General features: G+C 41.0%; 1 protein-coding gene and 6 non-coding genes across 7 annotated transcripts; all 7 read left to right on the top strand.

The window, feature by feature from the left end:
* The first annotated feature begins 51,510 nt into the window (after positions 1–51,510).
* On the top strand, positions 51,511–54,388 carry LOC123444719 (acidic leucine-rich nuclear phosphoprotein 32-related protein-like). Its single transcript, XM_045121537.1, has 2 exons — positions 51,511–51,980; positions 53,847–54,388. The coding sequence occupies exons 1-2, from the start codon at positions 51,612–51,614 to the stop codon at positions 54,111–54,113; spliced, it is 636 nt and encodes a 211-aa protein (XP_044977472.1). The 5' UTR covers positions 51,511–51,611; the 3' UTR covers positions 54,114–54,388.
* On the top strand, positions 52,755–52,849 carry LOC123445851. Its single transcript, XR_006631212.1, has one exon. It is a non-coding gene; the product is annotated as a small nucleolar RNA Z119 (small nucleolar RNA).
* LOC123445852 lies at positions 52,889–52,983 on the top strand. Its single transcript, XR_006631213.1, has one exon. It is a non-coding gene; the product is annotated as a small nucleolar RNA Z119 (small nucleolar RNA).
* Positions 53,024–53,118, top strand: LOC123445853. Its single transcript, XR_006631214.1, has one exon. It is a non-coding gene; the product is annotated as a small nucleolar RNA Z119 (small nucleolar RNA).
* On the top strand, positions 53,270–53,369 carry LOC123445854. Its single transcript, XR_006631215.1, has one exon. It is a non-coding gene; the product is annotated as a small nucleolar RNA Z119 (small nucleolar RNA).
* On the top strand, positions 53,427–53,515 carry LOC123445846. The gene has a single exon (XR_006631207.1). It is a non-coding gene; the product is annotated as a small nucleolar RNA Z122 (small nucleolar RNA).
* LOC123445847 lies at positions 53,556–53,641 on the top strand. Its single transcript, XR_006631208.1, has one exon. It is a non-coding gene; the product is annotated as a small nucleolar RNA Z122 (small nucleolar RNA).
* Positions 54,389–72,089: the final 17,701 nt, after the last annotated feature.

The following is a 72,089-nucleotide window of genomic DNA, read 5'->3' as shown; positions in this document are numbered from 1 at the left end:
TGGTACCTCAATTTTTTTTAACAATTATGACTGCATGGGCAAAATACATATATTCCAGCAGCAAAAATAATCAACTCAAAGAATCTTTCTGAATAAAAATGAAAAATAATCTCGTGAGCGAAAAGTTTCTGTCTTTTTCCAGCAGGATCAAACAACCATCACCAAGACTAGTCATAAATGTTTTGCTTGGCTCAAACACAAAAAGAAACACAAAAGACACTATCATAACATAATTATGATGGTGTGGACGCAACAAAATAGAAATAAAAAGATAAATTCGTTGGGTTGCCTCCCAACAAGCGCTATTGTTTAACGCCCTTAGCTAGGCATAAAGCGATAGAATCACGTATCGTCGTCTTTGGTGCTCAAACCATAACTAGCCCTCATCATGGATTCATAAGGCAGTCTTATTTTCTTTCTAGGAAAGTGTTCCATGCGCTTCTTTAAAGGAAATTGAAATCTAATATTCCCCTCCTTCATATCAATGATAGCACCGATAGTCCTTAGGAAAGGTCTACCAAGAATGATAGGGCATGTAGGATTGCAATCAATGTCAAGCACAATGAAATCCACGGGTACATAGTTCCTAATTGCAATAATAAGAACATCATTGATCCTTCCCATGGGTTTCTTGACAGTAGAATCCGCAAGATGCAAATTAAGAGAACACTCCTCAATCTCATTAAAACCCAGAACATCACATAAAGACTTTGGAATCACGGAAACACTAGCACCCAAATCACACAAAGCATTGCATTCATAGTTTTTGATTTTGATTTTGATAGTAGGTTCCCACTCATCATGAAGCTTTCTAGGGATAGAAACTTCCAATTCAAGTTTCTCTTCAAGAGATTTTATCATAGATTCGACGATATGATCGGTAAAGGCCTTTTTTTGGCTATAAGTGTGTGGAGAGTTTAGCATGGATTGCATCAAGGAAATGCATTCAATCAAGGAGCAACTATCATAATTGAATTCCTTGAAATCCAAAGTAGTAATTTCATTACTACTCAAGGTTTTAATATCTTCTACTCCACTTTCAATGCTTTTAGCATCAAGATAGATGGACTCCGAATCATTGGGGCGTTTTTCAACCAAAGTGGATTCATATCTAGCCCCATCATCATTAGGTTTGACACCAGAAAACAAATATTCAATGGGAGTCACACCAAGCACTTTAAGATCTTCGTGATTCTAATCATGAGAACACGCCTTTTAAGCCATTCATGTCTAGCATGAATTTGGGCGGTTCTTTCTTTGCTCTCACTCATGGAAACACGCATAGCTTTCAAAGTTTCATCCATATTGATCTTGGGAGGAGCACATCTTACTTTCAAAACATCAATATCACTAGACATTCTATCAACGCTCCTAGCCAAATCGTCAATTTTGAGTAGTTTTTCCTCTACGGACGCATTGAAAATCTTTTGTGAGTTGATAAACTCTTTGATATTACTCTCTAGATCAGAGGGTAATCTATTGTAATTTCCATGAGTATTGGTGTAGGAGTTTGCAAAGTTATTAGAGGGGTTACTAGGAAAAGGCCTAGGAACATAGTTTCCTCTAAAAGCATTGTTGTTGCCAAAATTATTCCTACCAATAAAATTAACGTCCAAGCTAGCGTTGCTACTCTCAATCAAGGAAGACAAGGGCATGTCATTAGGATCTAAAGGAGCACTTCTACTAGAAACCAAATTAATTAACTCATCCATCTTAGCACTTAACAAGTTAATTTCTTCTATAGTGTGTACCTTCTTACTAGTAGGTGACCTTTCAGTGTGCCACTCAGAGTAGTTCATCATGATATTGTCTAGGAGTTTTGTAGCTTCTCCTAACATGATTTCCATGAACGTTCCACCTGAGGCGGAGTCCAAAATATTTCTAGAAGCGAATTCAAGCCAGCGTAAAAGATTTGTATAATCATCCAAAGACTCAAGCCATGAGCGGGACAATTTCTAATCATCAATTTCATCCTCTCCCAAGATTGTGCAACATGTTCATGATCAAGTTGCTTAAAATTCCTGATATCATTACAGAGAGAGATAATCTTAGCCGGCGGAAAATACTTGGATATGTAAGCATCTTTGCACTTAGACCAAGAATCAATACTATTTTTGGGCAAAGACAAAAACCAAGTTTTTGCTCGATCTCGCAACGAGAAAGGAAAAAGATTCAATTTAATCACATCATTATCCACATCTTTCTTCTTTTGCATATGCAAAGCTCAATGAAGGTATTAAGATGGGATGTGGCATCTACACTGGGAAGGCCGGAGAATTGCTCTTTCATAACAAGATTCAACAAAGCAGCATTGATTTTGTAAGACTCCGCACTAGTGGCGGGAGCAATCGGAGTACTAATAAAATCATTATTATTAGAATTCAAGAAGTCACAAAGTTTGGTGTTTTCAGTCATGGTGACTTCAGCAAGCTAGCAAGCACACAAGCAAATAGAAAGCAAGCGAGAGAAAAAGGCAAAGAAAAAAGGCAAACGAAAAAGGCAAATATTTTTGTAATTTTTTGTTTTTCAGAAGTGGGGGAGAGGAAAACGAGAGGCAAGAAATTAATGCAAGAGATGAGTTTGCGACACTTACTTGGATGAGTTCTTGACTTGATCCTCCACGGCAACGGTGCCAGAAATTCTTCTGCTAGGGCGACAGAAATCTTCTGTCGTCTCTTGAGCATGCGTTGGTTTTTCCCTTGAAGAGGAAATGGCGATGCAGCACAGGAGCAGTAAGTATTTCCCTATGTTTGAGAACCAAGGTATCAATCTAGTAGGAGAATCGCGTCAAGTCGAGAGTACCTGCACAAACACAAAAGAGCTTGCACCCAACGCTATAAAGGGGTTGTTAATCCCTTCAAGATTGATTGCAAAGTGAGAACTGAAGGCACAAAGTGCAACAAAGTAAAAGTGTAAGACTGAAAATATGATGTGAAGTAGACCCGGGGGCCATAGTGTTCACTAGAGGCTTCTCTTAAAATAGCAATTAATACGGTGGGTGAACAAATTATTGTCGAGCAATTTATAGAACCGCGCAAAGTCATGACGATATCTAAGGCAATGGTCATACATATAGGCATCACATCCGAGACAAGTAGACCGATACTTTATGCATCTACTACTATTACTCCACACATCGACTACTATACAGCATGCATCTAGTGTATTGAGTTCATGACGAACAGAGTAACGCCTTAAGCAAGATGACATGATGTAGAGGGATAAACTCAAACCAATGATGAAAACCCCATCTTTTTACCCTTGAGGGCAACAACATGATGCGTGCCTCGCTACCCCTTCTGTCACTAGGTGAGGTCACCGCACGGTATGAACCCAAAACCAAGCACTTCTCCCATTGCAAGAATCATAGATCAAGCTGGCCAAACAAAACCCACAACTCGAAGAGAATTACAAGGATATGAAATCATGCATATAAGAGATCAGAAGATACTCAAATAAGATTCATTTGATCATAAATCCACAATTCATCGGATCTCGACAAACACACCGCAAAAGAAGATTACATCGGATAGATCTCCATGAAGATCATGGAGAACTTTGTATTGAAGATCCAAGAGAGAGAAGAAGCCATCTAGCTACTAGCTATGGACCCGAAAGTCTATGGTGAACTACTCACGCATCATCGGAGAGGTCATGGTGTTGATGAAGAAGCCCTCCGTATCTGAATCCCCCCTTCGGCAGGGCACTAGAACGTGCCCGAGATGGGATCTTGCGGAGACAGAAGCTTGCGACGGGGGAAAAGTATTTTCGTGGATCTCCTGATTTTTTCTGGGATTTTAGGGAATATATAGGCGAAAGACCTAGGGAAGAGGAAGCCCAGGGAGCCCACAAACCTGGGAGGCGCGCCCCCCTGGCCGCGGCTAGGGGGCTTGTGGGGTCCCTGGTGGCCCTCTGCCTTGGTTCTCAAGTCTCCCGATCGTCTTCTGTTTTAGAAAAAATCTTTTTGGAGGTTTCTTTCCGTTTGGACTCCGTTTAAAATCCTGCTCTGAAAAGGTTCAAAAACACGGAAAAATAGGAACTCGCACTTGGCATTGAGTTAATAAGTTAGTCCCCAAAAAGATATAAAAGGCATACGAAACATCCAAAGTTTCACAAGATTATAGCATGAAACCATCAAAAATTATAGATACGTTGGAGACGTATTAGTGCACCACCCTTGGCTTGTTCCAAGCTTGAGGGAGTACCCCGGTATTGTATCACGATCACTTTTACCATTGTTACTTATTTTCATTCAATCTTTAGTTATCCTATGATTTGGAAGAATAAAGTTCTAGTGTGATTTAGTTTTGAGTGTTTGCTTCGTGATCTATCTATCGATGTAATCGAGCTTGAGAGTTATATAATAAAGAGTAGTTTCAGTTTGTTTGCTTTACTTTTGTGCATCAACCCCATCAATAAAAAGAATAAATAAAAGATCATATGCTAATCCCATGGAGAGTGGTCACTTTACATAAAAAGAGTATGATTTATGAAACTTGTTGGAAGTTGACGAACATAGTATTAGTCATTGAAGCTATTTCATGAAAAAGTAATAATGAAAGAGATGTTCCACATATAAATATACTATCTTCGACATCCTTTATGATTGTGATCCCCCATTAAATATTATATGCATGATCAACTAGTTGACATTGGACAAGGAAGACAATGTATTGAGTTATGTTTGCTTATATTCACATAGAAGTTATATTGTTACGAATCCTCCAACATGTGTTACTTGGTCATAACCTTTGCTAGACAGAACTTCACACCAAGTAGAGATACTACTTGTGCATCCAAAATTTGTTAAACATGGTTTCTTGCCATAAGAGGCCACCATACCTACCTATGGATTAAACAAGATTCTTCAAGTAAGTTTTCATCATTACAAAAGCAATAAAAATTGCTCCTACATATGTATGATCTTTTATTGCAAGGGAAAATAAGCTTTATACGAACTTGTGATGGCAAAGAAATAAAAGGGATGGGCTACATAATAAATGTTGCTATCACAAGGGGCAATATAAAGTGATGTTCTTTTCCTTTAAGAGCTTGCACATCTAATAAAAAGTGCATGACAACCTCTGCTTCCCTTTGCGAAGGGCCTATCTTTTACTTTCATGTATTTATTTTTATGCAAGAGTCATCAATGTTCATCCCTATTCCATCCTTATTTAATTTGTACTTGGCAACCATCATGTGGTCGGGAAAGATCTAGGCATATATATATATATATCCAGTTCAATGTATAGGTGATCATGAGTTATTATTGTTGAAATTATCCCCGAGATAGGTAGTTGGGTGGTGAAAACTATAAACCCATATATTCATATGTGCCTGATTGATGCTTTTTGTTTCACAAATATGACGTGAATGTGAGCAATCATAGAAGACTAAATGACAGTTGAGTATGTGAACTTGCTAAACAAAGCTCTAACATAGACTCTTTCTGAAATATGATGAATTGTAATTGCTTCAATGACTAAGAACATACCTTGTTAGTTTTCAATAAGGTTTGTGGTTTAAACTTTAGTGTGTGAGTATATTACCACTTGTTCATGTGAAGTTTTATGATGATATATTGCTGCTATGATGACGATCATGATGCTATCATGTCCATATTTTTGTTTTTTATTGATACGTGTCTCTCTAAGCACGTGGTCATTATTATTGTTGGAATTATGCCCTAGAGGCAATAATAATATAGTTATTATTATAATTCCTGTATCAAGATAATCGTTTATTATCCATGCTATAATTGTCTTGAATGAAGACTTATATACATGTGTGGATACATAGACAAAACACTGTCCCTAGCAAGCCTCTAGTTGGCTAGCCAGTTGATCAAAGATAGTTAGTGTCTTCTGATTATAAACAAGGTGTTGTTGCTTGGTAACTGGATCACGTCATTAGGAGAATCACGTGATGGACTAGACCCAAACTAATAGACGTAGCATGTTGATCGTGTCATTTTGTTGCTATTGTTTTCTGCGTGTCAAGTATTTGTTCCTATGACCATGAGATCATATAACTCACTGACACCGGAGGAATACTTTGTGTGTATCAAACGTCGCAACGTAACTGGGTGACTATAAAGATGCTCTACAGGTATCTCCGAAGGTGTTCGTTGAGTTAGTACGGATCGAGACTGGGATTAGTCACTCCGTGTGACGGAGAGGTATCTCGGGGCCCACTCGGTAATACAACATCACACACAAGCCTTGCAAGCAATGTGACTTAGTGTAAGTTGCAGGATCTTGTATTACGGAACGAGTAAAGAGACTTGCCGGTAAACGAGATTGAAATAGGTATACGGATACTGACGATCGAATCTCGGGCAAGTAACATACCGAAGGACAAAGGGAATGACATACGGGATTATATGAATCCTTGGCACTGAGGTTCAAACAATAAGATCTTCGTAGAATATGTAGGATCCAATATGGGCATCCAGGTCCCGCTATTGGATATTGATCGAGGAGTCTCTCGGGTCATGTCTACATAGTTCTCGAACCCGCAGGGTCTGCACACTTAAGGTTCGACGTTGTTTTATGCGTATTTGAGTTATATGGTTGGTTACCGAATGTTGTTCGGAGTCCCGGATGAGATCACGGACGTCACGAGGGTTTCCGGAATGGTCCGGAAACGAAGATTGATATATAGGATGACCTCATTTGATTACCGGAAGGTTTTCGGAGTTACCGGGAATGTACCGGGAATGACGAATGGGTTCCGGGAGTTCACCGGGGGGGCAACCCACCCCGGGGAAGCCCATAGGCCTTGGGGGTTACACACCAGCCCTTAGTGGGCTGGTGGGACAGCCCAAGAAGGCCCTATGCGCCGTAGGAAGAAAATCAAAGAGAAAAGGAAAAAAAGGAGGAGGTGGGAAAAGGGGGAAGGACTCCTCCTTCCAAACCTAGTTGGACTCGGTTTGGAAGGGGAGGGCTGCCCCCCTTGGCTCGGCCGAAACCCTTAGGGGTCCTTGGACCCCAAGGCAAGGCTCCCCCTCTTCCCCCTATATATACGGAGGTTTTAGGGGTGATTTGAGACGACTTTTCCACGGCAGCCCGACCACATACCTCCACGGTTTTTCCTCTAGATCGCGTTTCTGCAGAGCTCGGGCGGAGCCCTACTGAGATAAGATCACCACCAACCTCCGGAGCGCCGTCACACTACCGTAGAACTCTTCTACCTCTCCGTCTCTCTTGCTGGATGAAGAAGGCCGAGATCATCGTCGAGTTGTACGTGTGCTGAACGCGGAGGTGCCGTCCGTCCGGCACTAGATCATGGGACTGATCGCGGGACGGTTCGCGGGGCGGATCGAGGGACGTGAGGACGTTCCACTACATCAACCGTGTTCACTAACGCTTCTGCTATACGGTCTACAAGGGTATGTAGATCACACATCCCCTCTTGTAGATGGACATCACCATGATAGGTCTTCGTGCCCGTAGGAAAATTTTTGTTTCCCATGCGACGTTCCCCAACAGTGGCATCATGAGCTAGGTTCATGCGTAGATGTCTTCTCGAGTAGAACACAAAAGTTCTTGTGGGCAGTGATGTGCGTTTTGCTGCCCTCCTTAGTCTTTTCTTGATTCCGCAGTATTGTTGGATCGAAGCGGCTCGGACCGACATTACTCGTACGCTTACGAGAGACTGGTTTCATCGCTACGAGTAACTCCGTTGCTCAAAGATGACTGGCGGGTGTCAGTTTCTCCAACTTTAGTTGAATCAGATTTGACCGAGGAGGTCCTTGGATGAGGTTAAATAGCAACTCATATATCTCCGTTGTGGTGTTTGCGTATGTAAGATGCGATCCTACTAGATACCCATGGTCACCACGTCAAACATGCAACAACAAAATTAGAGGACGTCTAACTTGTTTTTCCAGGGTATGCTTGTGATGTGATATGGCCAACGATGTGATGTGATATATTGGATGTATGAGATGATCATGTTGTAATAGATAATATCGACTTGCACGTCGATGGTACGGCAACCGGCAGGAGCCATAGGGTTGTCTTTATACTAACGTTTGTGCTTGCAGATGCGTTTACTATTTTGCTAGGATGTAGCTTTAGTAGTAATAGCATGAGTAGCACGAGAACCCCGATGGCGACACGTTGATGGAGATCATGGTGTGGCGCCGGTGACAAGAAGACCGTGCCGGTGCTTGGTGATGGAGATCAAGGAGCACGTGATGATGGCCATATCATGTCACTTATGAATTGCATGTGATGTTAATCCTTTTATGCACCTTATTTTGCCTAGAACGACGGTAGCATTATGAGGTGATCTCTCACTAAAATTTCAAGACGAAATTGTGTTCTCCTCGACTGTGCACCGTTGCTACAGTTCGTTGTTTCGAGACACCACGTGATGATCGGGTGTGATAGACTCAACGTTCACATACAACGGGTGCAAAACAGTTGCGCACGCGGAACACTCGGGTTAATCTTGACGAGCCTAGCATGTGCAGACATGGCCTCGGAACACATGAGACCGAAAGGTCGATCATGAATCATATAGATGATATCATTAGCATGGGGATGCTTACCACTGAAACTATGCTCAACTCACGTGATAATCGGACTTGAGCTAGTGTAAGTGGATCATGAACCACTCAAATGACTAGAGAGATGTACTTTTTGAGTGGGAGTTTAGCGAGTAATTTGATTAAGTTAAACTCTAATTATCTTGAACATAGTCTAAGTCCACTTTGAAAATATTTGTGTTGTAGATCATGGCTCACGCGACAGTCACCCTGAATTTTAATACGTTCCTAGAGAAAGCTAAGTTGAAAGATGATGGAAGCAACTTTGTAGACTGGGCTCGTAATCTTAAGCTAATCTTACAAGCTGGGAAGAAGGATTATGTCCTTAATGCTGCGCTAGGAGATGAACCACCTGCTACAGCTGATCAGGATGTTAAGAACGCTTGGTTAGCACGTAAGGAGGACTACTCGGTAGTTCAATGTGCAGTCTTGTATGGCTTAGAACCGGGACTTCAACGACGCTTTGAGCATCATGGAGCATTGGAGATGTTCCAAGAGTTGAAGTTTATCTTTCAGAAGAACGCCCGGATCGAGAGGTATGAGACCTCCGATAAATTCTATGCTTGCAAGATGGAGGAGAACTCGTCTGTCAGTGAACATGTGCTCAAAATGTCTGGGTACTCAAACCGTCTAGCTGAGCTGGGGATTGAACTCCCGCAAGAGGCTATCACTAACAGAATCCTTCAATCACTGCCGCCAAGCTATAAAGGCTTTGTGTTGAACTACAACATGCAAGGGATGAACAAGTCACCCAGCGAGTTGTTTGCGATGCTGAAAGTCGCAGAGTTTGAACTCCGTAAAGAACATCAAGTGTCGATGGTGAATAAGACCACTAGTTTCAAGAGAAACGGCAAAGGCAAGAAGGGTAAATCAAAGAAGATCGGCAAGCCTGTTGCCAATCCGACGAAGAAACCCAAAGCTGGACCTAAGACTCAAACAGAGTGTTACTGTTGCAAGGGTATGGGTCACTGGAAGCGCAATTGCCCCAAGTATCTGGCTGATAAGAAGGCGGCCAAAGAAAAAACAGGTATATTTGATATACATGTTATTGATGTGTACTTAACCGGCTCTCGTAGTAGTGCCTGGGTATTCGATACCGGTTCTGTTGCTCATATTTGCAACTCGAAACAGGAACTGCGGAATAGACGAAGGCTGGCGAAAGATGAAGTGACGATGCGCGTAGGAAATGGTTCCAAGGTTGATGCAATCGCCGTCGGCACAGTTTCACTTCAGTTACCATCAGGATTAGTTATGAACTTGAATCATTGTTATTTAGTGCCTGCGTTGAGCATGAACATTATATCTGGATCTTGTTTATTGCGAGACGGTTACTCTTTTAAGTCAGAGATTAATGGTTGTTCTATTTCTATGAGTAACATCTTTTATGGTCATGCACCCAATGTGAGAGGATTGTTCATATTGAATCTTGATAGCGATACACACATACATAACATTGAGACCAAAAGAGTTAGAGTTAACAATGATAGCGCCATATTTTTGTGGCACTGCCGCTTAGGTCATATTGGTGTAAAGCGCATGAAGAAACTCCATGTCGATGGACTTTTGGAGTCACTTGACTTTGATTCACTTGACACGTGTGAACCATGCCTCATGGGCAAGATGACTAAAACTCCGTTCTCCGGAACAATGGAGCGTGCAAGTGACTTGTTGGAAATCATACATACCGATGTGTGTGGTCCGATGAGCGTAGAGGCACGCGGCGGATATCGTTATTTTCTCACCTTCACTGACGATTTGAGTAGATATGGTTATGTCTACTTAATGAAGCACAAGTCTGAAACATTTGAAAAGTTCAAGCAATTTCAGAGTGAAGTTGAAAATCATCGTAACAAGAAGATCAAGTTCCTACGGTCTGATCGTGGGGGTGAATATCTGAGTTTCGAGTTTGGTTCTCACTTAAGACAATGTGGAATTGTTTCACAGTTGACACCGCCTGGAACACCACAGCGTAATGGTGTGTCCGAACGTCGTAATCATACTTTATTAGAGATGGTGTGATCTATGATGTCTCTTACCGATTTGCCGTTATCGTTTTGGGGTTATGCATTAGAAACAGCTGCATTCACTTTAAATAGGACACCATCAAAATCCGTTGAGACGACACCATACGAACTGTGGTATGGCAAAAGGCCAAAGTGGTCGTTTCTTAAAGTTTGGGGATGTGATGCTTATGTCAAAAAGCTTCAGCCTGAAAAGCTGGAACCCAAAGCGGAAAAGTGCATCTTCATAGGTTACCCAAAAGAGACAGTTGGGTACACCTTCTATCTCAAATCCGAGGGCAAAGTGTTTGTTGCTAAAAACGGAGCTTTTCTCGAGAAGGAGTTTCTCTCGAGAGAATTGAGTGGGAGGAAGATTGAACTTGACGAGGTTGTCGAACCTGTCATCCCTCTGGATGGTGGCGCAGGGCAAGGGGAAACCTCTGTAGTTGCTATGCCGGTTGAGGAGGAAGTTAATGATGATGATCATGAAACTCCGGTTCAAGTTTCTGTCGAACCACGCAGGTCGACGAGACCACGTGCTGCTCCATAGTGGTACGGTAATCCCGTCTTGTCAATCATGTTGTTAGACAACAATGAACCTTCAAATTATGAAGAAGCAATGGTGGGCCCAGATTCCAACAAATGTCTAGAAGCCATGAAGTCCGAGATAGGATCCATGTATGAGAACAAAGTGTGGACTTTGGAAGTACTACCTGAGGGCCGTAAGGCTATTCAGAACAAATGGATCTTTAAGAGGAAGACGGACGCTGACGGCAATGTGACCGTTTATAAAGCTCGACTTGTGGCAAAGGGTTTTTCACAAGTTCAAGGAGTTGACTACGATGAGACATTCTCACCCGTAGCGATGCTTAAGTCCGTCAGAATCATGTTAGCAATAGTTGCATTTTTCGATTATGAAATCTGGCAGATGGATGTCAAAACGGCGTTCCTTAACGGTTTCCCTAAGGAAGAGTTGTATATGATGCAACCCGAAGGTTTTGTCGATCCTAAGAATGCTAACAAGGTGTGCAAGCTCCAGCGATCCATTTATGGACTGGTGCAAGCATCTCGGAGTTGGAACAAACGCTTTGATGAGGTGATCAAAGCATTTGGGTTTATACAAGTGGTTGGAGAATCTTGTATTTACAAGAAAGTGAGTGGGAGCTCTGTGGCGTTTCTAATATTATATGTGGATGACATATTGCTGATTGGAAACAACATAGAGTTTTTGGAGAGCATAAAGGATTATTTGAATAAAAGTTTCTCTATGAAGGACCTAGGAGAAGCTGCTTACATTCTAGGCATTAAGATCTACAGGGATAGATCAAAACGCCTGATAGGACTTTCACAAAGCACATACCTTGATAAAGTTTTGAAGAGGTTCAAAATGGAACAGTCTAAGAAAGGGTTCTTGCCAGTTTTACAAGGTACGAGATTGAGTAAGACTCAGTGCCCAGCAACTGATGAGGATAGAGAGCATATGAGCACCGTCCCCTATGCTTCAGCCATATGTTCTATCATGTATGCAATGTTGTGCACTAGACCGGACGTTAGCCTGGCCATAAGTATGGCAGGTAGGTTCCAGAGTAATCCAGGAGTGGATCACTGGACGGCGGTCAAGAATATCCTGAAGTACCTGAAAAGGACTAAGGAGATGTTTCTCGTGTATGGAGGTGACGAAGAGCTCGTCGTAAAAGGTTACGTCGATGCAAGCTTCGACACAGATCCGGACGACTCTAAGTCGCAGACCGGATACGTATTTATTCTTAATGGGGGTGCGGTAAGCTGGTGCAGTTCCAAGCAAAGCCACGTAGCAGATTCTACATGTGAAGCGGAGTACATGGCTGCCTCGGAGGCAGCTAAGGAGGGTGTCTGGATGAAGCAGTTCATGACGGATCTTGGAGTGGTGCCAAGTGCACTGAATCCAATAACCTTGTTCTGTGACAACACGGGTGCCATTGCCTTAGCAAAGGAACCACGGTTTCACAAGAAGTCCAGACACATCAAACGACGCTTCAACCTCATCCGCGACTACGTCGAAGGGGAGGACGTGAATATATGCAAAGTGCACACGGATCTGAATGAAGCAGACCCGCTGACTAAACCTCTTCCACGGGCAAAGCATGATCAACACCAGAACTGTATGGGTGTTAGATTTATTACAATGTAATTCGCATGATGATGTGAGGGCTAGATTATTGACTCTAGTGCAAGTGGGAGACTGTTGGAATTATGCCCTAGAGGCAATAATAATATAGTTATTATTATAATTCCTGTATCAAGATAATCGTTTATTATCCATGCTATAATTGTATTGAATGAAGACTTATATACATGTGTGGATACATAGACAAAACACTGTCCCTAGCAAGCCTCTAGTTGGCTAGCCAGTTGATCAAAGATAGTCAGTGTCTTCTAATTATAAACAAGGTGTTGTTGCTTGATAACTGGATCACGTCATTAGGAGAATCACGTGATGGACTAGACCCAAACTAATAGACGTAGCATGTTGATCGTGTCATTTTGTTGCTACTGTTTTCTGTGTGTCAAGTATTTGTTCCTATGACCATGAGATCATATAACTCACTGACACCGGAGGAATACTTTGTGTGTATCAAACGTCGCAACGTAACTAGGTGACTATAAATATGCTCTACAGGTATCTCCGAAGGTGTTCGTTGAGTTAGTATGGATCGAGACTGGGATTTGCCACTCAGTGTGACGGAGAGGTATCTCGGGGCCCACTCAGTAATACAACATCACACACAAGCCTTGCAAGCAATGTGACTTAGTGTAAGTTGCGGGATCTTGTATTACGGAACGAGTAAAGAGACTTGCCGGTAAACGAGATTGAAATAGGTATACGGATACTGACGATCGAATCTCGGGCAAGTAACATACCGAAGGACAAAGGGAATGACATACGGGATTATATGAATCCTTGGCACTGAGGTTCAAACGATAAGATCTTCGTAGAATATGTAGGATCCAATATGGGCATCCAGGTCCCGCTATTGGATATTGACCGAGGAGTCTCTCGGGTCATGTCTACATAGTTCTCGAACCCGCAGGGTCTGCACACTTAAGGTTCGACGTTGTTTTATGCGTATTTGAGTTATATGGTTGGTTAGCGAATGTTGTTCGGAGTCCCGGATGAGATCACAGACGTCACGAGGGTTTCCGGAATGGTCCGGAAACGAAGATTGATATATAGGATGACCTCATTTGATTACCGGAAGGTTTTCGGAGTTACCGGGAATGTACCGGGAATGACGAATGGGTTCCGGGAGTTCACCGGGGGGGCAACCCACCCCGGGGAAGCCCATAGGCCTTGGGGGTGACACACCAGCCCTTAGTGGGCTGGTGGCACAGCCCAACAAGGCCCTATGCGCCATAGGAAGAAAATCAAAGAGAAAAGAAAAAAAGGAGGAGGTGGGAAAAGGGGGAAGGACTCCTCCTTCCAAACCTAGTTGGACTCGGTTTGGAAGGGGAGGGCTGCCCCCCTTGGCTCGGCCGAAACCCTTAGGAGTCCTTGGACCCCAAGGCAAGGCTCCCCCTCTTCCCCCTATATATACGGAGGTTTTAGGGCTGATTTGAGACGACTTTTCCACGGCAGCCCGACCACATACCTCCACGGTTTTTCCTCTAGATCGCGTTTCTGCGGAGCTCGGGCGGAGCCCTGCTGAGATAAGATCACCACCAACCTCCGGAGCGCCGTCACGCTACCGGCGAACTCTTCTACCTCTCCGTCTCTCTTGCTGGATCAAGAAGGCCGAGATCATCGTTGAGCTATACGTGTGCTGAACGCGGAGGTCCCGTCCGTTCGGCACTAGATCGTGAGACTGATCGCGGGACGGTTCGCGGGGCGGATCGAGGGACGTGAGGATGTTCCACTACATCAATCGCGTTCACTAACGCTTCTGCTGTACGGTCTACAAGGGTACGTAGATCACACATCCCCTCTCGTATTTGGACATCACCATGATAGGTCTTCGTGCGCGTAGGAAATTTTTTGTTTCCCATGCGACGTTCCCCAACAATTATCGAGTTCAACTTTCGCTTGAGAACAAGCGAGGTATAAGCTTGGGGGAGTTGATATGTCCATGTTGCACCATGATTTTCTACTTTTTTATATTGTTTTTGGTCATTATTCTACTTTATTATGCAATTCTAATGCCTTTTACGTTGGAAATATGCCCTAGAGGCAATGATAAAATAGTTATTATTATATTTCCTGTTTCAAGATAATCGTTTATTATCCATGCTATAATTGTATTGAATGAAAGCATAGATACATGTGTGGACATATAGACAAAACAATGTCCCTAATAAGCCTCTAGTTGACTAGCCAGTTGATCAAGGATGGTTAAGGTTTTCTGACCATGTGCAAGTGTTGTCACTTGATGACTGGATCACATCATTAGGAGAATGATGTGATGGACAAGACCCAAACTATGAACATAGCATGTGATCGTGTCATTTTGTTGCTATTGTTTTCTGCGTGTCAAGTATTCATTCCTATGACCATGAGATCATGTAACTCACTGACACCGGAGGAATACCTTGTGTGTATCAAATGTCGCAACATTACTGGGTGACTATAAAGGTGCTCTACAAGTATCTCCGAAGGTGTCCGTTGAGTTAGCATGGATCAAGACTGGGATTTGTCACTCCGTGTGACGGAGAGGTATCATCGGGCCCACTCGGTAATACAACATCACATATAAGCCTTGCAAGCTATGTGGCTAAACTGTTAGTCACGGGATCTTGTATTAGGGAATGAGTAAAGAGACTTGCTCGTAACGAGATTGAAATAGGTATAGGGATATCGACGATCAAATCTCGGGCAAGTAACATACCAAAGGACAAAGGGAATGTTATACGGGATTATATGAATCCTTGGCATAGAGGTTCAAGCGATAAGATCTTCGTAGAATATGTAGGATCCAATATGGACATCCAGGTCCCGCTATTGGATATTGGCCGGGGAGTGTCTCGGGTCATGTCTACATAGTTCTCGAACACGCGGGGTCTGCACACTTAAAGTTCGATGACGTTTCAGTATAGTTGAGTTATAGGTATTGGTTATCGAATGTTGTTAGGAGTCCCGGATGAGATCATCGATATCACGAGGGTTTCCGGAATGGTCCGGAAACAAAGAATGATATATAGGATGGTTTCATTTGGGCTCCGAAAAGATTTCGGGCATTACCGGCAGTGTACCGGGAGTGACGAATGGGTTCCAGATCTTCACTGGGAGGGGCCCATCCACCCGGGAGTGAGCCTAGTGGCCCAGGGGTGGTGCACCAGCCCTTAGTGGTCTGGTGAGGCCAGCCATAGAGGGCCATGTCGGCTAGGAAGAAAAAACCAAAGAGAACAAAGAAGAAGAGGGAGGTGGGAAGGGAGAGGAGGACTCCTCCTTCCCCAAACCGAATTGGAGTTGGAGTCCTCCCCTCCACTTCGGCCGGCGCCCTAGGGGCTCCCTTGATCCCCAAGTATAGCCCCTCCCCTCCTCCTATATATACTAGAGGTCTTAGGGTTTTTGAAACACAACTTTGCCACGTGCAACTGAAACCTATACCTCGTAGTTCTTCCTCTAGATCGCTTTTCTACGGAGCTCGGGCGGAGCCCTGCAGGAATAGATCATCACAACCGGCGCGCCGTCACGCTGCCGGAGAACTCATCTACTTCCCCGTCTCTCTTGCTGGATCAAGAAGGCGGAGATCGTCATCGAGTTGTGCGTGTGCTGAACGCGGAGGTGCCGTCCGTTCGGTGCTAGATCGGGACGGATCATGGGACGACGGTGATTTGAATCACGAAGTTGTACCACTACATCAACCGCGTTTCTTAACGCTTCCCGTTGAGTGATCTACAAGGGTATGTGGATCTGATCTCCCTCTCATAGATAAACATCACCATGATAAGTCTTCGTGTGCGTAGGAAATTTTTTGTTTCCCATGCAACGTTCCCCAACAGTGGCATCATGAGCTAGGATCATGCGTAGATGTAATCTTGAGTAGAACACAAAAGTTTTTGTGGGTGTTGATGTTCGATTTTCTGCCCTCCTTAGTCTTTTCTCGATTCGCCGGTATTGTTGGATTGAAGCAGCTCGGACCAACATTACTCGTACGCTTACGAGAGACCGGTTTCATCGACTCAAATGCAACTTGTTGGATATGTAAGCATCTTTGCACTTATTCCAAGAACCAATACTATTTTTGGGCAAAGACAAAAACCAAGTTTTTGCTCGATCTCGCAACGAGAAAGGAAATAAGATTCAATTTAATCACATCATTATCCACATCTTTCTTCTTTTGCATATCGCAAAGCTCAATGAAGGTATTAAGATGGGATGCGGCATCTTCACTGGGAAGGCCGGAGAATTGCTCTTTCATAACAAGATTCAGCAAAGCAGCATTGATTTTGTAAGACTCCGCACTAGTGGCGGGAGCAATCGGAGTACTAATAAAATCATTATTATTAGTATTCGAGAAGTCACAAAGTTTGGTGTTTTCAGTCATGGTGACTTCAGCAAGCTAGCAAGCACACAAGCAAATAGAAAGCAAGCGAGAGAAAAAGGCAAACGAAAAAGGCAAATATTTTTGTAAATTTTTGTTTTTCAGAAGTGGGGGAGAGGAAAACGAGAGGCAAGAAATTAATGCAAGAGATGAGTTTGCGACACTTACTTGGATGAGTTCTTGACTTGATCCTCCCCGGCAACGGTGCCAGAAATTCTTCTGCTAGGGCGACAGAAATCTTCTGTCGTCTCTTGACCTTGCGTTGGTTTTTCCCTTGAAGAGGAAATGGTGATGCAGCACAGGAGCAGTAAGTATTTACCTATGTTTGAGAACCAAGGTATCAATCTAGTAGGAGAATCGCGTCAAGTCGAGAGTACCTGCACAAACACAAAAGAGCTTGCACCCAACGCTATAAAGGGGTTGTTAATCCCTTCAAGATTGATTGCAAAGTGAGAACTGAAGGCACAAAGTGCAACAAAGTAAAAGTGTAAGACTGAAAATATGATGTGAAGTAGACCCGGGGGCCATAGTGTTCACTAGAGGCTTCTCTTAAAATAGCAATTAATACGGTGGGTGAACAAATTATTGTCGAGCAATTGATAGAACCGCGCAAAGTCATGACGATATATAAGGCAATGATCATACATATAGGCATCACGTCCGAGACAAGTAGACCGATACTTTATGCATCTACTACTAGTACTCCACACATCGACCGCTATACAGCATGCATCTAGTGTATTGAGTTCATGACGAACAGAGTAACGCCTTAAGCAAGATGACATGATGTAGAGGGATAAACTCAAACCAATGATGAAAACCCCATCTTTTTACCCTAGATGGCAACAACACGATGCGTGCCTCGCTACCCCTTCTGTCACTAGGTGAGGTCACCACACGGTATGAACCCAAAACCAAGCACTACTCCCATTGCAAGAATCATAGATCAAGCTGGCCAAACAAAACCCACAACTCGAAGAGAATTACAAGGATATGAAATCATGCATATAAGAGATCAGAAGATACTCAAATAAGAATCATAGATAATTTGATCATAAATCCACAATTCATCGGATCTCGACAAACACACCGCAAAAGAAGATTACATCGGATAGATCTCCATGAAGATCATGGAGAACTTTGTATTGAAGATCCAAGAGAGAGAAGAAGCCATCTAGCTACTAGCTATGGACCCAAAGGTCTATGGTGAACTACTCACGCATCATCGGAGAGGTCATGGTGTTGATGAGGAAGCCCTCTGTATCCGAATCCCCCCTTCGGCAGGGCACCAAAACGTGCCCGAGATGGGATCTTGCGGAGACAGAAGCTTGCGGCGGGGGAAAAGTATTTTCGTGGATCTCCTGATTTTTTCTGGGATTTTAGGGAATATATAGGCGAAAGACCTAGGGAAGAGGAGGCCCAGGGAGCCCACAAACCTGGGAGGCGCGCCCCCTGGCCGCGGCTAGGGGGCTTGTGGGGTCCCTGGTGGCCCTCTGCCTTGGTTCTCAAGTCTCCCGATCGTCTTCTGTTTCAGAAAAAATCTTTTTGGAGGTTTCTTTTCGTTTGGACTCCGTTTAAAATCCTCCTCTGAAAAGGGTCGAAAACACGGAAAAAATAGGAACTGGCACTTGGCATTGAGTTAATAAGTTAGTCCCAAAAAAGATATAAGAGGCATACGAAACATCCAAAGTTTCACAAGATAATAGCATGAAACCATCAAAAATTATAAATACGTTGGAGACGTATTAGTGCACCACCCTTGGCTTGTTCCAAGCTTGAGGGAGGTACCCCAGTATTGTATCACGATCACTTTTACCATTGTTACTCATTTTCATTCAATCTTTAGTTATCCTATGATTTGGAAGAATAAAGTTCTAGTGTGATTTAGTTTTGAGTGTTTGCTTCGTGATCTATCTATCGATGTAATCGAGCTTGAGAGTTATATAATAAAGAATAGTTTCAGTTTGTTTGCTTTACTTTTGTGCATCAACCCCATCAATAAAAAGAATAAATAAAAGATCATATGCTAATCCCATGGAGAGTGGTCACTTTACATAAAAAAAGAGTATGATTTATGAAACTTGTTGGAAGTTGACAAACATAGTATTAGTCATTGATGCAATTTCATGAAAAAGTAATAATGAAAGAGATGTTCCACATATAAATATACTATCTTCGACATCCTTTATGATTGTGATCCCCCATTAAATATTATATGCATGATCAACTAGTTGACATTGGACAAGGAAGACAATGTATTGAGTTATGTTTGCTTATATTCACATAGAAGTTATATTGTTACGAATCCTCCAACATGTGTTACTTGGTCATAACCTTTGCTAGACAGAACTTCACACCAAGTAGAGATACTACTTGTGCATCCAAAAACGGTTAAACCTGGTTTCTTGCCATAAGAGGCCACCATACCTACCTATGGATTAAACAAGATTCTTCAAGTAAGATTTCATCATTACAAAAGCAATAAAAATTGCTCCTAAATATGTATGATCTTTTATTGCAAGGGAAAATAAGCTTTATACGAACTTGTGATGGCAAAGAAATAAAAGGGATGGGCTACATAATAAATGTTGCTATCACAAGGGGCAATATAAAGTGATGGTATTTTCCTTTAAGAGCTTGCACATCTAATAAAAAGTGCATGACAACCTCTGTTTCCCTTTGCGAAGGGCCTATCTTTTAATTTCATGTATTTATTTTTATGCAAGAGTCATCAATGTTCATCCCTATTCCATCCTTATTTACTTTGTACTTGGAAACCATCATGTGGTCGGGAAAGATCTAGGCATATATATATATATATATATATATATATATATATATATATATCCAGTTCAATGTATAGGTGATCATGAGTTATTATTGTTGAAATTATCCCCGAGATAGGTAGTTGGGTGGTGAAAACTACAAACCCATATATTCATATGTGCCTGATTGATGCTTTTTTGTTTCACAAATATGACGTGAATGTGAGCAATCATAGAAGACTAAATGACAGTTGAGTATGTGAACTTGCTAAACAAAGCTCTAACATAGACTCTTTCTGAAATATGATGAATTGCAATTGCTTCAATGACTAAGAGCATACCTCGTTAGTTTTCAATAAGGTTTGTGGTTTAAACTTTAGTGTGTGAGTATATTACCACTTGTTCATGTGAAGTTTTATGATGATATATTGCTGCTATGATGACGATCATGATGCTATCAGGTCCATATTTTTGTTTTTTATTGATACGTGTCTCTCTAAACACGTGGTCATTATTATCGAGTTCAACTTTCGCTTGTGAACAAGCGAGGTATAAGCTTGGGGGAGTTGATACGTCCATGTTGCACCATGATTTTCTACTTTTTTTATATTGTTTTTGGTCATTATTCTACTTTATTATGCAATTCTAATGCCTATTACGTTGGAAATATGCCATGGAGGCAATGATAAAATAGTTATTATTATATTTCCTGTTTCAAGATAATCGTTTATTATCCATGCTATAATTGTATTGAACGAAAGCATAGATACATGTGTGGATATATAGACAAAACAATGTCCCTACTAAGCCTCTAGTTGACTAGCCAGTTGATCAAGGATGGTTAAGGTTTTCTGACCATGTGCAAGTGTTGTCACTTGATGACTGGATCACATCATTAGGAGAATGATGTGATGGACAAGACCCAAACTATGAACATAGCATGTGATCGTGTCATTTTGTTGCTATTGTTTTCTGCGTGTCAAGTATTCATTCCTATGACCATGAGATCATGTAACTCGCTGACACCGGAGGAATACCTTGTGTGTATCAAATGTCGCAACCTTACTGGGTGACTATAAATGTGCTCTACAGGTATCTCCGAAGGTGTCCGTTGAGTTAGCATGGATCAAGACTGGGATTTGTCACTCCGTGTGACGGAGAGGTATCACGGGGCCCACTCGGTAATACAACATCACATATAAGCCTTGCAAGCTATGTGGCTAAACTGTTAGTCACAGGATCTTGTATTAGGGAATGAGTAAAGAGACTTGCTCGTAACGAGATTGAAATAGGTATAGGGATATCGACGATCAAATCTCGGGCAAGTAACATACCAAAGGACAAAGGGAATGTTATACGAGATTATATGAATCCTTGGCACAGAGGTTCAAGCGATAAGATCTTCGTAGAATATGTAGGATCCAATATGGACATCCAGGTCCCGCTATTGGATATTGGCCGGGGAGTGTCTCGGGTCATGTCTACATAGTTCTCGAACACGCGGGGTCTGCACACTTAAAGTTCGATGACGTTTCAGTATAGTTGAGTTATAGGTATTGGTGACCGAAGGTTGTTCGGAGTCCCGGATGAGATCATGGATATCACGAGGGTTTCCGGAATGGTCTGGAAACAAAGAATGATATATAGGATGGTTTCATTTGGTCTCCGGAAAGATTTCGGGCATTACCGGCAGTGTACCGGGAGTGGCGAATGGGTTCCGGATCTTCACTGGGAGGTGCCCATCCACCCAGGAGTGAGCCTGGTGGCCCAGGGGTGGCGCACCAGCCCTTAGTGGTTTGGTGAGGCCAGCCCAAGAGGGCCATGTCGGCTAGGAAGAAAAAACCAAAGAGAACAAAGAAGAAGAGGGAGGTGGGAAGGGAGAGGAGGACTCCTCCTTCCCCAAACCGAATTGGAGTTGGAGTCCTCCCCTCCACTTTGGCCGGCGCCCTAGGGGCTCCCTTGATCCCCCAGTATAGCCCCTCCCTCCTCCTATATATACTAGAGGTTTTAGGGTTTTTGGAACACAACTTTGCCACGTGCAACTCAAACCTATACCTCGTAGTTCTTCCTCTAGATCGCTTTTCTACGGAGCTCGGGCGAAGCCCTGCAGGAATAGATCATCACAACCGGCGCGCCGTCACGCTGCCGGAGAAATCATCTACCTCCCTGTCTCTCTTGCTGGATCAAGAAGGCGGAGATCGTCATCGAGTTGTGCGTGTGCTGAACGCGGAGGTGCCGTCCGTTCGGTGCTAGATCGGGACGGATCATGGGACGACGGTGATTTGAATCACGAAGCTGTACCACTACATCAACCGCGTTTCTTAACGCTTCCCGCTGAGTGATCTACAAGGGTATGTGGATCCGATCTCCCTCTCATAGATAAACATCACCATGATAAGTCTTCGTGTGCGTAGGAAATTTTTTGTTTCCCATGCAACGTTCCCCAACAGTGGCATCATGAGCTAGGTTCATCCGTAGATGTAATCTTGAGTAGAACACAAAAGTTTTTGTGGGCGTTGATGTTCGATTTTCTGCCCTCCTTAGTCTTTTCTCGATTCGGCGGTATTGTTGGATTGAAGCAGCTCGGACCAACATTACTCGTACGCTTACGAGAGACCGGTTTCATCGACTCACATGCAACTTGTTGCATAAAGATGACTCGCAGGTGCCTGTTTCTTCAACTTTAGTTGAATTGGATTTGACCGGGGCGGTTCTTGGAGAGAGGTCAAATAGCAATTTGCACATCTCCGTTGTGGTTTTTGTGTAAGTAAGACGCGATCATACAAGATACCCAAAGCAGCCACGTAAAACATGCAACAACAAATTAGAGGACGTCTAACTTGTTTTTGCAGGGTATGCTTGTGATGTGATATGGCCAAAGACATGATGTGATATATTGGATGTATGAGATGATCATGTTGTAATAGTTAATATCGACTTGCACGTCGATGCTACGACAACCGGCAGGAGCCATAGGGTTGTCTTTAAACTAACGTTTGTGTTTGCAGATGCGTTTACTATATTGCTAGGTTGTAGCTTTAGTAGTTATAGAGTAGATAGCATGACAACCTCAATGGCAACACGATGATGGAGATCATGGTGTGGCGTCGGTGATGATGAAGATCATGCTGGTGCTTTGGTGATGGAGATCAAGAAGCACAAGATCATGGCCATATCATGTCACTTATGAATTGCATGTGATGTTAATCCTTTTATGCACCTTATCATGCTTAGAACGATGATAGCATTATAAGGTGATCCCTCACTAAAATTTGAAGATAAAATTGTGTTCTCCCCGACTGTGCACCGTTGCGACAGTTCGTCGTTTCGAGACACCACGTGATGATCGGGTGTGATAGACTCAACGTTCACATACAACGGGTGCAAAACAGTTGCACACGCGGAACACTCGGGTTAAACTTGATGAGCCTAGCATGTGCAGACATGGCCTCGAAACACAAGAGACTGAAAGGTCGAGCATGAATCGTATAGTTGATATGATTAGCATAGAGATGTTTACCAGTGAAACTACGCTCAACTCACATGATGATCGGATTTGAGTTAGTGAATTTGGATCATGCCACACTCAAGTAACTAGAGGGATGTCTATTTGAGTGGGAGTTTATTAGTTATTTGATTAGTTAAACTCTAATTATCTTGAACATAGTCTAAGTCCACTTTGCAATATTTTATGTTGTAGATCAATGGCTCACGCAGTAGCAACCCTGAATTTCAATACATTCCTAGAGAAAGTTAAGCTGAAAGATGATGGTAGCAACTTTGTAGACTAGGCTGGTAATCTTAGGCTCATCCTACAAGTTGGGAAAAAGAATTACGTCCTTGATGTTGCGCTAGGAGGTGAACCACCCGCTACGTCTCACCAAGATGTTTTGAACGCTTGGCAATCACGTAAGGAGCACTACTCAGTAGTTCAATGTGCAGTCTTGTATGGTTTGGAACCGGGACTTCAACGACGCTTTGAACATCATGGAGCATGTGAGATGTTCCAGGAGTTGAAGTTTATCTTTCAAAAGAACGCCCGGATCGACGGGTATGAGACCTCCGATAAATTCTATGCTTGCAAGATGGAGGAGAATTCGTTTGTTAGTGAACATATGCTCAAAATGTCTGGGTACTCAAACCGTCTAGCTGAGCTGGGGATTGAACTCCCGCAAGAGGCTATCAGTGAGAGAATTCTTCAATCACTGCCACCTAGCTACAAGAGCTTCGTGTTGAACTATAACATGCAAGGGATGAACAAGTCACCCGGCGAGTTATTCGCGATGCTAAAAGTCGAAGAGTCAGAACTCCGGAAAGAGCATCAAGTGTTGATGGTCAATAAGACCACTTGTTTCAAGAGAAACGACAAAGGCAAGAAGGGTAACTCCAAGAAGAGCGGCAGGACTGTTGCAAATCCGACGAAGAAACCCAAGGCTGGACCTAAGCCGGAAACAGAGTGCTATTATTGCAAGGGTATGGGTCACTAGAAGCGCAACTGCCCCAAGTATTTGGCTGATAAGAAGGCGGCCAACGCCAAACCAGGTATATGTGATATACATGTTATTGACGTGTACTTAACCAGTTCTCGTAGTAGTGCCTGGGTATTTGATACCTGTTATGTTGCTCATATTTGCAACTCGAAGCAGGGACTGCGGAATAAACGAAGGTGGCAAAGGATGAAGTGACAATGCATGTGGGAAATGGTTCCAAGGTTGATGCAATCGCCGTCGGCACGGTGTCACTTCCGTTACCATCAGGATTAGTTATGAACTTAAATAATTGTTATTTAGTGTGTGCGTTAAGCACGAACATTATATCTGGATCTTGTTTATTGCGAGACGGTTACTCATTTAAGTCAGAGAATAATGGTTGTTCTATTTTTATGAGTAATATCTTTTATGGTCATGCACCCAATGTTATGGGTTTGTTCATATTGAATCTTGATTGTGATGACACACATATACATAACATTGAGACCAAAAGATGCAGAGTTAACAATGATAGTGCCACGTTTTTGTGGCACTGCCGCTTAGGTCATATTGGTGTAAAGCCCATGAAGAAACTCCATGCTGATGGGCTTTTGGAGTCACTTGATTTCGAATCACTTGACACGTGCGAACCATGCCTCTTGGGAAAGATGACTAAGACTCCCTTCTCCGGAACAATGGAGCATGCAAGTGACTTGTTGGAGATCATACATACTGATGTGTGCGGTCCGATGAGTGTGGAGGCACGCGGCGGATATCGTTATTTTCTCACCTTCACTGATGATTTGAGTAGGTATGTATATACCTACTTGATGAAGCACAAGTCTGAAATGTTTGAAAAGTTCAAGCAATTTCAGAGTGAAGTTGAAAATCATCGTAACAAGAAGATCAAGTTCCTACGATCTGATCGAGGGGGTGAATATCTGAGTTTCGAGTTTGGTGCTCACTTAAGACAATGTGGAATCGTTTCACAGTTCACACCGCGTGGAACACCACAGCGTAATGGTGTGTCCGAAACATCGTAATCGTACTTTGTTAGATATGGTGCGATCTATGATGTCTCTTACTGATTTGTCGTTATCATTTTGGGGTTATGCATTAGAGACAGCTGCATTCACTTTAAATAGGGCACCATCAAAATCAGTTGAGACGACACCATATGAGCTATGGCATGGCAAGAGGCCAAAGTTGTCGTTTCTTAAAGTTTGGGGTCGTGATGCTTATGTCAAAATGCTTCAGCCTGAAAAGCTAGAACCCAGAGCAGAAAAGTGCGTCTTCATGGGTTACCCAAAAGAGACAGTTGGGTATGCCTTCTATCTCAGATATGAGGGCAAAGTGTTTGTTGCTAAGAACGGAGCTTTTCTTGAGAAGGAGTTTCTCTTGAAAGAATTGAGTGGAAGGAAGATAGAAATTGATGAGGTTGTAGAACCTCTGCTCCCTCTAGATGGTGGCATAGGGCAAGGAGAAACCCCTGTCGAGGCAACACCGGTTGAGTAGGAAGCTAATGATGATGATCATGAAGCTTCGGATCAAGTTAATGTTGGACCTCGCAGGTCGACAAGATCACGTACTGCTCCTGAGTGGTACGGTAATCCTGTCTTATCTATCATGTTATTAGACAACAATGAGCCTGTGGATTATGAAGAAGCAATGGTGGGCCCGGATTCCAACAAATGGCTGGAGGCCATGAAGTCCGAGATAGGATCTATGTATCAAAACAAAGTGTGGACTTTGGAAGTATTACCTGAAGGTCGCAAGGCTATTCTTTACAAATGGATCTTTAAGAAGAAGACGGACGCAGACGGTAATGTGACCGTTTATAAAGCTTGACTTGTGGCAAAGGGTATTTCACAAGTTCAAGGAGTTGACTACGATGAGACGTTCTCACCCGTAGCGATGCTTAAGTCCGTTCGAATCATGTTAGCAATAGCTACATTTTTCGATTATGAAATCTGGCACATGGATGTCAAAACGGCGTTCCTTAATGGTTTTATTAAGGAAGTGTTGTATATGATGCAACCCGAAGGTTTTGTCGATCCAAAGAATGCTAACAAAGTATGCAAGCTCCAGCGATCCATTTATGGACCGGTGCAAGCATCTTGGAGTTGGAATAAGCGCTTTGATGAGGTGATCAAAGCGTTTGGGTTTATACAAGTTGTTGGAGAATCTTGTATTTACAAGAAAGTGAGTGGGAGCTTTGTAGCGTTTCTAATGTTATATGTGGATGACATATTGCTGATTGGAAACAATGTGGAGTTTTTAGAGAGCATAAAGGATTACTTGAACAAATGTTTTTCAATGAAATACCTAGGATAAGTTGCTTACATATTAGGCATTAAGATCTATAGGGATAGATTGAGGCGCCTAATAGGACTTTCACAAAGCACATACCTTGATAAAGTTTTGAAGAAGTTCAAAATGGAGCAGTCCAAGAAGGGGTACTTGCCAGTGTTACAAGGTATAAAGTTGAGTAAGACTTAGTGTCGAGTAACTGCGGAAGATAGAGAAAAGATGAGTATCGTCCCCTATGCTTCAGCCATAGGGTCTATCATGTATGCAATGTTGTGCACAAGATCGGACGTCAGCCTGGCGATAAGTATGGCAGGCAGGTTTCAAAGTAATCCAAGAGTGGATCACTGGACGGCGGTCAAGAATATTCTGAAGTACCTGAAAAGGACTAAGGAAATGTTTCTCGTTTATGGAGGTGACGAAGAGCTCGTCGTAAAGGGTTACGTCGATGCAAGCTTTGACACTGATCCGGATGACTCTAAGTCTCAAACGGGATACATATTTATTCTTAATGGGGGTGCGGTAAGCTGGTGCAGTTCCAAGCAAAGCGTCGTAGCAGATTCTACATGTGAAGCGGAGTACATGGCTGCCTCGAAGGTAGCTAAGGAGGGTGTATGGATGAAATAGTTCATGACGGATCTTGGAGTTGTGCCGAGCGCACTAAATCCAATAACTCTGATCTGTGACAACACTGGTGACATTGCTCCAGCAAAGGAACCAAGGTTTCACAAGAATACCAGACACATCAAACGACGCTTCAACCTCATCCGCGACTATGTCGAAGGAGAGGACGTAAATATTTGCAAAGTGCACACGGATCTGAATGTTGCAGATCCGCTCACTAAACCTCTTCCACGAGCGAAGCATGATCAACACCAGAACTGTATGGGTGTTAGATTCATTCCAATGTAAATCGCATAGCGATGTGAGACTAGATTGTTGACTCTAGTGCAAGTGGGAGACTGTTGGAAATATGCCCTAGAGGCAATGATAAAATAGTTATTATTATATTTCCTGTTTCAAGATAATCGTTTATTATCCATGCTATAATTGTATTGAATGAAAGCATAGATACATGTGTGGATATATAGACAAAACAATGTCCCTAGTAAGCCTCTAGTTGACTAGCCAGTTGATCAAGGATGGTTAAGGTTTTCTGACCATGTGCTAGTGTTGTCACTTGATGACTGGATCACATCATTAGGAGAATGATGTGATGGACAAGACCCAAACTATGAACGTAGCATGTGATCGTGTCATTTTGTTGTTATTGTTTTCTGCGTGTCAAGTATTCATTCCTATGACCATGAGATCATGTAACTCACTGACACCGAAGGAATACCTTGTGTGTATCAAACGTCGCAACGTTACTGGGTGACTATAAAGGTGCTCTATAGGTATCTCCGAAGGTGTCCGTTGAGTTAGCATGGATCAAGACTGGGATTTGTCACTCTGGTGGCGGAGAGGTATCTCGGGCCCACTCGGTAATACAACATCACAGATAAGCCTTGCAAGCAAATTGGCTAAAGTGTTAGTCACAGGATCTTGTATTACGGAACGAGTAAAGAGACTTGCGGGTAACGAGATTGAAATAGGTATAGGGATACCGAAGATCAAATCTCGGGCAAGTAACATACCGAAGGACAAAAGGAATGTTATACGGGATTATATGAATCCTTGGCACAGAGGTTCAACCGATAAGATCTTCGTATAATATGTAGGATCCAATATGGACATCCAGGTCCCGCTATTGGATATTGTCCGGGGAGTGTCTCGGGTCATGTCTACATAGATCTCAAACCCGCAGGGTCTGCACACTTAAGGTCCGATGATGTTTCGGTATAGTTGAGTTACATGTGTTGGTGACCGATGGTTGTTCGGAGTCCCGAATGAGATCACGGACGTCACGAGGGTTTCCGGAATGGTCCGGAAACGAAGATTGATATATAGGAAGTTGGTGTTTGGATTCCGGAAAGTTTTCGGGCAATACCCTTAGTGTACCGGGAGTGACGAATGGGTTCTGGGGGCCCACTCGGTGGGCCCACCACGCCCCAAGGGGTCCACATGGGTTTATTGGATGTACAATAAGGTATAATGGGCTGACAAATTCATCCAAGGAAAGGCCATGAGGAAAAAGTGAAAAACCAAAAGAGGTGGGAAAATAAGGAAGGAGTCCTAATCCAAGTGGGATTAGAGAAGGACTCCTCCCTCCCACTTCGGCCGACCCAAGGAGGATTTCCTTGGTGCGCCAAGGCTGCCTCTCCCCTCCTCCTATATATACTAGAGGTTTAGGGCTTTTGAGACACAACTTTGCCACGTGCAACTCAAACCTACACCTTGTAGTTCTTCCTCTATATTAGATTTCTGCGAAGCTCGGGCTGAGCCGTGCAGGAATAGATCATCACCAACACCGGCGCGCCGTCACGCTGCCGGAGAAGTCATCTACTTCTCCGTCTCTCTTGTTGGATCAAGAAGGCCGAAATCGTCATCGAGCTGTACGTGTGTTGAACGCGGAGGTGTCGCCCGTTCGGCGCTAGATCGGAACGGATCGTGGGACGACGGTGATTTGAATCATGAAGTTGTACCACTACATCAACCGCGTTTCTTAACGCTTCCCGCTGAGCGATCTACAAGGGTATGTGGATCAGATCTCCCTCTCGTAGATGAACATCACCATGATAGGTCTTCGTGTGCGTAGGATTTTTTTTGTTTCCCATGCAACGTTTCCCAACATCTCCTACTGGTTTGATAACCATGGTTCTCACTCAGGGAAATACTTATCGCTACTATATTGCTTCACCCTTCCTCTCCGGGAAAAAATCCAACGCGCCTCACAAGTAGCACAGTACAATAATTTCTATAAAATTTGAGCGCCGCCATGCTCTAAAATATATGAGTGAAGCACTAGAGAAACTGCCTAGCTCAAAACATATAAGTGAAACACATAGAGTATTCTAATAAATCATTATAGATGTGTGTCCCTCTCTCAAAAGGTGTTTCTAGCAATCGATGATTGTGGCAAACTAAAAATAAAAGCAAACTATAATACACGACGCTCCAACCAAAACTCATATCATGTGATGAATAAAAATATAGCACCAAGTGTCATACCGGTAGATTATAGACGAAAGAGGGGATGCCATCATGGGCATACCTAAGCTTAGGCACTTGGGTCCTCCTTGAATATTACATTGTGATGACTTGGGCATCTCCTTATTCTTTCATCCATAGTTATCTCACCCAAAGCTTAAAAACTTCATCACACAAAACTCAACAGAAACCCCGTGAGATCCGTTAGTATAATGAACATATCATAACCCTTAGTTACAATTATAAACTCATTCTATTTTATTAATTCATAATAGCTACTATATTCCAACTTCTTCATGACTTATACCCCCACATATAATCCATATCATCTTCAAAACAAGCAAACTATGCAAACAAAAAACAGAATATGTCTAAAACAGAACAATATGTAATGATCTATACTAAAACCATACTTCTCGAACTTACAAAACTATGAATCATTAGGAAACCTGGGAAATTTGTATAAAAATATTGTGTAAAAAATCATATCAAAAATACGTTCTAGTAAAATCAGAGAAATTAATTACTGGACGCAGGGATCAATTCTACTATCATCCAAATAATCACAGAAGCTTTACTTGGCGCGAACACTAATTAAAACATAAAAACACAACCATCACAATCTATCTATACTTAATCTCAAGAAATTACCACGTTAATTAGAAATTACTGTCCATTGATCTGGTGGGACCAAGTTATTACGGCGTAGATCAACCCTAGAGATTCCCTAGAAATTTCCCATATTTTTTAGTTTTATTAGTTCTGCAAAAAAAAATCTCCACGCAACCTTTTATGGAGGACTACTTGGTTTATCACATGGAGTTAATCCTGCAAAAAAAATCAACTCCACGCAGCTTTTCTTGGAGTCCTTGACCCAAAAGAACCAACAACCAAAAAACAACATCTAAATCTAAACAACTCCCTCACGTATATCTTCTTTCCTGCCTAGAACCTGCAGCAAGCACTATACCTATACTAATTAGGCAGAATTAAAAATTATTGTCCATTGATCTGGTGGGATCAAGTTATTAGGGTGTAGATCAACCCTACAGATTCCCTAGAAATTTCCCATATTTTTTAGTTTTATTTAGTTCCGCAGAAAAAAAAAATAGTCTTCACGCAACCTTTTATGGAGGACTACTCGGTTTATCACATGGAGTTAATCTTGCAAAAAAAGAAAAACATCTCCACGCAGCTTTTCTTGGAGTCCTTGACCCAAAAGAACCAACTACCAGAAACTAACATGTAAATCTAAACAACTCCCTCACATATATCTTCTTTCCTGCCTAGAACCTGCGGCAATCTCTCACGTACATTAGAAAATTACTTTTTGCCACATAGCTCTCTCTCTCTCTCTCTCTCTTTCTCTGCGCTCCATTATTCGGTGGATCAGAAAATACAATCTATTGGGATCTTTTATGGCCTAGATCTTTTCCTTATAATTCTGAAAATAATAACTGTACATGGTGATTCGTCGGCCTATCATCTTGGTTGAGGAAACACACATGTACGTACAAATGAACTTTTGAAGCAGGTTGATTGATTCTCGAGTTTGATGAACGGACACGTACATACATACGAGAAGAAGGATTTTGCCGAATCGATAGCTGCGGAAGCCAGATTGAGTAGCCGGCAACATTAGTTTGTGGACCTCTTTTCTTCTACTATAACTCCTCAGCACTCCTCTATCTCCAAAACCCTTACTACTTCATGGACTCCAATATATCTAGCAGCCTTTCTTTCCTGATCATAAAGGGTCTCAAACTTCATGTTCTTGCCGTTCGATGCCAATGCCGCCGCCCATGTTATCGTCTGCATCATGCGGAAGTGGTGCTCCTCAAATCAATTAATCTCTTCCAGGACTCCATGCTGTCCTGCCAGCACTGTCCTTGCCTGTCGCCTTTTTTTGCCATTCCCCCAAAGTTGTTGTGATGGCTTCTCATGTATAGATCTGATCAGTATTCTTTACATCAGGTTCTGGACTTATCCGATCGGCATAACCCTTTATATTAGCTTTGTTTAAGGGCTCACGATGCACATTTTTCTCTGCCGGATTCTTCTCATTAGCTTATAGAAGCTGGAAGACATGGATTCGTACAAACATTAATCTCCATCTCCATGATGAAATTAGTTGAGAGATAGACAAAAGAACATTGAACCAATGGTAACAAGGTGTGATCATGTATACTTATTCACCTCTCTGCTTGCAGCAATAATTTTCTTTTCTATTAATTCTATGCTCCTTCGGTTCGTTCTTGAGAAGGATCCTGATTTCTTTGTATCTCTGGATTTCAGGAACTGATGTTGACATTGACATGAAAATTATTGTTTTATTACAGTAATTTGTACAAATATACGTCAACATAATCAAAAGTCAATGGAAGGGGGTAACGTTTGTTTCCATTCCAGTTTCTTAAGTGTCCTATTATGAAAGCCTTTATTTTCTATACTATGTCAAAATGTATAAGACCAGTGTTCAAACTATACATTTGTCCATTCAATATATTTATATAGTTTGGTAGATTGTAGTTGTAGTTTCTGTCCATAACAACTAGAAGAGAGAAAATGTACGTATTAAGAAGTTCTGTTGTATAATATGCCGGGTTTTTTTACTAAAATGGTTACCAGCATGGGCATTAGTCAAGATAAGCCATAGAGAAAAGAAGGAAGTTACAAATATTTGCATATCATCAGTTGTGCGCATGATACGAGAGTAGAGGCGTACATGTGTTCCAACCAATTCAATAGTATAAATGTGTGGGTGTGGGTTCAATATGTCCTGTGAACTACTGCAAGTGCCAATAAAGACTGTATTTAATATAAGTTGTATTGTCAATAACCATTAGGGCATCTGACACATCTAATAAACCCAACCAGTTTTGTTGGTAGTGATTACTCATCATCTTCATTATAACCAGTGATATGTCTACAAGGCAGTATAGACATTTCAGTTTGTTTAGAACTAATATCATGACACATTTGTAATATTTAGGCAATAGATTGTGCATTAAAGGATATTACAAATTTTTAGATCATGAATTCTAGGTAAAATAGCAGGTAGCTCAATAGCAAGAGTTCAGGACAACCTCTCCCACTAGATTTACAATAATACAAAGCCTATTCAAAGTATGATCACGTTTTCTAGATAGCTTACAACATGTCCCATGTGATTAAAGTATCGATGGTTTTATTAGCTAATTAAATTTTATTATTATATCATATTCTTGGTACAAAAATTAACATTTTCTTATTTTAGATCAAAATGTTGTTATTATTATTTTTACAGTAATTTTCATATAAGAATATTAACCTTCCAGGTAACTTATGTATGTTATATATGCTTTGTTAGAGGCTATATATGATTGTTCAAGTTCTATCTTATTTTTGTGAGCTAATTAGTCCTTGGGTAAAACTAGGATAACAAGGTGCATATGCAAAGCAGGAATCGTACTTTCAGCTCCATTTAATATGCCCTTCTGGCTACTCAACATAGTTAAAAAGGAAAATGATGGTTTTCCTACCTGCAATGGGTGAGGAAGTTGTTATTTCTATGATGTCAAATGACTTGGTGTTTCCAGTTTCCATTTTCTTAACTAGATTTTGAAATATCTAGAACAAATGCATAATTCTTTTCCTGTTATTTTATATTATGTTTTTTGGGGCTGGACAATGTTAGAATAAGCCTTTATAAATTTACCTTCCTCGCACTATTATCTCCATAGCCATTATCACAAGCTATGGGTTATGTTTTCTGCCTATGTGATTGCTTGATATAGAACATCATGACGTTTGTAACTTGCAACCCTTCGAGAAGTATTTTTATGCACATTGTTCTTTTCTCAGAACAATGTTTTCTGTGAATGAAAACAGAAGAATTTTATGAAAAGGTATACCAACACTATGTTTCCCAAGATGATATATTAGTAGGTTGAGTTGTTTATAGCTATCCCATTATTGTGGTACACTATGTGTTTAGACAGATAACTAGCCCGTGCAAGCTTCGATTTAGTTTTCATGGTGAAATTCTCTTACCCAATAAATATTAAAATAGGTTTTTCTTACATAGCATGAAAAACCTTTGTACTACGAGTGATACTCCTTTAGCTTTTATGATACTTATAATAATTATAAATCTCCGTGTGGCTTTCAAGCAAACTTGGAGTATGGAGGGACAACAAAGCATGTGGAGATATTCATTTTCCACTTATGACGCCGTGTTTTAACATCTATTTACAATTTATTATAATAAATATCATTGGATAAAATGAGTAAACTCTAAACATATGTTTCTAGCATACGGGATTCATCTCATCATATTTGTGGCCACCAATTTGTATGGATGTCTTTGCTGCTGCCTGAAATAATTAGGTAAGAATCTTTGTTTTACTAAAGCTATACCCAACAACAAGGCATTGCACGTGTATTACTTTATACTCTTTATGATCATGTATTGTTTGCTATATGGAGAACCCAATACTATCCATATTTGTAGCCACCATCGAAGGAATATGTTTCTAAACATATACGTATATTCTTACATTCTGGATATATGAACTGAGAACTTTTCACTTGCTTATCATGATGTCATATTTTATTTTTAAAGGACACAAACTATCTTATTGGCATTATCGTTAAGTGTGAACGACTAATGCGTCTATCTCTTACCTTGTGGTACAAAATGACCGGTGTAAATTTTCCTACTTCAATTATTTTATCTTTGCCGAAACTATGACTATCCGTGTGTATCACTTTCGGATGTGATGTGAGAATATGTGTTTCAAACTATTATTTTTCTGTGAGCATGTTCATATTTAACGAAAGTTGAATATACCCCAAGTTCTTTAAACCTGTCATATAAAATTTAATTTTTCGATTCTATGTAGTGTTTCTTATGTTCAGTTTGTATACAATAGCGTAATTAGTCCTAATCCACATTCAATAAAAAAACGTGGCCATTTCGGTCGAGTAAGAATGTGTTTCTGATCTCTAGGCTTATATTGAAGTGTTTCATTTTTATAGACTATACGCTAGATGGCAGAAGCAACATGTTCGATATGCATATGCAGAGTAACGTATTACACATACAAAACAAATAAATAATAATCAAAAACAACAGAAGATACTCTTATTACTATACAAACAGTAACATGAACAAGGAGCTGGGAAATCTAAATATAGTTTATATTTTCCATATTTTAAGCTGATATCAATGATTTCTGTTAACCATACGTAAAAAAGCTAGCCCGTGCGCACGCACGGGTTGACGACTAGTAGAAATAATTATGTAAAAAAATAACCATTGGGTTGCATCCCAACAAGCGTTATTCTTTTATGCCCCTAGCTAAGCATAATGCATAGTGTTGGAAATATGACCTAGAGGCAATAATAAATTAGTTATTATTATATTTCCTTGTTCATAATAATCATTTATTATCCATGCTATAATTGTATTGATTGGAAACACAAATACACGTGTGGATACATAGACAAAACACTGTCCCTAGTAAGCCTCTAGTTGACTAGCTCGTTGATCAAAGATGGTCAAGGTTTCCTGACCATGGACAATTGTTGTCACTTGATAACGGGTTCACATCATTAGGAGAATCATGTGATGGACAAGACCCAAACTATGCACGTAGCATGTTGATCATGTTGTTTTATTGCTATTGTTTTCTGCGTGTCAAGTATTTGTTCCTATGACCATGAGATCATATAACTGACTGGCACCGGAGGAATACCTTGTGTGCATCAAACGTCACAACATAACTGGGTGACTATAAAGGTGTTCTATAGGTATCTCCGAAGGTGTCCGTTGAGTTAGTATGGATCAAGACTGGGATTTGTCACTCCGTGTAACGGAGAGGTATCTCGGGGCCCACTCGGTAATACAACATCACACACAAGCCTTGCAAGCAATGTGACTAAGTGTAAGTCACGGGATCTTGTATTACAGAACGAGTAAAGAGACTTGTCGGTAACGAGATTGAAATAGGTATGCGGATACCGACGATCGAATCTCGGGCAAGTAACATACCGAAGGACAAAGGGAATGACATACGGGATTATATGAATCCTTGACACTGATGTTCTACCGATAAGATCTTCGGAGAATATGTAGGATCCAATATGGGCATCCAGGTCCCGCTATTGGATATTGACCGAGGAGTACCTCGAGGCATGTCTACATAGTTCTCGAACCCGCAGGTTCTGCACACTTAAGGTTCGACGATGTTTTAGTATAGTTGAGTTATATGTGTGATTAACGAATGTTGTTCGGAGTCCCGGATGAGATCACGGACGTCACGAGGGTTTCCGGAATGGTCCGGAGACGAAGATTGATATATAGGATGACTTCATTTGGTTACCGGAAGGTCTTCGGGCATTACCGGGATTGTACCGGGAGTGACGAATGGGTTCCGGATGTTCACCGAGAGGGGGGCAACCCACCCGGGGGAAGCCCAAAGGCCCTACGGGTGGCGCACCAGCCCTTAGTGGGCTGGTGGGACAGCCCAAGAGGGCTTATGCGCCAAGGAAAGAAAGCCAAAGAGAAAGAAAAAAGGAGAGGTGGGAAGGAAGAGAAGGACTCCACTTTCCAATCCTAGTTGGACTAGGATTGGAGTAGGACTCCTCCTATCCCTTGGCCGGCGCACCCTTGAGGGCTTGGCCCTCAAGGAAAGCCTCCTCCCCTCCCTCATACATATAGTGGTGATTTATGGCTGATTTGAGAGAACTTTTGCCACGTGCAACTCGGATCTAGACACCATAGTTTTACCTCTAGATCGTATTTCTGCGGAGCTCGGGCGGAGCCCTGCAGGAGTAGATCCTCACCACCACCGGAGCGCCGTCATGCTGCCGGAGAACTCATCTACTTCTCTGTCTTGCTTGTTGGATCAAGAAGGCCGAGATCATCGTCGAGCTGTACGTGTGCTGAACGCGGAGGTGCCATCTGTTCGGCACTAGACCGGAACGGATCGTGGGACGGATCGCGGGACGGTTCGTGGGACGGTTCGCGGGGCGGATCGAGGGACGTGAGGACATTCCACTACATCAACTGGTTTCTTAACGCTTCCTGTTGTGCGATCTACAAGGGTACGTAGATCCAAATCTCCTCTCATAGATGGACATCACCATGATAGGTCTTCGTGTGCGTAGGAAAAAATTTGTTTCCCATGCAACGTTCCCCAACAGTGGCATCATGAGCTAGGTTCATGCGTAAATGTTATCTCGAGTAGAACACAAAGGGTTTTGTGGATGGTGATGTTCGATTTGCTGCCCTCCTTAGTCTTTTCTCGATTCAGCGGTATTGTTGGTTTGAAGCGGCCCGGACCGACATTATTCGTACGCTTACGAAAGACTGGTTTCATCGATTGACATACAACCGCGTTGCATAAAGATGACTGGCGGGTGTCGGTTTCTTCAACTTTAGTTGAATTGGTTTTGACCGAGGCGGTCCTTGGAGAGGTTAAATCGCAATTTGCACATCTCCATTGTGGTTTTTGCGTAACTTAGATGCGATCATACTAGATACCCATAGCAGCCACGTAAAACATGCAACAACAAATTAGAGGACGTCTAACTTGTTTTTGCAGGGTATGCTTGTGATATGATATGGCCAATGACGTGATGTGATATATTGGATGTATGAGATGATCATGTTGTAATAGTTAATATCGACTTGCACGTCGATGGTACGACAACCGACAAGAGCCATAGGGTTGTCTTTAAACTAGCGTTTGTGTTTACAGATGCGTTTACTATATTGCTAGGACGTAGATTTAGTAGTAATAGCATAAGTAGCACGACAACCCCGATGGCAACACGTTGATGGAGATCATGGTGTGGTGCTCGTGACAACAAGATCGTGCCGGTGCTTTGGTGATGGAGATCAAGAAGCACATGATGATGATCATATCATGTCACTTATGAATTGCATGTGATGTTAATCCTTTTATGCACCTTATTTTGCTTAGAACGACGGTAGCATTATGAGGTGATCTCTCACTAAAATTTCAAGACGAAATTGTGTTCTCCCCGACTGTGCGCCGTTGCTACAGTTTGTCGTTTCGAGACACCACATGATGATCGGGTGTGATAGACTCAACGTTCACATACAACGGGTGCAAAACAGTTGCACACGCGGAACACTCGGGTTAAGCTTGACGAGCCTAGCATGTGCAGACATGGCCTCGGAACACATGAGACCGAAAGGTCGAGCATGAATCGTATAGTTGATATGATTAGCATAGAGATGCTTACCACTAAACCTATTCTCAACTCACGTGATGATCGGACAGAGATGTACTTTTTGAGTGGGAGTTCTTAAGTAATATGATTAATTGAACTAATTATCATGAACATAGTCTAATGGTCTTTGCGAATTACGATGTAGCTTGCGCTATAGCTCTACTGTTTTTATATGTTCCTAGAGAAAATTTAGTTGAAAGTTGATAGTAGCAACTTTGCGGACTGAGTCCGTAAAACTGAGGATTGTCCTCATTGTTGCGTAGAACGCTTATGTCCTTAATGCACTACTCGGTGTGCTGCACCTCGAGCGTCGTCTGTGGATGTTAAGAACATCTGACATACACGTTTTTGATGACTACATGATAGTTCAGTGCATAATACTTAATAACTTAGAAGCAAGGTGCCAAATATGTTTTGAAACATCGCGGAACATATGAGATGTTCTAAGAGATGAAATTGAGATTTCAGGCTCGTGCCCTTGTTAAGAGGTATGAGACCCCCGACAAGATTCTTTGCCTACAGAGTAAAGGAGAAAAGCTCAAATCGTTGAGCATGTTCTCAGATTGTCTGAGTACAATAATCGCTTGAATCAAGTGGGAGTTAATCTTCCAGATGAGATAGTGATGATTCTCCAAAGTCACTACCACTAAGCTGCTAGAGCTTCATGATGAACTATAACATATCAAGGATAGATGTGATGATCATTGAGTGATTCACAATGTTCGACACTACGAAAGTAGAAATCAATAAGGAGCATCAATTGTTGATGGTTAGTAAGACCACTAGTTTCAAGAAGGGCAAGGGCTAGAAGGGATACTTCATGAAACGGCAAACCAGTTGCTGCTCTAATGAAGAAACCCAAGATTAAACCCAAACCCGAGACTAAGTGCTTTTGTTATGAGGGGAACGGTCACTGAGGCAGAGCTACCCTAGATACATGGAAGATAAGAAGGCTGGCAAAGTCGACAGATGTATATTTGATATACATGACATTGATGTGTACTTTACTAGTACTCCTAGTAGCACGAGGGTATTAGATACCGGTTCGATTGGTAAGTGATTAGTAACTCGAAATAAAAGCTACAGAATAAACGGAGACTAGCTAAAGGCGAGGTGACGATAAGTGTTTCCAAGGTTGATGTGATCAAACATCGCACGCTCCCTCTACCATCAGGATTGGTGTTAAACCTAAATAATTGTTAATTGGTGTTTGCGTTGAGCATGAACATGATTGGATCATGTTTATTGCAATGCGATTATTCATTCAAAGAGAACAACGGTTATTCTATTTGCTTGAATAATTACCTTCAATGGTTTATTGAATCTCGATCGTAGTGTTACACATGTTCATAATATTGGTGCCAAAAGATACAAAGTAATAATGATAGTACCACTTACTTGTGGCACTGTCGCTTGCGTCATGACGGTATAAAATGCATGAAGAAGCTCCATGTTGATGGATCTTTGTACTCACTCATTTTTTAAAGGTTTGAGACATGCAAACCATACCTGTTGGTACAAACACATGAAGAAACTCCATGCAGATGGATCGTTTGGACTCACTTGATTTCTGAATCACTTGAGACATGCAAACCATACCACATGGAACAAGAAAGTAACTTGTTGGAAGTAATACATTTTTATGTGTGCAGTCCAATGAGTGTTGAGGCACGCAGTGGATATCGTTATGTTCTTAATTCACTGATGATTTGAGTAGATACAGAGTATTTACTTCTTCACTGATGATTTGAGTAGATACAGAGTATTTACTTGATGAATCACAAGTCTGAAATATTGAAAAGTTCAAAGCTATTTAGAGTGAAGATCATCGTGACAAGAGGATAAACTGTCTACGATATGATCATAGAGATGAATATCTGAGTTACGAGTTTTTGGTACACAGTTAAGACAATGTGGAAATTGTTTTGCAATTCATGCCACCTGGAACATCATAGTGTGATGGAACATCATAGTGTGATGGTGTGTCCGAACGTCATAGCCGCGCCCTATTTGATATGGTGCATACTATGATGTCTCTTATGGAATCACCACTATCGTTTATGGGTTATGCATTAGAGACAACCGCATTCACTTTAAATAGGGCACCGCGTATTTCCGTTGAGATGACACGGTATAGACTATGGTTTGGAGAAACCTAAGTTGTCGTTTCTTAAAAGTTTGGGGCTGCGACGCTTATGTGAAAAGGTTTCAGTCTGATAAGCTCAAACCCAAAGCGGATAAGTGCATCTTCATAGGATATCCAAAACGATTGGATACATCTCCTATCTTAGATCCGATAGCAAAGTGTTTCTTTCTAGAAACGGGTCCTTTCTCGAGGAAAGGTTTCTCTCGAAAGAATTGAGTGGGAGGGTGGTGGAACTTGATGAGGTCAGTGAACCGTCACTTCAACCGGTCTGTAGCAGGGCGCAGGAAGTTGTTCCTGTGGTGCCTACACCAATTGAAGTGGAAAACTGATGATGGTGATCATTGAGCTTTGGATCAAGTTACTACAAACCTCGTAGGCCGACAAGGTCGCGTACTACTACTAAGTGGTACGGTAACCATGTCTTGGAGGTCATGTTGTTGAACAAGAATGAACTTACGAGCTACGGAGAAGCGATGGTGGGCTCGGATTCCGACAAATGGCTGGAGGCCATGAAATCCAAGAGAGGATCCATGTATGAAGACGAAGTGTAGACTTTGGAAGAACTAATTGATGGTAGTAATACTATTAAAGTAAAGATGGATCTTTGAAAGGAAGTCAGACGATGATGGTGATAAGTCACCATTAAGAAAAGCTCGACTTGTCGCAAAGATGTTTCCGACAAGATCAAAGAGTTGACTATTATGAGACTTTCTCACTCGTAGCGATGCTAAAAAAGTCTGTTGGAGTTATGTTAGTAGTTGATGCATTATTTATGAAATATTGCACATAGGATGTCAAAACATTGTTTCCTCGACGGTTTCCTTGAGGAAAGGTTGTATGTAATACAACCAGAAGGTTTTGTCGATCCTAAGGATACTAACAAGTATGCAAGCTCCAACGATCCTTCTATGGACTGGTGCGAGCATCTCGGAGTTGGAATATACGCTTTGATGAGATGATCAAAGCTTTTGGGTTTATACAAGGTTTATGAGAAACTTGTATTTCCAAAGAAGTGAGTGGGAGCACTATAGAATTTCTGATAAGTATATGTGGTTGACATATTGTTGATCGAAAGTAATGTAGAATTTATGTGAAGCATAAACGTTGTTTGAAAGGAGTTTTTGAAAGGAAGACCTGTATAGAGCTGTTTGAACATTGAGCATCAAGATCTATAGAGATAGATCAAAACGCTTAATAGAACTTTCAAATGAAATGCATACCTTGACAAGTTTTTGAAGGAGTTCAAAATAGATTGGCAAAGAAGGAGTTCTTGGCTATGTTGTAAGGTGTGAATATGAGTAAGACTCAAAATCCCAACCACGATAGAAGAAAGAGAAAGGACGAAGGTCGTCCCCTATGCCTTAGTCATAGACTCTACAGTATGTGATGTTGTGTACCGCACCTAGTGTGTATGCCTTGCCACAAGTCTGTTAAGAGGTACAGAGAGTGATCCATGATTGAATCACTAAACAACGGTCAAAGTTATCCTTAGTATATTAATGAACTAAGGAATTTTTCTCGATTATGGAGGTGGTTAAAGAGTTCGTCATAAAGGGTTACGTCGATGCAAGCTTTGACACTAATCCGAATAACTCTGAGTAGTAAAACAAATTCGTATAGTAGAGTGGATATTTGGAGTATCTCCGAATAGCATGTAGTAGCAACATCTATAAGATGAAATAAAGATTTGTAAAGCACACACGGATCTGAAAGTTTTAGAACCGTTGAATAAAACCTCTCTCATGAGCAAGACGTGATCAGACCCCAGAACTATATGGGTGTATGATTCGTTAAAATCACATGGTGATGTGAACTAGATTATTGACTCTAGTGCAAGTGGGAGACTATTGGAAATATGCCCTAGAGGCAATAATAAATTAGTTATTATTATATTTCCTTGTTCATAATAATCATTTATTATCCATGCTATAACTGTATTGATTGGAAACACAAATACACTTGTGGATACATAGACAAAACAATGTCCCTAGTAAGCCTCTAGTTGACTAGCTTGTTGATCAAAGATGGTCAAGGTTTCCTGACCATAGACAAGTGTTGTCACTTGATAACGGGATCACATCATTAGGAGAATCATGTGATGGACAAGACCCAAACTATGGACGTAGCATGTTGATCGTGTCGTTTTATTGTTATTGTTTTCTGCATGTCAAGTATTTGTTCCTATGACCATGAGATCATATAACTCATTGGCACCGAAGGAATACCTTGTGTGCATCAAACGTCACAACGTAACTGGGTGACTATAAATGTGTTCTACAGGTATCTCCGAAGGTGTCCGTTGAGTTAGTATGGATCAAGATTGGGATTTGTCACTCCGTTTAATGGAGAGGTATCTCGGGGCCCACTCGGTAATACAACATCACACACAAGCCTTGCAAGCAATGTGACTAAGTGTAAGTCACGGGATCTTGTATTACGGAACGAGTAAAGAGACTTGCCGGTAACGAGATTGAAATAGGTATGCGGATACCGACGATCGAATCTCGGGCAAGTAACATACCGAAGGACAAAGGGAATGACATACGGGATTATATGAATCCTTGACATTGAGGTTCAACCGATAAGATCTTTGAAGAATATGTAGGATCCAATATGGGCATCCAGGTCTCGCTATTGTATATTGACCGAGGAGTACCTTGGGGCATGTCTACATAGTTCTCGAACCCGCAGGGTCTGCACACTTAAGGTTCGGCGATGTTTTACTATAGTTGAGTTATATGTGTGGTTACTGAATGTTGTTCGGAGTCGCGGATGAGATCACGGACGTCACGAGGGTTTCCGGAATGGTCCGGAGACGAAGATTGATATATAGGATGACTTCATTTGGTTACCGGAAGATTTTCGGGCATTACTGGGATTGTACCGGGAGTGACGAATGGGTTTCGGATGTTCACCGGGAGGGGGATAACCAACCCGGGGGAAGCCCAAAGGCCCTAGGGGTGGTGCACCAGCCCTTAATGGGCTGGTGGGACAACCCAAGAGGGCTTATGCGCCAAGGAAAGAAAACCAAAGAGAAAGAAAAAAAGGAGAGGTGGGAAGGAAGAGAAGGACTCCACTTTCCAATCCTAGTTGGACTAGGATTGAAGTAGGACTCCTCCTCTCCCTTGGACGGTGCACCCTTGAGGGCTTGGCCCTCAAGGCAAGCCTCCTCCCCCTCCCTCCTATATATAGTGGTGATTTAGGGCTGATTTGAGACAACTTTTGCCACGTGCAACTCAGATCTAGACACCATAGTTTTACCTCTAGATCGTATTTCTGCGGAGCTCGGGCGGAGCCCTGCAGGAGTAGATCCTCACCACCACCGGAGCACCGTCACGCTGCCGGAGAACTCATCTACTTCTCTGTCTTGCTTGCTGGATCAAGAAGGCCGAGATCATCGTCAAGCTGTATGTGTGCTGAGCGCGGAGGTGTCGTCCATTCGGCGCTAGATCAGAACGGATCGTGGGACGGATCACAGGACGGTTCGCGGGACGGTTCGCGGGGCGGATCGAGGGACGTGAGGACGTTCCACTACATCAACCGCGTTTCTTAACGCTTCCTGCTGTGCGATCTACAAGGGTACGTAGATCCAAATCTCCTCTCGTAGATGGACATCACCATGATAGGTCTTCGTATGCGTAGGAATTTTTTTGTTTCCCATGCAACGTTCCCCAATACATAGTATCAAGTATTGTCATCTTTAATGTTCAGTCCATAAGTGTACCTCATAATAGGTTTGTAAGGTGGTTTAATTCTCTTTATAGGTAAGTGTTCCATACTTTTCTTTAATGGCAATTGGAATCTTATGTTTCCTTCTTTCATATCAATAATAGCATCAATAGTTCGTAGGAAAGGCCTACCAAGTATTATAGGACAAGACAAATTGCATTCAATATAAAGCACAATAAAATCCATAGGTACATAATTTCTATTTTGAAAGTATAAGCACACCATTTATTCTACCCAATGGTTTCTTAATGATGGAATCCGCTAGATGCAAGTTAAGGGAACATTCATTCCTATCGGTAAGACCTAGCACATCGCAAAAGGATTTTGGTATAGTAGAACCACTAGCACCAAGGTCACACTAAAACATTAAATCCATAACCCTTGACTTTAATTTTAATAGCACGTTCGCATTCATCATGAACCTTTCTAGGTATTTATATTTTTAATTCAAGCTTCTCTTCACAAACTTTTATCATAGCTTCCACACTATGATTAGTAAAAGTTTTATTTTGTTCATAGACATGAGGTGAATTTATCATGGATTGCAACAAGGCAATACATTCAATGAAAGAGCAACTATCACAATTAAAGTCCTTGTAATCGAAAGTAGTGGACATATCACTATTTAAAGTTTTGACCTCTCCAAACCCACTTTTGTCATTTTTATCATTAAGATCGTCACCCTCCGAACAATAGTGACTCTTCTTTAGTCGCTTTTTAATCGATTTTTATATCACTAAATAATGATTCAACAAGTGAGGCACCAATCATTTTAATATCTTCATCATGATTACTGTAAAAAACGGGTGGAATAGCATTTTTTAGAAATTCTCGCTTAGCTCTCAACCTAGCATTTATCTCCTTGCTTTCATTGATGTACACTTGAATAGATTTAATGGACTCCTTTATATCATTCTTAGGTGACAAAAAATTACTTTTAAGAGTTTCCACATCATGAGCAATTATATCCATGTTCCTAGCCATATCATCAACTTTATGTAGTTTTGCTTCTACCATATTTAATTTAGTTCTACAGATCAGAAGGTATCCTATTATTATTTTTGTGTGAATTATTGGAAGGATTATCACGATACAACCTAGGATTGAAATTCCCTCTATAAGCATTATTGTTGAAATTGTTTCTAGAAATAAAGTTCACATCTATTACATCATTATTTTTGCTCAATCAAAGTAGATAGTGTCACATCATTAGGATCAACATGAACATTTTTATTGGTAGGATTATCACCATACAACCTAGGATTGAAATTCCTTCTTGTGAAGATGGATTTTGTGGCTACACGTGATTAGGCTTGTGATTTTATGATCCTTATCTCCATGCTTTTCTTGATCTGGCTTTTGCACCATCAATTTTTATCTCATCTTCTTTTTTAGTATGTTTTATCTATTCTTTCTAGTATTTTAAAGGTTTTTTTATAGATACTAATTTAAAGGTTATGTATGAGAGGATCCACCAAGATACTACTATACGTCAACCCAAGATTATCACGTGCGAGAGGTGGGTGTTTCAGCCATACAAAGACAAAGATGAGTTTTACTTGCACAATTTAATGTTTATTTTGAAGTTGTTTGTTTAAAACCCATAGTAAAATGCGAAGAGTCTTGTCTAAAAAATAATTGTATTTTGCACATAAAAAATTAAATATTATTCTTCCCATTGGAACACACGGACATTTGTGCTAGTGTATACGAAAAAATTAATCAAGCATTTGGAAAATGTTAAACAAGTGTTTGAATAATGTTAATCAAGTGTTTGAAAATTATTAAATGGTCATATAAAAATATTGACCATGTATTGAAAATGTTAATATTTTTATTTTAAAACTGTTTTTTCAAGCATTAAAAAATGCATAGAAAATTGTTGGCCATGTATACATAAAATGTTAATCTTGTATATTAAGAATGTTTATAAGACATTAGAGAATGTGTATAAAAAAATATTGATCATATACTAAAAATGTATGAAATTGTATTGGAAAAATATTTAACATTTATTAGAAAAACGTTGTTAATATATAGAAAAAATGTTGAACGAAACCCAAAATAAAAAACAAAAGAAAAAAAAGAGAAACAAGATAAACCAAAGAAAATAAAAATAAAAAATAAAACTAGAAAACAAATGTAAAAAAGAATAAAAAACGAGGGAAGAAGGAAGAAAATAAACAAAAAATAAGAAAGAAACCTGAGAGAATCGGATCGAATTGCCTCAAGAAGGACACCCCTACTACTAGAGGTATTGGAATTGATCTCCGCGCGTGCTCCTTTCTCTTCCCTTTTATTTTTAACTAGTACAAATGCCCGTGCATTGCACCGGGCGAAAGTTAAATATGCAAACATTTATTTCTATATCAACTGGTGCCCGTGCTTGAACATGCCAAAAAGCGAAGCTTTTATGATGCCTTTTACTACTGGTAACACTGCTATATTATGCAGAACTGACAAAAGAATATACAAGTTTTCACTGTAAACAATGCACATTTTAGGATCTATTTTTCTAGTACAAGATCATAGCACATCAAGGATTTTGCAGCCATACAAAACAAAGGAAAAGAACATGTATGGACTTGTCGCTAAATTGCTAAATAAGAAAGGATGTCTTTCTATATTTGCGAGAAGAACGTAAGACTGCTTAATCATGTTCCTACATTCCACATCCGATGCAACAAACTGGAATCATGTTCCTACATTCCACATATGTGAGACTTCCTAACCAGAAGAACGTGAGACTGCCTAATCAAGTCCTACTCGGGCGACCGACTCTCCCAATCTCCCGTTCGTCCGCACATATAGATTTTTTTTTGAAGATTGGAGATATAAAAGTACATATTATAAATCAAAGAATTACATTGCAGGAGATAATCATATGGTTCATCAACTTTGATCTGTTTATGCTCATCTGGTTCCTTATCATCATCTATTGAAACTTTTGCTTCATTCATCAACCCGAAATCTGAAGATAATGTCAAGTTGTTTGGAGAATGAGGTAATGACAATGGATCGTGATCTATTTGATTATCGGATTCCGGCACACTTGATGCAAAACATTCAAAAACCGGAGATGATGTTGAGATCGATGGTGATGTAGGTGATGGCTCCAAAACACCTAATCCAATACATTTTGCTTTTTTTGAAGGTCGTTTATCGAAATCTTCTACAAAGTCAATGCAGCGACGATATTCACTTTCTGTAATAACAACACAATTTAAAGTTAAAACTTCAATTATGAAACCATCGAATAATATTGGAAAGCTAATTATGGGGTCGATTTTCAGATTCCAGCAAGATCAAACTATCTATATATGTAAACATCAAGCCGAGTCAGATCAAACTATCTATGTCATATTAATAAAGAAAATAAGAGGACAGTGGTATTGTGATACACTGATGCTGCAGAAAAAAGAATTGTATTGTTCAACAAATACTACAGAATCATGAATTCTTGTTCATGGTTACTACATATTGTTCATGGATTTTCGGATTCGAGCAAGATATGGGCAAAGAATTGTGTGTATATGTAACCAACAAGCTGAATTTGATCAAACTATATATATCATATTAACATATAAAATAAGCATATACTCATGGGGACGTATGTCCTACCTAAACAAAGATACAATCCTCCTCCCAACAAAGAGTTAATAAACAATTAAACATGTATATGTTCAGTAGCTCTGAAAGATACTCACGTATACATGTGGCAAAGTTGGCAGAGATGACGGCACATGGTCTTGCACCGAATTCGACGACGGTGAAGTCGATGGAGACGACGGCGACAAAGTTGACGAAGACAACGGCGGCGAAATCGATGGAGACGGTGATGGATGGTCTTCAGGCGAAGTATGCAGAGGGGACGACCAAGTACGCGGAGGCGACATTGATCTGTACGATGGTGAAGTCAACGGAGACGATGGTGGATGGTCTTCAGGCGAAGTACGTGGAGGCGACGACGAAGTACGCGGAGGAGACATTGATCTGTTCATCTTTAGAACTTGTGATCTATTCCAATGAAGGCTTTCTTTTTATGATACAAACAATATGTGTAATCCGGGTTGGACATCCATGGCAATCCTGTTGGAGTAGTTCCCGGACCTGGCAATGAATCCGATTTGTGATCCAAATCGGACATGGCCGCCAGCGCAAGGAGATCGCCGTGGAGGAGGCTGGGTGTGGCCCTAGGTAGAATTGAGAATGAGTGAGGAGGGGAAGAAGAGCAAGGGGCTGGAGAGAAGGCAGAGAGTCCAGATCGACAACGGCGTTGAGAGGAAGGAGGAGTTGTGAGCGTGTGCGTCTGTTCTCCGGTTCGTACATACAAGTCGTGGGTTCAACAACGACTTGGCGCAACTTTTTTAAAGAGGAGGCATCTGCCCGACCTTAAACTAAGGGCGCACCTTTTGTTTTGTCACTTACTCCCTCAATCACAGTATATTGGGTGTATCTTTAAAACGATAATTTTTCATAATTAGAAGGAAATAAGGCACATGACATTAATTAACCTATTAATTGGGATGTTTTGGAAACCGTCTCCAGCAATGCATGCGAGGAAGTCGTTCGTTTAGTGGAAGGGGGTTAGTAATGCGTCAGTTTTACAATTAATTAGGCGCTTCTATAGCTTGTCGGTTCAATTTTTCCTACCAATAGAAAAACATCTTGGTCTGAGAGCCCTGTGAGATATGTCCAATATACTGTGATGGAGGGAGTATTAAAAACACTGGTTTGATTATTCATAAAGTCAAGGGTATTATTGTCAAATCTGAATCTTTTTTTCCAACTAATATTAGTACCACGGGTTTATTAACAAAAATTGAGAAGGACTAGCAAAAGGGCCCGTGCGTTGCAACGGGAGAAAAAAAATCATAATATTGAATGATCATGATCACATTCTGCTGCATCGCCGAGATACATTATCATTCTCAATTCCGTGATTCATGAATATTTTTTAAACTCATGAACATATTTGAAATCGTGAATATTTTTCAAATTCATGAACACTTTTACAATCTTTTGTCATTTTTTAAAACCAAGAACATTTCCTTAATTCATGAACATATTTTTGTTATTTGCAAACAACTTTTTAATTGTTAATATTTTTTAACAATTTTCGTCTACACCACCTACAGTGTGTTCATCTTTGGAAACATTAAGCATGTCATCTTCTTTCTGGTCTGGATGCATACATAGCACATGATTTTTGAGGGCAGCGTGGATGCTCTCCCATCAATTCTGATTTTTTTCTCCAGGTCTCTCTCTATCATTAAGTCTATGCCACTCTCTGCCATTAATTCTATGCCATAATCCCGCAATCTTCCGTTCTCATTTGTTGCATGTCAATTTTCTCCCGATTTGTCTCTCTTCATAACCCCACAATTTTCTCCGTCTCCCGGTCTTTTTCTTTCCCTAGTAATCTCCCCCATAATAATCCCACAAATTTTCTTTCTATGGAGAGACGGATTAACTCCTTACATATTTTCGGGAGCGAGGTGGGACAATACAATACATATGTGCATTTTAATTAATTCTATGGAGAGACGGATTAACTCCTTACATATTTTCGAGAGCGAGGTGGGACAATACAATACATATGTACATTTTAATTACATAACAAATAGTAATAATAGGTGATGAAAAAAGCGCGGCAACCAGGGATCGAACCTGAGCCACCACAGCTAGCGCGTGCACGAAAAAAAAAGGATTTTAAAGAGAAAACGAAAAAAGGTGAAAGGTGGGATTCGAAGCCAGGTCTACAGGTTGGTATAAAAAGATTGAAACCAACGTAAGCCTGTTGAAGAAAAGGGATTTTAAAGAGAAAACGAAAAAAGGTGTAAGGTGGGACTCGAACTCAGATCTTCAGGCTGGCGTAGAAAGAGTGAAACCACCCCGCTACTTGCTTGTGCGTGAAAGAATAGGGCTTGTGCGTGAAAATAGGAAGCATACGCTACGAACGAAGCCTGGACGGACGACAGAAGCACTCCGTCATTTATTATTACTAGCAAAAGGGTCCGTGCGTTGCAACGAGAAAAAAAATAACACACGCTTTTAATCTTTTATAATCATTTTGATTTATTAAAATAATAAGCTAACTAACTAATGTAGTCAGTCCTATCCTATTTTGTTAAGAAATCAACCCATCCATTGTTAATTTCACCATGATGAGAAATTGAGGGGTACAAGCAAAGCAAAACAAAGAGACTACGTGAATTGATCAAGGGACTATTATCTTATTTCACTCATGGGGTAGAGAATGTGGGATGAGATGACAAACTGAAGGTGGTGTTCCATTCTCTCTCTCTACAACAATGCAATCTTACATTCAATACATTCATTCATCAGCAAACAAATTTTCACAAAACAAAATTTCTTGTCGGTGCTTGGCACACGGTTGGATGCATGGGGAGGGGATCTCACCAGATGATGAGTTCCTGCCGAAGGAGGGGATACGATGAGGGGAGCAAGGGTTAGGCGCCTCTATCTGGTCATAAGGAGTCGTCGTTGTCGCGCCATAACCTCGGAGTTCCCCGTGTGAGCCATGGAGGCCCGCCTCCACCTGCAAGTACTTCACTCCGCCGCGCCTTATCCGCGCGCCGCCGCCGTTCTGCATCGAGCAAACGCATCATCCCAAGTCGTTGTAGCTGTTGCGTTGATTTGATCCAGAAGCTGTGCTCGAGCGCCGAAACAGGGGCAGCAAGCGGGCAGAGGTACGACCACGGAGGCGGGCGGGTTGAGATCGACAACAGTGGTGGTTGAGGTCGACCGCGGCGGCGAGTGGTGTGGTGGCGGCCTGGGCACAGGCCAGGGTGGACCAGGGTCGACGCGATGCGCTCGAGCGCCGCAACGGGGGCAGTGAGCGGGGAGAGGTACAGCCGCGGAGGCGGGTGGGTTGAGATCGACAGCGGTGGCGGTTGAGGTCGGCCGCGGCGGCGAGTGGTGTGGCGGTGGCCTGGGCACACGTCAGGGTGGCCCAGGGTCGACGGGAGGAGGCGATGTGTACGGGTATAATTTTTATAATGAATCATTTTTTTCCTTTTGCGTTGCAGATAAATGATGGAGCGCGGATTGAATAACAAAAATTACAGGAGCTCTTTTATAAAAATATCGTGGTGGGTTTTCCGAAGGAAGCAATAGCCGCTTTATTATTAGGTATAGATTTGAGAAGGATATTGCAAAACGCCACGACGGACTAAGAAACCAATTTCCTTTATTAGTAGGTATAAAAGTTTGCTGATGGGCCGGTCCAGTTGCTTGCGCGAGGAGCAGTTCCCTTCAGCAAGAAACTTCCGTCACGCCTAATGTGAGACATAATTCTCGCGGGTTTGTTGGGACTTGCGATGGAATTTATTTGCTGCGTGGGCTTACTTTTGGTCACATATGTGGGTAAGGCAACCACCTGTGGGATGGGCCTAGAGAGCGACGGATGATGGCCCAAAGCACACTAGTCTCACAGTGGCGTTAGTCGCGTCCAAATCCTCACGCTGCCGTCAGCCCTAGCCGTTTTGCCCCACCTCACGAGCTCTCACCACCCACGAACAAATCCCTGGCAGCCGTCCGATGCTCCGCCACGTCATGAATCCGCGTGCCTGTTCTTGTACCCAACGACCAGGATCTGTTCTGGCCCATCCGCCCAAACCTAGAGGCCTCTCGGCCCTCTTGTTCTTCCCCGCCGGCTACAAATCGCGCAAAATTTCCCCTGAATTTTCCACAACCACAACGCCAACTTTAACCAGAGGAAGAAATTCTCTTGCGAGAGTTCGTGTCTAGTAGAAGAGTGGAGGAGATGAAGCCGGCGGTTGAAGGCGACGAGCGTGCGGCGGAGATCGCCCGCATCAAGGCCGCCGCGGCCGCCGCCAAAAAGGCGGCGGAAGAGGTGGTGGATGTGGACGATGAAGGTGAGGATGACGAGGAGGAGGCGGTTGACGGCGACGACGACGACGACGACGTCGACGACGATGGGGAAGAGGACGATGATGAGGGGGTTGAGGGTGAGGAGAAGGGGTCGGCGCCGCAGCAGGTGGTCGACATCTCCGACGAGGACGACGACGGCGGCGATGAAGAGGACGGTGGTGACGATGACGATGACGATGACGACGACGACGACGATGACGAGGAGGACGACGATGAAGTGGATGAGGAGGAGGACCCCGAGGTATAAATTTCTCATCGTCTCGTATTTTTTTAACATCTCAAATTTATCAGTAATTTCGGTTACGTTTAGTCTATGAACATATGGTTCCGTTATGTTAGAGAAATTCCAGATCTGTCTTCAGATCTTGTCGATTTATGCTTTTCTTAAGTTGCCGTATTTCTCGTAGCTGGCGATAAATGTGTTCAGATCTGGAAAAAAAGCGAGCCAGACGGGTTGCATCTGGTTAGGTAGATAGATTTAGGAACTGTGAATTTTTTCTTTTGCTCAACCTGCAGCTTTTTCTGTTGTGTTTGTTTAGATCTTGTCAATTGTACTCTGCTATACCGTTTATTTTTTATCTGTTCAGCCTGTTGTGGTAATCGATATTCAGTAGGCATACCGACCTGCCTTCCGTTGTTGTGTGGTGTCTAGTGTAGGCCGTCAGACTGGTAGCACGTCCCTTTTCGAGAATAGTTGAGGACAAAGTATATGCTTCCTTTTTTCCTTTAATATAAAGAAAAAAAACCTTGTGCAACTGATAAAAGAGAAACCGGGCCATGTTATGCTGTCCATGAATTATTTTACTATACTAAATCTGGCTCGTGGTATTGCTAAGATATCCTGTGGTCTATGAGTTATCTTGCTATACTAAATTTGCCTTGTGGTGTTCCTAAGATGGTCCTCAGGAAATCTCGCTATTTCACACTCAGATCCAAAGACACCTAGATATTCAAATTGTCTGGTGTAGATCTGTCAGATTTGATAGTAGGCTTCTTTCTGGCCCTGTTTATGTGTGCTTGGAGATGATGATCATCAGAGGCTGTTTCTGAGGACGAGCCTATAGCTCTCCCTATGTTGCCAAATAACTGATTTGCCTATCTGATCCAAAGCACTAGTGAAATACTTTCTATTTTCTTCTCATTATTTTCTCATGGAGATGATGAATATCAGAGGCTGTTTCTGAGGACGAGCCCAGTGCTCTCCCTATGTTGCCAAATAACTGATTTGCCTATCTGATCCAAAGCACTAGAGAAATATTTTCTATTTTCTTATTTTTATTTGGCCATGGGAGATGATGAATATCAGAGGCTGTTTCTGAGGATGAGCCTAGAGCTCTCCGTATGTTGCAAAATTACTGATTTGCCTATCTGATCCAAAGGACTAGTCAAACACTTTCAATTTTCTCTCTTCATTTATTTTGTGAAATAGATGATGAATATCTGATGCTGCTTCCGGGTATGAGCCTTGAGCTCTCCCTATGTTGCAAAATTTCTGATCTGGCCCATAATACTTCTGTTTTCTCTTATTTATTTTGTAAAGGAGATGATGAACATCAGAGGCTGTTTCTGAGGATGGGCCTAGAGCTCTCCCTATGTTGCACAATAACTGATTTGCCTATCTGATCCAAAGCACTAGTGGTAGATTTTTTTTTCTTGGCTTGTAGTCAGATGAGGGTTTTATTTTCGTTTGGGGAAATGATGATTAATTCATCACAGATGCCCTTAATGGGCTTTCTTAAAGAATGGTGACAAATTGCACGTCAGTCTGATCCCCTAATAGTTTTGTAAACTAAATTGTTAGTGGTATCCACTCTTATTTGGAAAGTGATGATTGTTTCATCTCAGATGTCCTTTATGGATTATTCAGAATGATGAGAAATTGCACGTCAGTCTGATTCCAAACTGTTGTTAAACTTTGATTTTGTTGAACTTCGACTTGAATCCATCTGTCACTAGCTTATTTTATGTTGATAGTTGTCCCCAAATAATTGGTTTTCGTTTCTCATCTGTTGTGACTTGAATCTATCTGTCACTAACTGTAATATGCAACTAGCATAGTTGTGAGTAGTCAGACTAATTGACACTTGTACTATTTGTTGTTTGGCAGGAGGAGTTAGGAACTAAATATCTCGTGCAGCCACTTGGCCGTGCTGAAGATGAAGAGCATTCCAGTGACTTTGAGCCAGAAGAAAATGGTGATGGTGCTGATGATGAGGAGATTGAGGATGATGATGCTGAAGAAGATGGTGAGGATTCTGTTAAGGCACAATCCTCTTCAAAGAGAAAGAGGTCTGGCGGGGAGGATGAAGATAATGATGACGACGATGGTGATGATGATGGTGATGATGATGAGAAGCCTCCCTCAAAGCGATAGTCAATTTGTTCTGGCTGATCTGAGATCGTTTCTGCTGAGGGCGAAGAAGGAAAATAATCCTCTTCAAGAGGATTGTTGGTAAATGCTGTAGTTTTAGGACATCTGTGGTAGGTGTAGCAGCTCGAACTTGAGTCTACCCATGTTAGTTGTTAGTGCATACTGCTGATGTTGATTAGCAGCCTCTGGAAACTTCTGTATGAGCATGAGATATGGGGCTTGTTATATGCTTGTGTAGCTTCTGATTAAAACCTGTGGAATGTGGATGCGCTTTGTTCCGAATCTTGTATTCATGATATTTCTCTTCAACTGGTTATTGCCAGCTAGCTGTTATTACTCTACTGTTATGTCTGCTCTGACCTACTTTCTCTGTTCGAAAATACTTGTCATGTGTCTAGATGTGCTTTAGTTTTTGGACAGAGAATACTTGTCATGTGCCTAGATGTGCTTTAGTTTTTGCTACCTATATGTGTTTTAGTTTTTGCGACAAACTTATGGTTCTGTCAAGTTTGATCTACTCTGATCTTTCTTCACATTATCAACATGCTTTAACTGTTGGGAACCACTAGCAACCAGACTAGTCTATCACCCTTTGATTGAATTGTTTTGAACCCTGGATTAAGCCAGGGAAGCACTGTCGATTAAGCTAGGGAAGCATGAATGCATCAACGTATTCTAAAATCAAAAATTGCTTCCCAGAAATTATGATAATAACTCTATTTTTCTGTTTTTTTGGTAAGTCGTGATTTGCTTCTACCAAATAAATATATAAATTAGTGCTTCCTTGAAATTACGGAAAATAAATATTTCTGTAGATGCTTCATATGTAGGGCATGTATGGCATGGAAAGTCCTATTTTGTTGATGGAAGTATAGTGCAATATGTTAAGGAAATAGAATATTTGATACTATGATTGATTTATTTGTTTCAGCGAAGCATTATTCAAGTTGCGCTACAATTTTTTAGATGCTTTGGAGACATTTTTTTGTGTAACAAAAACTATATTCATGTTCGATGGAAACATTTGCTTGGCAATGAAACTTCTATGGATCAATGACATGAATGTACACGGTGCAAATTCATTTGATATGAAAATTTACAAGTCTTTTTTTTGTAACAACACAAATTTTACTTCTACATGGATGCATGAGTGTTTTTTTTTGTTTTGTTTGTGATGTAGTAGAAATATACTTAAAAAAACCAGATAATTTCTTCCACTGTATCACGCTTCCAAGGATGTTTGTTTCCATGCAGATTTATTTACCATTGAAACACATCATTGGTTTAAAACAAAGTGAACTATTGCTTCCATAGAAACTATAATGTGCATCGAGAAAAATCAGAATGTGCTTCCATAAAACATAATGTGGCAGCTAGGCACAGTTCAAACATCGTCAGCTAGACGCAAACCATGCTTCCTTTCAATGTTAGCCGTGCTTGTTGTGATGGTAATCATGCTCCCAATGTTGGACATACAACCATGCTTCCTTGCAATGTTAGTCATGCTTCTTTGCGATGACAACCGTGCTTCATTCCTATGGTGGACGTGTCTCCTTCTGTCACACCATTGTTAATTAGCTGCATCAAGAAGGTTTGGCATGGATGGAGTGGTGGTGCAGCTGCACCATTAGCCATCGACCTCTTGACAACAAACTCGGCCAGCTGAATATATCAAATTAAACCAAGGTAAAATGAGGATGTGAGGTACCATTTTGTGCACCGGCCGGACGTGCTCCCATCATTATCGAGAAGGGATGGCACTCTAGGTACATGAAGCAATCTCGTGTCTCTTGGTGATTTCTCAATGTTTGTTCAACATTCCTACTGGGATGGGCATCACGTACGGCAACCTGCTCATTAAGCACATAAAAGGATAAGAATCAATCACAACATAATCCAATGAAAGTGACGTGACCAGCAAAATCAGCGTATGCACGTGTTAAAAAAATTCTACCGTGATTGAAGATTTTGTGGTCTTACATCATCTTTAATTCCACAAACAAATGAAATCAAAACAAACTAACACAGATCTTAACCCTGGTGTGCCTCCCAACTACTTGAATTCCGCAAATACGGGATGGAGGAGCATAATCTCGGCAAGATGGCTACCTGGGTTAGGAGAGAAAAAGATGAACATTGGAGATCGGCTGGTATGTGGGCTCGTTAGTGATACGGTGGAGAACAACATGCACACTCGTCTAGGCAGAACGTCGAGAAGTACGAAGGGGCAGAGATCCAACCTGTGGCATGGATGCGTGATGCCTCTGGCATAAAGTACAGGGGCGAGACAGTGGATGTTGACCCCGATCGAGAGGAGGGTCGGAGGTATGACAGAGAAACGACGGTACTGATTGATTCAGGAGAAAGATAACGGGGTGAGTGATCACGGGGAAGGTGCTGCCTGAAAAACGGGAGGGGCAATAAAAGAGGATTTTGTTGTGGTCTCTTGGACGTGAGATGAAGGATGAATCAACGGCTTACACGTGGTCTGATGATGTCCTTGTACCAGACTATAGATAGGAAGTGTTTCCCTTGACCGTCTGCTATTCACTGGGGCTTCTGGAGGATTGCTGAATGTGTCCAAACCATCTTAGATGATGTTAGAAAAGCTTATCTTTAATTGGCGCTACCCCAACTCTATCTCGTATATTATCATTGCGGATTCGTTCCTTCATTATGTGGCTATACATCCATCTCAACATACGCATCTTCGCCACACCTAGTTGTTGCACATGTTGCCTGTTTGTCGGCCAACACTCGGCGCCATACAACATTACAGGTCAAACCGCCGTCCTATAGAACTTGCCTTTTAGCTTTTGTAGCACCCTCTTGTCACACAGAATGCCAGAAGCTTGGCACCACTTTATCCATTCGGATTTAACTCGATGGTTCATATCTTCATCCATATCCCCATCCTTCTGTAACATTGACCCCAAATAATAAAAGGTGTCCTTCTGAAGTAGCACATGCCCGTCAAGGCTAACCCCCTCCTCCTCGTGCTTAGTAGTACTGTCGTCCTCGTCTACATGCCTGAAGTTCTTTGCCTCACTCACGACTATCGGAACCATAGGCTGCATCAACTCGACGTTTTTGCCGCCGTTGGACAACGTCGGACTTCACCACCTCCCTACAATAAGTCACCGGAGTCACCCATAGCCGTCCGATCTTGATCCAGCGGCGTAAAATAGATGACTTAAAACACTCAAGCATTTTCTTTTACAAATAGGTCATCCGCCCGATTAGGACTAACACGCACAACCTTTGGCCAATCTTATCGCGCCACATAGCCCGTAGACAATCCGTAGCTTATTTTTTCTTTTCCAGAAATAGTTCTATTTTTAGAATTGCTCTATCTTTTATTTTTTTAACTGTTTTCGATTGATTCCTTTTGCATTAGGTTAAGAAAGTTATGTCGTTTCTGGTGATATAAAGTTTTGTTATGTTTGAATAGTTTAAATTTGAATTCAAACATATTTAATTCAAATCTTGTTTTGTGAATAACTTGAGTTGAAAAACAGGTTTTAAATTGATTATTTTTTCTACTCATCACTTATGAATTTATTTATCATTAGGTTTAATTTTGGGAATTTCTGGGATTTACTAAAATAAGGTTTTTAGAAAAATAGTACTGGATTTAGCTCTTTTTAGGTTTAGCTCTATTTCTTTTTGTTTTAATTAGTTTTGTCACGTGTGAAAAATTGTTTTAAGTTTTGTTAGTAAACAATAGCTTCTCAACATTTTATTTTATTTTATGTTGTGTTATCTTAAGCTTGATTGCATGGAATCAATTCTAGTTCAATAAATAACTTAAAATTGATCTCAATGCTAACTAAATTCTTTTGAAAAAAATACTTGCTATAAACTGTTTTATAAGTTTTATGTTATGTTAACTTTAATTTAGATAAAAAACAATTTGTATTAAAATTAAAATTGCTTTGGTTTAATTCAAGGTTAACATTGTTTTGATCATAAATAGAGTTTTACAAAAGCTTTTCAATTGATTTTTTTGCTACTAAAATTTGAAACAAATAATCTTTGTTAATTTAGTTGTTTCATAATTTATTTTGTGTTAAATTGTTATTCTTAGTGTTTTGTTTGCTATTTTGTTTTGCTAGGACAAACACTTATATTGTTTAGTTTGTTATTGTTCATAGTTTCTTTATTTTTGTTCTTCAAAACTAATTCTTTTTGCTAGTAAAATATTTACTAAAATACTTTTTGTTATGTATTTGTTTTTGAGGCCTTGTTGCTGTTGATAATAGGTTATTTATAGGAAAACTATTTTGGTTGTTTTGCTAGAGTTTCATGGTTTTAATTTTTGTTTTAAGTATTTCCTTCATCTCCTCACTAGTGTGTTTGGCACTTGTTTTTCTTTTTGATTGTTAGAATGATTGCTAGTATGATTTATTATGTGAGTGCAATGTTTGTTTATATAGATTCATTCATCGAAGAGTGTTGAATAGTTCTACCAAGTTATTTTTTATGAGAGCGATGTTATCTTCATCAACTTACTAGTCTAGTTCACTTTGATCATCTTACAACCCCTATGTTTTATTTGCACTAGAATTAATATTTCCACCATACATCAAGTAGTATATTGAGCTTGAACTTGTGGTAGTATCATGAGGTAGGAGAAACCCAACACCATGTTACCATTACCCGGGAAGGGACGTTACTTCGTAATTGCTACACTTTAGTAGACGAGGTTTGGTTGTGTGATTTAGGAGTGTTGTGAGGTTAAGTAATTTAAGACCTGCATGAAGACTTCAAGATTTCAAGGATTCAATATACCTGTGGGTGGATTGGACATGCATTTGGCAGCCTGATATCTATCGTGGTTATGCCCGGACTTGTGGTTCTACCTATGATCCACCCGAAGGAATGCCACCCAGGCTCAAAGAGATGGATGGATACTTCAAGGCCGGTAAGCTTACATGTGCAACCACAAGCCATTATGGGATCTGGCTTGGTTGACCTTAGTCATGACTCTGGTAGGTCAGATTGCTACGAGATGTAGAAGAATGGTAGGATTGGATGGGCACTCACTTTCTACCGGAGGATCGCTTTGGAAGACCATGTTTAGATCGTCCCGTTGTCAAACAACACGTAGTGTTGGGATAGAACGGGAGGGATCAAATCTTGCGGGTAAAGTGTACAAACCTCTCCAGAGTGTTAAACTTAATAAATTAGTCGTGTCCCCGGTTACGGACATCATGAGCACCGGAGATGATACTACCCGCTAGTGTGAACACAACTAATAATAATAAGTAGGTTTATTAACAAATTTGGGATATGAGAATTGGTTGGCGGAACCATCTCATTAACAACCAATTTTTGTGGTGATTTCCGTTTGGCTCCTTTGTTGTAGGGAAAATAAAACCAGCTATTATTCAAAAACTCAGACACAGAGCCACAAAGCCATATTGTATTTATAATAGTTTTATCATCTGCTTCTTATTGTGATCTTGCTGATACAATCAATGTACTGACCTACACGGCTCAACGTATCATGTTGCAGGATTTCTACGACGAGTAGGAGTTACGATTTAGGGTTACAGTCTACACTCAACTTGTCATTTATGTTGATGGGACTCCGCTCCCGTTTTACAATGTCCGCTGAGACTCATGACCTATATATCAGTTTTACGTTATTCACATGTGATTGCAGTTTTATATATACATTGATGTACTATGTGTGCCAACATACCGATCCAGGGATGGCACAGATACACAGAGGCTTGACTCGTTTTGAGTCGGGTCGCTACACACATCAAGGGGGAGCTTTACTCTTAGACTTGAGTCAAAGCATCTCTTAAAATGTGAACACATTGAAAGCTTCATAAAGTGGCAACCTTACTTGTGCTTAAACGATGAGTATGACCTACGATCAAGTATTCTTGCTTGGCTCCTAAGTCAATATACTCATATATACATGCCTTCGTCATCGCCAAAGTGCTTGGTAGATACTAGAGTGGTTGTGCATGTTTGTCAGGTTTTATTTGACATCTTATTGTGTGAGCATGTTGGTATGCATATCTTTGCTCATTCAAGGATATCCAATTGTTGTTATTTGGATTTTCTTTTTCTTTGGCCGATTGGATACAAGAATTTCTTAGTACCCCTCTCTAGCTATCTATGCTTTCTTATCTCAAATTCTATTCATGCTTCATCACAAAATTTGAGCAAACACTTTTAGGACCCTTTGTGTGAGGAGCACTCGGAGTTCCGTCTTGACAAGAGCTAACTTCCAAAACCTCCCATGTGCCACTCGGTGTGACCCACTCCAAAAACTCGGTCCCACAAAAGCACTAGGGTTGATCTGGTTTTTGAACCTCGGTACCACCGATTTTTGAATCTCGGACTCACCGAGTTTCTCCGCCCCCTCGCAGTTAAGGAACTCGGTGGCACCAGATTTGTAGAATTGGTGTCACCGACAATAAGGGTTATATATATCCAGCATGCCCTACTTTTTGAATTCATCTTCAAACATCGTCCTCCACAACCCCTTGCTACCACGCTCGTGTCTACGGACGTCGACACTTCATCTCTGTGCGCCCTCGCCACCGGAGTCTTTCGATGACGACTGTAATCCGACCCACCATCGCTACTATAGGAGGTCTTCACCAAGTTAGGGTAAAGATCTAAACCCGTCTTGCGCTTCACATATCAAATCTCGCGCATTAAGATTTATTCCCCATCATGCCACTGATTGAAATAGATCCATCCAAAAACAAATCTAGTAGAATAGCAGAACGAGAATTTTTAGGTTTAGGTCTCTGCTCTGTGTGTATCAGAGTCACGGAGTTGGTATGGATCCGTGTCACCGATTCGTAGTTAGGGTTTGTGAGAACTGTCTCGGAGAGACCGGGTTCCTCTTTTCGGTGAAACCGATAAGAGTGGCCAAGTCTCTATTTTAGAGATAGTCAACCTCGGAGACTATGTCATTTTCAACTCGGTTGAACCAAAACCCACTTAGGAGGAACTTAAGATTAAGATTTTGAGTTCAAATGTTTTGCAAAAAGTCTGTCTTTTGTGATGCTCATCCTTTCCTACTCCTATATATCTATTCACATGGTCAGCTTTTCAGTATGTCAGGTTCTGAGGATAGCCAGAATGCATATAGAGAGCAATGCATGGAAGTGGACTCAGGCACTAGTCCTGAGAGCAGTGATTCATATCCAGGCACCCCTAGCTCACATTATCTTCCCAAGGCAGCAACTAGAACAAGGAAGAGGCTCAACTCAGATGAAGAAGATGCTGATTTTATCCCTGAGGAAAATCTCAAGCAAAAGGAGAGAGCAATTGTCTGGAAGACCGTGAGAAAAGAGTATGCCAATACAGATATAGTGAAAGCTCTAGAGACTGCTAAAGGAGGAGCGAAAACTTTAGTGGCTGCAACCACATCCAAGCCAGCCAAGAAGAGGGCCAGGAAGAAGATAGTTCATGTTGTTGGAAGGCCAACATCTATGTATGAAGACCCAACTGATGATGAGGAAGTAGAGGAAGAGGAACCATCTAATCCACCTCCTTCCAAGAAGAAGAAATTTATGGGAGTTGCTATGCCGAGGAAGCGTGCAACCAAGGCCAAGCCATGTGCTCCCAAGGCTAAGAAGCCTATGGCCTCCAAGCCTAAGAGGACTGATACGTCTCCAACGTATCTATATTTTTTGATTGTTCCATGCTGATATATTATCATTCTAGGATACTTTTTGGGTATTTATTTACTAATTTATATTATTTTTGATAACTAACCTATTGACCCAGTGCCTAGTGCAAGTTGTTGTTTTCTGCATGTTTTTCGCTTTTCACGGTTTCAATACCAAACGAAGTCCATTTGACTTGAAACTTTTTGGAGATTTTTTATGGACCAAAAGAAGACCAATGAGTATTGAAAGAAGGTTGGTAGCCACTCGAGGGCTCCACAAGCCAACACAACATGGCTGGGGGCCCTGATGTCTTGTGGGCCCCTCGAGGCTCCCCTGGCTCCGTTCTCTCTCTTATAAATTCTCATATATACCCAAAACCCTAAGGGCAGTCCCAAAACATTTTTTACCCCGCTACAAGTCTATGTTCTGATGAGAGGCCATCTAGAGCTTCGTTCCCGCACACTACCGGAGGGGGGATCGATCACGGAGGGCCTCTTCATCAACCTTGCTGCCCTCATGATGATGTGTGAGTAGTTCACCACAGACCTACGAATCCATGGCTACTACCTAGATGACAATCTCTCTCTCTCTTGATGTTCAACACAATGATCATCGCATCTTCTCTTTGATCCATATGATGTAATACTTTTGTGCGGTGCGTTTGTTGGGATCCGATGAATTGTGGGTTTATGTTCAAATTATTCATGATAAATATTTGAGTCTTCTCTGAATACTAATATGATTCTTATGTGCATGCTTATGTACCTTTGTAATTCTCTCCAATCTATTGAAATAGTTTGGCCAACTAGATTAATATTTCTTCGGTGTGAGAGGTGCATCGTAGTAGGTTCAACCTGGCGAGTTTCTATATCCCAGCAATAGAAGGGGACAAGATGCATCTTTTTGTTGCTACTACTAAGGATAACACGATGGGGTTTATTCTTCTTGAGTTTACTTTTTCTACATCATGTCATCATTCTCCATGCATTAATCTGTTTTACGTAATACTCTAGATGCATCCTAGATAGCGGTCGATGAGTGGAGTAATAGTAGTCGGTGCACGCAGGAGTCGTCCTATTTATTTATGGATGTGATTCCTATATACACATGATCATTGCCATGAATATCTCATAACTATCCGCTTTTCTACCAATTTCCCAACAGTAATTTGGTTACCCACCGTATGTTGTTTTCATGAAAGATGCTACTAAGGAAAACTCTTGCCTGCGTTGGGTGCAAGTTGTTTGTTCTTTTGTGTGCAGCCGCTTAAGATAGTTGTTGTTGATATTCCTGTTGGTTCGACAAACCTTTATTTCATAACTTAGGGAGAGACTTACCCACATTGTGCTAGGATAACCCGTTCCTCTTCACGAAAAACCCAACGCAGAGCACAAGTATTAGGAAGGATTTCTGGCGCCGTTGCGGGAGAATATAATCACCAACTACCAAGTAACTTCACATAAATTTTCATTCACTTGTTCCTCTTTTTATTATCTGGTATGTTTAGTTTGTCTCAGAAAAAATACAAAAATATTTACCTCTGCTTGCTTACCTTGTCACTAGTTTACATCTTCGCTCTCTAGTTTGCTTGAAAGTTGCTATCATGTTTGAGTTTGAAATTAGTGACGCCTCCACCTCTAGGGAGGAAAACCTTTATTTTCCAACTTCACCTTGTGATGAGAATGATAAAAGAAACTTTTATCAAGTTGCTAATGAAAAATTTATAATCTTGCGGAAGATGATCCTTCTAAGGTAGAACCTATTATGCAAACTAAGAAACTCCGCATAGGTAGTGGTAATATTATTGGAAAGAGTGTGATTCAAGATTTTTTCACTTGTGTGGGATAATTCGCATTGATATGAGGTTATATTGTTGATATAACTACCAGTTATGCGGAAGCTATATCTTTGCTTATAGTACAATTGGAAAGACAATTTGCGCACATGCATCCTTTCATACAATGGTTGTTTCTAAAATTCTTTAATATCCATGAAGCTTCCACCAAACATCTAGTTGCTATATTTCTTTGTCAAGAATTTATTAATATCATACAATAAGGTAGAGACATATTTGCTCATTATAGGGTTAACGGTGAGTTCCCACCCATAGAGGGGATTCTTTATGAGTTGGAAGAAATAAAAAAACTAAGATCCACAGACTATGTTGCTTATGATGAGAATCTTAGAAAGAAGGTTCCGCTTAATGTCTTAGTTGATAGGATTTTTGAAAACAATGATCATTTTGCTATACCAAAACTTGGATGAGGTTATCATATTGAAATAAAATTAAGAAAATACCTCTATTGGAACTTTTACAATACAGATCTAACCATCGCTTATGAATAACCTAAAGAAGAGCCTCATGTTCCTCTCGAGTTAGACCTTTCAGATCCTAGTGTTGTGCTATTTAGTCCCTTCAATTATCTTTGCTTACCTATCAGAAAACTTTCTGCTGAGAGGAGGGAATATTATTATAGCATGATGGGCCATTCTCGCATAGATGACAACACTTAAAACTATGCAATATGCCTAGCTAGGAGCGTAAAACAATAGCGCTTGTTGGGAGGCAACCCAATAGTTATCTTTATTCTTTTTATTTTACTTTATGTTTGTTTGTGCTAACATGATTGTTGATAATGTAATGATTGTGTTTTTATGTTTTAGTTAGTGTTTGTGCCAAGTAAAGCCTTTGGTATGATTTGTATGATGAGTAGAATTCATATAGTGCAAAAACAAAAACTTTGACGTCCAGTGTATAATTTCTTTGGTTTTACTGGAACATATTTTTAAGATATTTTGTTTACAAAGTAATTATATACAAATTCTTCAGGTGTTCCTATTTTTTCATAATTTTTTAGTTATATAACTATAGGTTCATTATAGATTACTACAAATTGTTCTGTTTTAGGCATATTCTGTTTGTGCTTACATAGTTTGCTTGTTTTGATGATGGTATGGATTGTATCGGCGGGTGTAATCCATGGCTAAGTTAAAATACAGTACCTTATGCTAAAATAAAATAAGAATCAACTTATAGCAGCGCCTAAAGTATTTGATATGTTGCTTATACTAACGGATCTCACGAAGTTTTGTTCATTTTTATGTGATTGAAGTTTTCAAGTTTTGGGTATTATCCCAATGGACAAAGGAATGAGGAGCAACAAAATCCTAAGCTTGGGGATGCCCAAGGCACCCCAAGTTAATATTTTAGGAAGACTCAAGTGTCTAAGCTTGGGGATGCCCCAGAAGGCAGCCCCTCTTTCGTCTCAGTCCATCGGTATGTCACTTGGAGCTACATTTTATTCATCACATGATATGATTTTTTCTTGGAGCGTCGTTTGCTTTTGTTTACTTTTACTTTAAGTTTGTTATACATCTCCAATGTATCTATAATTTTTGTTATATTATCATTCTTGGATGTTTTATGATCATTTTATAGCAAGTTTATATCATTTTTGGGGACTAACCTGTTCACATAGTGCCTAGTGCTAGTTTTTTTGCTGTTTTTTCTTCGGAGAAAACAATATGAGATGAATTCCAAATGACACTAAACTGTATGGAGATTTTTTCGACTGTAAGGTAACTTGGGAGCCAAGGATGATCACCAGAGGATGCCGAGGCAACCCACTAGGCACCAGGGCGCACCGAGGGCCCGTAGCGCGGCCTGGTGCCTAGCGGGGGCCTTGGGCACCCCTCCTACGCTTATGAGCTCTATAAACACCCAAATATTCCAACAACCCTAGAGGAGTCGGCGAAAAACCATTTCAGCCGCTACAAGTTCCAGAAGCCACGAAATCTAATCTAGAGCCCATTTTGGAGAGGAACACGATCACGGAGGGGTTCATCATCCTCATTGGCGCTCCTCCGATGATGCGTGACTAGTTCATATAAGACCTACGGGTCCGTAGTCAGTAGCTATATGGCTTTCTCTCTCATTTTTATTCTCAATACAATGGTTTGTTGGGGATCTATTCGATGTAATTCTTTCTATTGCGGTGTGTTTGTTGGGATCTGATGAATTGTGAGTTTATGATCAGATCTATGAATTTATATTGATGCTTGATTATTATAGCCTCGTATTTTTTCTCTAATATTTGGGTTTTTTCTGGCCAACTTGATCTTTTATCTTGCAATGGGAAGACGTGCTTTGTGATGGGTTCGATCTTACGGTGGTCAATCTCACTGACAGAAAGAGACATGACACGCATGTATCGTTGCTATCAAGGATAAAACAGTGGGGTCTATTCCTACATGAATATATCTTGTCTACATCATGTCATCCTTCTTAAGGCATTACTGCCTTTCTCCATGAACTCAATACACTCGATGCATGTTGGATAGCGGTCGATGTGTCGAGTATTAGAAGTAGATGCAGGAAGAAGTCGGTCTACTTGTCTTGGACGTGATGCCTATATACATGATCATTGTCTTGGATATCGTCATAATTATTCGTTGTTCTATCAATTGCCCAACAGTAATTTGTGTACTCACCGTTTTCTATTTTCTCGAGAGAAGCCACTAGTGAAACCTACGCCCCCGGGTCTATTTCACATCATCTATTTGCAATATCTACTTTGCCATTCACATTTGTATTTTATTTACTCTTTTATTTTCATATCTATATTATCAAAAAACCCAAAAATACCTTGCTGCGTTTTATTTGCTACCACTTCTATTTGCATCTATTAATCTATATTTACTTTACCCATGAAGGATTGACAACCCCCACACGCGTTGGGTTGTGAGGATTTGCTATTTGTGTGTAGGTACGACTTACATAATCTTGTGGATCTTCCTACTGCTTGATACCTTGGTTTCATAACTGAGGGAAATACTTGTCGTCGCTGTGCTACATCACACTTTAAGCTTGGAGGGAAACCAACACAAATCAACAAGGAGTTAGTCTGCCACAAGCATCTTTTGTTGGACACACCTATTTTTGAGAGACACGCCATCATCATAATTTGTTAGAATACTCTATGTGCTTCACTTATATCTTTTGAGCTTAACACTTGCTCTAGTACGTCACTTTTATCTTACTGAGCACAGTGGCGTGTAGACTTTTTAGAAATATTATGCTCTTGTTTTTCACTTATATTTGTTCGAGAGTTAAATAAATAGTGACGGTAATTTGCATGGGTCATAAGACTAGACCAAAGCATAATAAGCATGCCAGTAGTACTTTGATTTGTGATAAAACCAATAAAAATTTGGAATAAATATATGAGTTCTTGATGACTAATGTGATACCACGGACATACGCAATCTCACCTCCACATATTTGCTAGCCTCTTCGGTAGTGTACATTGCCCATTCTCACCTCGAGGATCAGTGTAACTTTCATCGATGGATCCAAACCCCGTGACATGACATGCTCGATTGTACATAATCCTCGTTATATCTTCCTCAAAACATCCACCATACCTATCTATCATGGCATTTCCATAGCCATTCTGATATATATTGCCATGCAAATTCCATCGTCACTTCACATGACTAATTCATTCATCATCATATTGTTTTCCATTATCATATAGAGCTGACATAGTATTTGTGGAAAAGCCACCATTCATCATATTTTTGATACATGTCACACTACATCTTTGCACATCTTGGTACACTGCCACATGCATTCATACACACACATATCGTCCTATCAGTCTTCATATTGAGTTGTAAGTAGATAAAAGTGTGATGGTCATCATTATTAGAGGATTGTCCTAGTGAGGAAATAAAAAAATGGGGGAGGGCAAATGATCCCACCATAAAAAAAACAATGAGATAAAAAGAGAGAAGGGATTTTGCAACTATCCTTTACCACACTTGTGCCTCAAAGTGGCACCTTGTTCTTCATATAGAGAGTCTCATGTTATACCATTCACATGCTAGTGGGGATAACTTTTTCGTAAACTTGTCTTGTATATTCCGATGACGGGCTTCCTCAAATGCCCGAGGACTTCGTGAGCAAGCAAGTTGGATGCACACCCCACTTAGCTTCAGTTGAGCTTTCATACACTTATAGCTGTAGTGCATCATTTGCATGGGAATCGCTAGTCCTTGCATCGATATCTATCAATGAGCATCTCCATAGCCCATTGGTATGTCTAGTTGATGCGATACTATCTTCTCCACTTTTTTACCCCTTTCCATACCTACCACCATATTCTATTCCACCTATATGCTATGTCCAATGGTTCACGCTCAAGTCTTGCATGAAGAATAAAAATTTGATGCACATTGAAAAAGTATGATCCAATTGCCTGACGTGGGCACCGTGGTGCTTGACATTTGTATTAATGTGGTGAAGATGGATCCATGCCTTGCTAATATAATAAGATGAATGGGGGGGAAAACAATCTTTGAGGATCGTATGCTTGGAAAGATTAATGATTTTGTTGCTTATACTTATAAGTATTGTTATGTTAATGTTTGTTAATTCATCGTTTCTCAATGAGCATACAAGCATAAGGTTATATAATGGATACCATGTCACATAAAAAGTTCTATTTTTATCATTTACCTACTCGAGGACGAGCATGAATTAGCTTGGGATTGCTTGATACGTCTCGAGTAGTAGAAAACAGGGCTTTGGTCCCGGTTTCTAAGGGCTTTTAGTCCTGGTTCTGCAACCGAGACTAATCAATGGGGACAAAAGGCCCCTAATTTTAGTCCTGGTTGCTTTACGAACTGGGACTAAAGGAGCTCCACGTGGCCGCTGTAGGGCACCCAAGCAGGGGGGCTTTAGTCCTCATACATCTCCAACGTATCTACAATTTTTGATGGTTTCATGCTATTATCTTGTAAAACTTTGGATGTTTTGTATGCCTTTTATATCTTTTTGGGACTAACTTATTAACTCACTGCCAAGTGCCAGTTCCTGTTTTTTCCGTGTTTTTGACCCTTTTCAGAGGAGGATTTGAAACGGAGTCCAAACGGAATAAAACTTCCAAAAAGACTTTTTTCCGAAACAGAAGACGATCGGGAGACTTGAGAACCAAGGCAGCGGGTCACCAGGGACCCCACAAGCCCCCTAGCCGCGGCCAGGGGGGGTGGGGGGTGCCTCCTAGGCTTGTGGGCTCCCTGGGCCTCCTCTGCCCTAGGTCTTTTGCCTATATATTCCCTAAAATCCCAGAAAAAATCAGGAGATACACGAAAACACTTTTCCGCCGCCGCAAGCTTCTGTCTCCACAAGATCCCAGCTGGGGCACGTTCTGGTGCCCTCCCGGAGGGGGATTCGGATACGGAGAGCTTCTTCTACAACACCATGACCTCTCCGATGATGCGTGAGTAGTTCACCATAGACCTACGGGTCCATAGCTAGTAGCTAGATGGCTTCTTCTCTCTCTTGGATCTTCAATACAACGTTCTCCATGATCTTCATGGAGATCTATCCGATGTAATCTTCTTTTGCGGTGTGTTTGTCGAGATCCGATGAATTGTGGATTTATGATCTGATTATCTATGAATCTTATTTGAGTTTCTTCTGATCTCTTATATGCATGATTTCATATCCTTGTAATTCTCTTCGAGTTGTGGGTTTTGTTTGGCCAGCTTGATCTATGATTCTTGCAATGGGAGAAGTGCTTGGTTTTGGGTTCATACCGTGCGGTGAACTCACCCAGTGACAGAAGGGGTAGCGAGGCACGCATCGTGTTGTTGCCATCAAGGGTAAAAAGATGGGGTTTTCATCATTGGTTTGAGTTTATCCCTCTACATCATGTCATCTTGCTTAAGGCGTTACTTTGTTCGTCATGAACTCAATACACTAGATGCATGCTAGATAGCGGTCGATGTGTGGAGTAATAGTTGTAGATGCAGAAAGTATTGGTCTACTTGTCTCGGACGTGATGCCTATATGTATGATCATTGCCTTAGATATCGTCATGACTTTGCGCGGTTCTACCAATTGCTCAACAGTAATTTGTTCACCCACCGTAATATTTGCTATTTTGAGAGAAGCCTCTAGTGAACACTATGCCCCCCGGGTCTACTTCACACAATATTTTCAGCCTTACACTTTTACTTCGTTGCACCTTTTGCCTTCAGTTCTCACTTGGCAATCAATATTGAAGGGATTATCAACCCCTTTATAGCGTTGGGTGCAAGCTCTTTTGTGTTTGTGCAGGTACTCTAAACTTGACGCGATTCTCCTAGTGGATTGATATCTTGGTTCTCAAACTGAGGGAAATACTTACTGCTCCTGTGCTGCATCGCCCTTTCCTCTTCAAGGGAAAAACCAACGCAAGCTCAAGAGACGACAGAAGATTTCTGTCGCCGTAGCAGAAGAATTTCTGGCGCCGTTGCCGGGGAAGATCAAGTCAAGAACTCATCCAAGTAAGTATCGCAAACTCATCTCTTGCATTTACTTTTTTGCCTATCGTTTTCCTCTCACTTCTGGAAAACAAAAATTTACAAAAATATTTGCCTTTTTCGTTTGCCCTTTTCTCTCGCTTGCTTTCTGTTCGCTTGTGTGCTTGCTTGCTTGTTGAAGTCACCATGACTGAAAACACCAAATTTTGCGACTTCTCGAATACTAATAATAATGATTTTATTAGTACTCCGATTGCTCCCGCACTAGTGCGGAGTCATACGAAATCAATGCTGCTTTGCTCAATCTTGTTATGAAAGAGCAATTCTCCGGCCTTCCTAGTGAAAATGCTGCATCCCATCTTAATACCTTCATTGAGCTTTGCGATATGCAAAAGAAGAAAGATGTGGATAATGATATGATTAAATTGAAGCTTTTTCCTTTCTCGTTGCGAGATCGAGCAAAAACTTGGTTTTCGTCTTTGCCCAAAAATAGTATTAATTCTTGGAATAAGTGCAAAGATGCTTACATATCCAAGTATTTTCCGCCGGCTAAGATTATCTCTCTCCATAATGATATCATGAATTTTAAGCAACTTGATCATGAACTTGTTGCACAATCTTGGGAGAGAATGAAATTGATGATTAGAAATTGTCCCGCTCATGGCTTGAGTCTTTGGATAATTATACAAATCTTTTACGCTGGCTTGAATTTCACTTCTAGAAATATCTTGGACTCCGCCTCAGGTGGAACGTTCATGGAAATCACGTTAGGAGAAGCTACAAAACTCCTAGACAATATCATGACGAACTACTCTCAGTGGCACACTGAAAGGTCACCTACTAGTAAAAAGGTACACGCTATAGAAGAAATTAACTCGTTGAGTGCTAAGATGGATGAGTTAATGAATTTGGTTGCAAGTAGAAGTTCTCCTTTAGATCCTAATGATATGCCCTTGTCTTCCTTGATTGAGAGTAGCAACGCTAGCTTGTATGTTAATTTTGTTGGTAGGAATAATTTTGGCAACAACAATGTTTTTAGAGGAAACTATGTTCCTAGGCCTTTTCCTAGTAACCCCTGTAATAACTCTGGCAATTCCTACAACAATACTCATGGAAATTACAATAGATTACCCTCTGATCTAGAGAGTAATATCAAAGAGTTTATCAACTCGCAAAAGATTTTCAATGCGTCCATAGAGGAAAAACTACTCAAAATTGACGATTTGGCTAGGAGCATTGATAGAATGTCTAGTGATATTGATGCTTTGAAAGTTAGATGTGCTCCTCCCAAAATCAATATGGAGGAAACTTTGAAAGCTATGCGTGTTTCCATGTGTGAGAGCAAAGAAAGAACCGCCCTAATTCATGCTAGACATGAATGGCTTAAAAAGACGTGTTCTCGTGATAAGAATCACGAAGATCTTAAAGTGCTTGGTGTGACTCCCATTGAATGTTTGTTTTCTTGTGTCAAACCTAATGATGATGGGGCTGTATATGAATCCACTTTGGTTGAAAAACGCCCCAATGATTCGGAGTCCATCTACCTTGATGCTAAAAGCATTGAAAGTGGAGTAGAAGATATTAAAACTTTGAGTAGTAATGAAATTACTACTTTTGATATCAAGGAATTCAATTATGATAGTTGCTCCTTGATTGAATGCATTTCCTTGATGCAATCCATGCTAAACTCTCCACACGCTTATAGCCAAAACAAGGCCTTTACCGATCATGTCGTCGAAGCTATGATAAAATCTCTTGAAGAGAAACTTGAATTGGAAGTTTCTATCCCTAGAAAGCTTCATGATGAGTGGGAACCTACTATCAAAATCAAAATCAAAAACTACGAATGCAATTCTTTGTGTGATTTGGGTGCTAGTGTTTTCGCGATTCCAAAGTCTTTATGTGATGTTCTGGGTTTTAATGAGATTGAGGAGTGTTCCCTTAATTTGCATCTTGCGGATTCTACTGTCAAGAAAAACCCATGGGAAGGATCAATGATGTTCTTATTATTGCAAATAGGAAC

Source organism: Hordeum vulgare, chromosome 3H, assembly GCF_904849725.1.
Source record: "Hordeum vulgare subsp. vulgare chromosome 3H, MorexV3_pseudomolecules_assembly, whole genome shotgun sequence".
Lineage (NCBI taxonomy): Eukaryota > Viridiplantae > Streptophyta > Magnoliopsida > Poales > Poaceae > Hordeum > Hordeum vulgare.
Note: the sequence above shows the minus strand (reverse complement) of the source record. Positions and strands in the feature narration are given on the sequence as shown.

Coding starts and splice junctions, on each gene's coding strand:
- LOC123444719 (XM_045121537.1), top strand. CDS start 51,612: ATGAAGCCGGCGGTTGAAGGCGACGAGCGTGCGGCGGAGATCGCCCGC. Junction 51,981..53,846: donor ATGAGGAGGAGGACCCCGAG/GTATAAATTTCT, acceptor GTTGTTTGGCAG/GAGGAGTTAGGAACTAAATA.